The sequence below is a fragment of the Trachypithecus francoisi genome, unplaced genomic scaffold (genome assembly GCF_009764315.1).
Source record: "Trachypithecus francoisi isolate TF-2019V2 unplaced genomic scaffold, Tfra_2.0 Lachesis_group0, whole genome shotgun sequence".
NCBI classification, from domain to species: Eukaryota; Metazoa; Chordata; class Mammalia; order Primates; family Cercopithecidae; genus Trachypithecus; species Trachypithecus francoisi.
Genome location: NW_022681453.1, coordinates 144959775 through 145020722, shown reverse-complemented (window position 1 = coordinate 145020722; position 60948 = coordinate 144959775). Strand labels below are relative to the sequence as shown.

Genomic DNA, 60948 nt, shown 5'->3' with positions numbered 1-60948 from the left:
AGTTAGGGCAGTGCTTTAGGTCTTTAGTGTTTATTTCTTCACCGAGAGAAGTACATGACAAATGTAACAAAAATGTTATCACTGTAAAATCTAAACAGTGAACACTTCAATGTTTGCCATAGTACTTACAGCATTTTTAGTACATTTATATTTTATAATTTAAAAGTTTTTAATTTCACAACTTACATTCTAGCTTCAAAAATATATTTTACATTATTACAAACCACTCACCAAGATTTTATAGCCAGATACCCAAATTCATCTCAGTCTCCAAGTGCAAATTGTAAAACTGATTTCTTCTATCCAATTCAAGCAGAATGGTAGAGTAGTACTTTAGAACAGACAGAACTGGTAAACCCCAGCTCTGTGAACATACTTTCTCTGTTACCTTGACCAAGTTATTTGCTAAAGGCATTTGCTTCCCATCCTGTGTCTGTAAAATGGGTATTTCCTATTGCAAAAGGTAGATAAGTAGCATGGGCTTGGTGGGTTAGTGTTTTTCCCTCCCCAGCTGGAAAAAAAAAAAAAAAAAACCTAGTGTGGGCAAAGAAGGGGAACAGTTTGTGCAACAGAACCCTAAGAGGAAATCAGCTGCTCATCAAGATAAGGGCTGAGGCATAAAACTGCCAGAGGGTCTCAAGGCAGGCAAAGAAGAATCATGCGGCTCATCCTGCCCGTGGGTTTGATTGCTACCACTCTTGCAATTGCTCCTGTCCGCTTTGACAGGTAAATCTTACTTCCTGTATTCCAGTCTCTGTGTGGCAAGAGAATTAAAGGTTGTTTCCTTACAGTTCACTGTTTTGTTTTTTTTTTTTTTTTCATTTGCCTTTGTAAAGGGAGAAGTTGTTCCGCGTGAAGCCCCAGGATAAAAAACAAGCAGACATCATAAAGGACTTGGCCAAAACCAATGAGGTAAGCATTTAGAGGGATATTTTATCTTTTCTTACTGTTCTCTAAAATATGCTTCTTCTTATTTTACTGTTAATGCCCACGAGACTACAAAAGACTATTGAACATAAGGGGAAAGCAGGAGCTATCTGGATAATTCAGCCAATGGCCAATATTTCATCTGTTCTGGTTTTGGTCTTGGTTTCCATGACCACCACTTCTGTTTTTCCTCCAAAAAGCTTTGCAAACACCAGTTTTTTCAGGGTAAAACTGTGAAATCAGGAGCTGTTCTTGGCCTCCTTATCAGGGCATCTTTCTCTTGCCTACTGGTGCCATTCCCTCTCCATTCTCCCCACTCCCACCCTCATCTCCTCTGGTGCCATAATTTCTCTTTGAGTGCTAACTAAAAACGTTGAGGCATTGGCAAATATCAAGATGTGACCCTCTCCAAGAGTAGGTACATTTTCAAATAAGACTTTTAAAGTTAGACCAATCCTTTAAAATCCAACAGTCTAAAATAATTTTATCATGTATTCAGCTGCTCCTAAATACGTTGTGCAAGCCACCTTACATATGTCATTTCAAATTCTCCAACAGATTCTCAATGTCAGGGTTATAATGTAACTCATTTGAAACAGAAGAGCTAAAGTACAAAGACAAAAAATTAAATGACCAAGATTACACATCAGATTTAAACCCAGAACTAGATCTGGGATTTATTCCAGTAGAACACACTCTTATCTCTACATCAAATCAATCAAAGGCTCTGCCTATTCTAACTCCCAAATGTTTCTCAGATCCACACATTGCCCTCCATTCCACTGCCACTGCCACTGCCACCTTCATGTTCACTCTACCTCTTGCAAGGACAATTTCCATAGTCCCTTAGCTAGCAATCAGGGTTCTAGTCTTGCCACCCACAAAGCCAACTCTGCATTGCAACCTGATTGCTCACTCTAAAACTTGACAATTGCATTCCTCCATTTAAGGGTCATTGCTGAGAAGCAGCCTACTATGGAAGAAGCATTCTCTTCAAAGTCAAATGCTTACATTCAAATCCAAGCTCTACACTACCTCTGTAGCCTTAGACAAGTTACTCAACATCTCTGGGTCTCCATTTCTTCTTCTATAAAATGAGGATAATAATCATACCTACTTCCTAGGGTTGCTTCAAAGACTAAATAAGCTTTTGGCAGCACTCAGAAGCAGGCCTGCTATATTAAGCATCACAGAAGTGTTTTTTGTTTGTTTTTGTTTTTGTTTTGAGACAGAGTTCCACTCTGTCACCCAGGCTGGAGTGCAGTGGTGCAATCTCTGCAGCCTCCGACTCCCAGGTTCAAGTGATTCACCTGCCTCAGCTTCCCTATTAGCTGGGATTACAGGTGCCCACCACCATCCCCAGCTAATTTTTGTGTTTTTAGTGAAGATGGCGTTTTGCCACGTCGCCCAGCTGGTCTCAAACTCCTGACCTCAAGTGATCCACCCTCCTCAGCCTCCCAAAATGCTGGCATCACAGGCATGAGCCACCGTGCCCGGTCAGAAGCATTTTCTGTTGGTATTCATATAGCATTCAAAACCTTTTATGATCGGCCAAACTACCAACCTCTTCAATATCCTGCTCATCCACCTTCTTCCGCACCCTTCAAGCCCCATAAACACCAAAATCTCACCCACCGTGGCCCTGTACACCTTTTCTCATGAGGAATATGTTTCTCTCCATTTTGACCTGGGTAAGTCCTACTTATTTCTCAAGATCCGACTCAGGCAGTGTCTCCTGCAGGAAGTCTCTTCTGTTCATCAACTCTCATGACTCAGTTTTGGCTGCTCCTTGTGCTCCTAGAACACCAGATCCTTCCTCTGGCATTGGTTAACATGTGGGAAACATGAATGTCTGACTGTGTTCCACACCAAACCTTTCGCGTCTAAAAAGTCCCTTATTAGTCTCTACAACTGTGGCACCCAGCTCTGTGCCTTGTGCTTAATAAATGAAAGTTCACTAAGCTCTAAGCTCCTGCGGCACATTACCCTGCTAGAACAGAGAAATGTCTATTTTGATAAGTTGGCTCTGCCTAACTTGCCTTTGCATCACACTATATCTCTCATATGTCCAACTCATACTGTAACTTTTTGATCAAAATAAACAAACATTGGTTGGGTCATAGCAGCCTCATATTGTCACTTGATTGACCTAGAGGTAGAGGGGGTCTCAACTAAGAAACAGCCAGGCAGACCTGGATACATGCACAAGCAGGAGTGGAAATTGAGCTTTTCCTTCACATTTCCCAGGCTGGGGACTTGTACTTCATTTAGTTTCACAATTGAGTATGATTTTGAAGAACCACAAGAACTGGAATCTTTTCAATGTTTGTTTTTGTTTCTGTTTTTGCTTTTGTTTTGTTTTTTGGGCCTTTTTGAGATGGAGTTTTGCTCTTGTTGCCCAGGCTGGAGTGCAATGGCGAGACCTCAGCTCACTGCAACCTCTGCCTCCCAGGTTCAAGCAATTCTCCTGCGTCAGCCTTCCAAGTAGCTGGAATTACAGGCATGTGCCACCACGCCTGGTTAATTTTGTGTTTTTAGTAGAAACGGGGTTTCTCCATGTTGATCAGGCTGGTCTCGAACTCCTGACCTCAGATGATCCGCACCTCAGCCTCCCAAAGTGCTGGGTGGGATTACAGTGGTGAGCCACGACGCCCAGCCTCGAAGTTATTTTGATCTGAATGCTATACTTCTGAGGTCATATACCAAATTTTTGAGCTTATCAGCTAGAGGAAGAGAAAGGAAAAAAAACTTCTGCACCTGTTAAATGTCTTCATGCCCCAGACCTCAGACCTATTTCACAATCTTCACAACACTTCCCAGTGAACTCTCATTTGCCCCATTATTTTAGGAGAGAGGACTAAAATTTAAAGAATCCTAGTAACTTGCCCAAGGACATAGTGCTAGAAAAATGACATTCCTGGGGGACTATACCGACTGTCGGATACAAGACTTTCAGGATTTCCAGAGTTTATAGGGACACCAGGTTCTGAGGACTAACTAACCAGATATTTAATTTAAATTTCCAATTACAGCCAGATTCTGTGGCTAGATGAATTGTGATTCCATTCAACCCCAAAATTGTGGAAGAAAAAAATTAACCAAAAGAGCTGCCCATCCTTTTTAACTTGATAGACCTGAAGTCCTAAAAAAAAAAAAAAAAAAAAAAAAAAAAAAGTGATCAGGCACTAGGAAGGTTTCTTTCCTCCTCCCTAATATTCAACAGTTCTTAAGTATATTTGCAAAAATCCCATAAGCTTGTTAAAAGAAGGGTCTATATCTTCGCTATGCTGAGCCCCAAATTCCTTTCACAGAGTATGAGACATGATCATTTCCTAATCAATATGTGTTGGGTAAGCAAATAAACTCTGACTAACACTGAGCTTATCTCTACAGCTTGACTTCTGGTATCCAGGTGCCACCCACCACGTAGCTGCTAATATGACGGTGGATTTCCGAGTTAGTGAGAAGGAATCCCAAGCCATCCAGTCTGCCTTGGATCAAAATAAAATGCACTATGAGTAAGTCCTTGGCAAATATTGAAATGTGTTGGATATTCAAAGCTTTGGGAGCCTTGAAGTAGAAGAAAGTATTACAATGGAACTATGTTTAATTGGGCCCCCCAAAACAAAAGCTCTTTCTGTAAGATACAGATCACAGCTACTTCCAAACACATTAGTGAGGCCTGTTTACAGAGGTGATAGAATCAAATTTGGCAGTTCAACATCTACCTTACATTTGCTCTTAGCTATAATAATAACAATTACCTATATCTACCATCTCCAAAACCAGCCCCTCGTAGGCACGGAGCTCACATGAGCAGGCATTAATGGGTTAGCCACACGCCATCACTACCGACAGGTAATCGGCCCAGAGCTCATGAGCTACTGGTACTGGTCTCCTTTTATGTATTTGAATTTTCCTGATACATAAAAGGAGACCAAAAAAACAAAAACCATTGGTATGTCAGAAATACAGCAATAAATAATTCTTTACGAAAAAAATTCTTCCTCAGAGAAAGCACAAGCAGAGCAGTCGAATAAGGTTTAAATCAAAGAGAAAAGAATCTCAAATAGCCAAAGAGGCAGAAATGAGTCATTCTGGCCCCACGGAGAAATAAGAGAAAATTTGAATATATTAAGCAGCAATCATGGGCCATGCACAGTCTGGGCCCTGGGCAGTGAACGAGAAGGGAGCCCAGCAATGAATATCATAAATCAATGCATAATTTAGAAATTAAAATGTGTCAGCCAGGCATGCTGGCTCATGCCTGTAATCCCAGCACTTTGTGAGGCCAAGGCAGGCGAATCATGAGGTCAGGAGTTAGAGACCAGCCTGGCCAATATGGTGACACCCCATCTCTACTAAAAATACAAAAATTACCCGGGCATGGGGGCATGTGCCTGTAGTTCCAGCTACTTGGGAGGCTGAGGTAGAAGAATCGCTTGAACCCAGAAGGCAGAGGTTGCAGTGAGCCGAGATAGTGCCACTGCACTCCAGCCTGGGCGTCACAGCTAGACTCCATCTCAAAAAAAACAAAGAAAAGAAAGAAAGAAAATGTGTTTTTATACTTTCAAACATTTCATAGTTTCATGTACAGAGGGGTCCAATTTTAACTTCCCCAGGCCACGTCATGCCAGGATTCCCATTTATTGAGACCCTCGTTGTCAAAACACTGCTAAACACTAGTTCACTTTTTTTGTTTTTTTTTGGAACTTGCCATTTTATACCTCTGTTACCTGACTTGGTGCTTTAACTCAAAAGGTCTGCTTCTGGCTGAGATAAAGAAAGATCCTATTGATGTCAGTGATGTTATACTGCAGAGCAGGATTTACTGCTGCTTACCATAACTTGATTGTATTTATGATATTGCTACAATATCTCAAATAAATATAAACTCTATTGAAATTTAAAAATCACATACATAGGACAAGCAAGCAAAAAACATTCTTATTCATGGCTTTAAAGGTAACAGTCTACTATTTGTGATGGCTATTGATGACTGTTTTTCAGTTTTGTTACTGTTTCAAGAAGGTTGTGGTACAAATGTAAAAGTTAACAAATTGAAAATACGTAATTCAAAATTGATACCACTTTTTCACTCTTTTAAATTAATATACTGATATAGGTTTTTCTGTGTTTTTATAAATTGCATCATTAAACTTAGACACTTCGAAAATATAACTACAAGACTGCGGAAATTTGTATTACATTATCTGTTTACATTAAGGTTCAGATAATGCATTGACTTTTTCATTTAAAAGAAATCAACCCTCTATCTTAAATAACCCCGGGTTATTGTGTCTTTTTTGGTTTTTTTTTTTTTTTTTTGAGACGGAGTCTCACTCTGTCACCCAGACTGGAGTGCAGTGGCTCAATCTCGGTTCACTGCAAGCTCCGCCTCCCGGGTTCACACCATTCTGCTGCCTCAGCCTCCCGAGTAACTGGGACTACAGGCGCCTGCTACCATGCCAGGCTAATTTTTTGTATTTTTAGTAAAGATGGGGTTTTACCATGTTAGCCAGGATGGTCTCCATCTCCTGATCTTGTGATCCGCCCACCTCAGTCTCCCGAAGTGCTGGGATTACAGGCGTGAGCCACCACGCCCAGCCTACTGTGTCTCTTGATTCACTCACTTCATTGCCAACTTCCTAGTGTATGTGCCTAAATTATTACACTCTTCACTTTACTTCAGAAATATAGACCTGGTCTGGATTCCTATGATAAACTAATTCTTACAAAGCATTCAGCCCAAGCTAAAATAAAGTAGTAGTGTGGCCAAATTTTATATAATTTGGCTTGAACAGCAAGGTAAAGAATTAGGTATTATGTTTTCCTTAATAGCCCTATAATGCAGTTATAATGTAGAAAATGTATCTAGAAAAGCTAGTTGTTTGGCATGAGCATGGATAGTGGAGTAAATCACTGTACGACACCTAGGCAGGCAGCTAGCATCCTTCCGATTTATCAAATAGCTCACATCAACCTTTTTTCTCCTTTGGTCCTCTAGGCCTCTGCTAGCCTGAAATGATTCTCATTCAACTAGATGTCTAAATCCAGATCTTCAAATTAGTGTGTTTTTCACTTTATCTTATGACAAAGGAGTTTTTTGCTATCTACATCAAGAACCAAAGTGTTAAATTACCTACAAAAATTGGTTTTATCAAATTAAAACATGAATTCTAGAAAGTGGCCCAAATCAGTCACAGTTATGGGAGAGCCACATAATTAGTTACCTCCTTCAGAAATATAAATATATATACTGATTTGTGTAGGCAAGAACTATTTAAAATCTTGTCTCCAAGTACTAATTATATAGATAATTTTATTTGCATATTAATTATATGTATTGCTTGGTGTCAGTCAGTAGCAGAAGAGTTCTAAGAACAGAAAAGAGTTCTAAGAACAGAAACATCTGGTCGGACCCAAGCACCAGGCTGAATTAAACCAAGGCTGGTTTGACACAATGATTTACTTAGACACCCTTTATTAGATAGTATATATCAACCACTATTTAGTTTAAAGTATCTGTGTGATTTTTTTTTAATTTTTAGAAAATTAAGTTAGTAAGCCAGATTTTATTTTAAAGTAACATACTTGTTTCCTTTTTTATTTATAAAATCATAAAAGTCCAAGTTCAAAAAACAAACAACATGGATATACTAACAAACCCAAACAGACTGGAGAACAAATATCAAAGGGAAAGCATGTCCATTGGACTGAGTTTGGGGCAGACACTATACTTGGATTCAGCAGTTAAAAATCCTAGTGTTTTTAACATTGTTTACATTTTAGATAGTCAATTTTTAACATTGTCTTTTCTTTGATAAAAGGTTAAAATTAGAAAATAAAGAGTTGTTAATGAAAGGTAACTCAGAAAACAGCTATTAATATAATAAGAAAACTCAAATGGTACAATTAAGTAAAATCTTACTAGGATCCATATAAGATCATGTGAGAAATGCACAAAAGATCTATGCCAAACTGACACAGTGATAATCAACACCTCATATTAATGTCTATCTGCCTAATAATAATGTTCAGTCAGATACAAATTCATATTCCATGGATATACACAGCCCTATCAAATGTTTCAATCAAATCATTCTAATGTGTCATTCATTTTTTTCTTCTGCTTCACATTTTTACATATTACTTACCTAAGAGTATAACATGCATGTTATACTAAAACATGCTACATGATGCAAATGTTGAAGTTACAATTGGTCATGTGACAAACAGGAGTGTGGAAGGTAGGAAAGCAGGTTCTGAAGCAAGGCTATCTGGGTCCAGTCCCACTGAAGCCATGCATTAGGTATTTAACATTGGCAATTTATTTAACTTTGCTTTACCTCATACCTCATCTATAAAATGGGAATAATAATGGAACCTATTTCATAGGCATTTCATGAAGATTGACTGGGATCATAAAGTTTCTGTCTGCCTAGTCCTTTACTTCTATGAATACACACACATACACTGAAACAGGAAATAACTAGAGGCTATCACCAGATGCTCCATTTTCCTCCCAGTGAATAAATGAGTAGTATTCCTCAAACCTTGGGAAATCCATGTCAATAAGTGTAGAGTTTGATGTGTGGTAACCAAATTAGGGAGTTACCAGAAGGATATTGAATCTTATAGAAACCCGAAACCATGCTTTTTGAATAGCACCATATCCTGACATAATGTGGGCATCAGGAGAATCCAGTCCCATTTATAAGGCACCCTGACAGTGACTCTGCCTTCCTGAAACATCTTTCCCCAGTGTATACACATGCATGCGCGCGCGCGCACGCACACACACACACACACACACACACACACCAGAGCCTATGATGGTCACATACATTGGCCCACAGTTCTCCAGTCCTTCTTTGCTGCTTTCTAAAAGCAGCAAAGGATGGGAGCCTTGAAACTGTCAAAGTAAAATTTATCTCATCTCTTCTCTGAACCTCTTACTTGCTCCCTGATCTTGGGACACAGACTTCCATGAGTGTTGGTTGATTGGGCCAACCATGCACCAACCTCCGAAGACTAAGGAGAGTAGAGTCTGACAGCAATACCCAAGGATTTCACTCCAGTGATGAAGGCACTATTGCACAATGGCTCACAGCTAGGGTGCTGATGTGAGACCCTCCAGGTTCAAATTCCAACTTCTGTATTTCAACAGTTGTGTCCATTTTGGAAATTGACCAAACCTTCATAAAAACAAGGGCTGATAATGGTACCCAGTTAATCATGCTGAGTGATAAAATGCAAATACAGTGCTGAGAAAGTGCCTGGCGCATAAAGAAGGTTCAGTAAACATTAACCATTTGTATTATTCAATCCCCAGTGATAATTATTTATCCTTTCACCTATATTTAGGAATTTTGTTAAACAAATTAAGCAAATTTTGGAGCACAAAATAATATTTGAGAAAAAGTAATTTGTTTTCATTTGTTTATGCCTGGCTGCTGGTTAGTGAAAAGGCTCGTGAAAATAACATCTGGCTCCAATTCTTAATTTCCAGCCTTAATTTCTAGTCCCTATCAGCAACAACCTGGCACCTTTCTGATGTTCTCATGCAGCTGCATCATTTGTGGAAAGATTGAACTTCAACTCACACTGTTTTTTGTGTGTATATATGTGTGTGTGTGTGTTTTTGATGCTGTTGTTATCACGAAAGCTAAATTGATATGTGTAAGTCTAAAAATATTCTTAGACACAAGCTTCCTGTGACTAATTAATACTGTCTTATGTTACAAATCAACCTCTGTGACCATAAAATTTCTCTTCTGCCTGGTTCCTCCACTTCTATTAATGCAGGTGGAGCAAAAGCCATGTGCCCTCTTTAGAGCTTAAAGCAATTAATTATGTCTGTAATGATCACCCAAAATATAATTTCAAATCTTCCCAGCCTTTGTGTGAGTTTCAGTGCAACATGCTCCACCTGATTCCAAAATTGCTGCCACAAGTTTATTTTCTCAGAAATCCTAGATTCATCATAAGTCAAAAGCAAAGCATACAGTGAGTTAGATATAATATACATAATGTACATAATGATGTGCTTGTCAGTGCTGCTAATAGGAATCAATATTCATGAGCAGTACTTGGTCCCATGTGCTAAATAAACTCTAATTAGGGGAATACGGCATTTGCGTTCCACATCAGAACTCAGATCAGTCAGTCAATCAGCAAGGAGAAACCAACAAGTAGAGGGGAGCTCATCAGTGTCAGTGTCATAGCTCATTATTGTAAGAAATTGAAGAAATCAAAGAGTCAAACATCTACATACCATCAAAGCCTGCTTTAAAAACGTGTTACGACTATAAAATGGTGGTCGATTTTGTGACCCAACTTCACTATTATTCTGAAGTTCAATGGGAGCCTGAGGCCACCAAGCACTCCAGTTTTACTTCATTTCATTCTCACCACAAGCCTGGTCACCGCAATTGTAAAGGTTGGAAAGCTGAGGTTCACAGGGTAACTAAGCTGCCCAAGATCACATTTAGTATTATGTAGGCGAACTGGGGTTGGAACCCAAGAAGGTCTGAACACAGGTCACTCACTGCTTCCTTATTTGATAAGATTTATGGTGATGGAAAGAGTACATGATATTGTCTCAAAGACTAGAATGAATATTAAAAAATAGACATTTTCCTGCATCCAGGACTCACTGCTAACAGCAGAAAAAAAAAAAATACACGTGCATTTCATTACCAGAAGGTGAGTAATTCCTTTATTTATATAGTCAATGAGAAATGAGATAAGCCAAATAAGAAAATTGTTCAGGCAGGTACAACTTCAAGAAATCCTTTCTTTTTAACATTTTTATTGAAACATTCCCATTATAAACGATAATTTTCCGCCCTGCAAAATAGAGTATATTGAATATGGTTTACCTTTGGGTAAATAATTATCATTATCAATATGAATTTTCATACCGTGCTATGAGACCACTAATCCATGTTTTCTAAGTCCTTCTGTCTAGGGAGATTTTTCACTTTTCTGTTTTTGTTTTTGTTTTTTTTTCTTTTTGCTGTCAGCTATCACCTACTGATAACAGTGCACTCGCTGCTTGCTTTCAGCACGTCATTTTCCCTAGATCCAATGCATTCCTTCTAGGTTAAACAAGATTTTTAGAACACTATCTAAAATAAAACAAACAAGGCTTTTTGTGAGGGTATTTGTAAATCTCCTACAGCTGTTAAATAATATTTAACATATTAAGGAATCTAATAATAGATTTTAATGCAGTCATACATCAATGGACAATAATTTGATCACATAAATTGATACTGCCATATTAATCTCAAAGTGGCATTCAACATCTTTCTTAACAGTGAAAGATAAGTTTTCCTGTAAAAAAAAAAAAAAAAAAAAGAATGCCCTCTATGGCTACTATTATTTATCATAGCTCAGAGAGTTTTCCAATGCAAAACAGCAAGGAAAAAAAGAAAGTTATGAAGAAAATTAGAAAGTATAGATACTGGCAGAAGAAATAACACAGAAAATACCCTAAAGACATAACTAAAATTCTTAAAAGTAAAAAGATAATTTTTTAATCTAATAAAATAGCTAAGTATAATCAAAGTAAATGGTTTTTTAATATATGAATACTGTAATAACCAATTCAAAAATGTAGTGAGAAAAAAAGTCACTCGCAAAACTGGCAAAAAAAAATATATATATATATAGGCAATCAAAATACATAACATTTTACTGAAGAATCAAAAAGATACAACTATATTATGATCTGTTATTAATAATAAAATTCTTATATTTATAATTTAATGTCTATCAAAAATCCCATTTTTTCTTATGATTCTAATTCCTAAAATGATTCTGATAAGATTTTTTTTTTTTTTTTTGAGACAGAGTCTCCTCTGTCACCCAGGCTGGAGTGCAGTGGTGCAATCTCAGCTCACTGCAACCTCCACTTCCTGGGTTCAAGCAATGCTTATGCCTCAGCCACCCGAGTAGCTGAGACTACAGGTGCCCGCTACCACACTTGGCTAACTTTTGTATTTTTAGTAGAGACGGGGTTTCACCATGTTGCCCAGGCTAGTCTCAAACTTCTGGCCTCATGTGATCCAACTGCCTTGGCTTCCCAAAGTGCTGGGATTACAGGTGTGAACCATCATGCCCAGCCAAGACATTTATTTAAAATAGGTGAAATTAGTCAAAATTTTTGGAAAAAAAGAATAAGATACATGATCTGGTATTAAATTTTACTGTAATTAAATATGATTTGGTTTCTACTAAGGCATAAGAAAATAGATTAATGAAGCAAATAGAAAATCCCCAGACAAAATAAATAAAATACTTTCCTATATGATGAAGATGACATTTTTAAAAAATAAATCTTGAAATGAGGCAGTTTGTATTCAAATTCCCAACTCCACCTCATACAAACTGTGAATATTTAAAACCTTCTGAGCACTAACTTCCCCATCTGTAAAGTGATAATACTGACAAGGTTAATTAAATAATGTGTATAAAGCTGTACCTGGCCTGTATTACACATATGGATATCTGAATCCAAGTGAAAACGTCAGGTAGGCAGTTGGATGTGTAAGCCTAGAGTTCAGAGGTGAGTCTATACCTGGAGATTCAAGTATGAGTGACCATCAGGTGACCATTACAGCCATTAGACTCCATAAAATGATGACATGAGATGGCTCAGAAAGAGATGAAAATAGGAAGATGAGGCCGGACGCAGTGGCTCACGCCTGTAATCCCAGCACTTCAGGAGGCTGAGGCGGGCGGATCAGCTGAGGTCAGGAGTTCGAGACCAGCCTGACCAACATGGAGAAACCCCATCTCTAGTAAAAACACAAAATTAGCCGGTGTGGTGGTGCATGCCTGTAATCCCAGCTCCTCAGGAGGCTAGAGCAGGAGAATCGCTTGAACCCGGGAGGTGGAGATGGTGGTGAGCTGAGATCACACCATTGCACTCCAGCCTGGGCAACAAGAGTGAAACTCCATCTCAAAAATAAAAGAAAAAGAGAAAGAGAAAGAAAATAGGAAGATAAGGTGTAAGCCTCTTGACCCTCAACATTAGTCTTCCAGTGACTTTTCCCATCTCTTATGTTACCCCCTCCAAATCTTGTTAGCCATTTTCTGGATACATCTCTATAGGCACATTATTTCAACACTTTGTACCTCATTTTTCTCATCTGAAGATAAGCATAATAATCTCATATGAAGATTAAGTGAATTAATAATGTATATATGGAGGTCAAAGCAGTGCCTGGCACAAGGTAAGTGCTAAGTACTTGCTTACTATTATAATTATCATTATTATTCAAGTTTCTCCCAACTCTCAAGGTGTGAAATTATAAGGTATGGTCCGTAGATGTGTGCATGAAAGTGTCTCTTGTTGCCTGTGTTTATGTGGACGTAGATGTGTGTGTGTTTCGGAGAAGGATGGGGAGTACTATAGCAGTACAATACGAGCCACATGCATAATTTTAAAATTCTAGTAGACACATTAAAAAAGTAAAAAGCAACAGGTAAAATTAACTTTAGCAATACATTTTTTAGCCCAATATATCTGAAATAGAAATATTTATTCTATACAGTATAAAACTTATTAGTGAGATAATTTATATAATTTTTATACTATCTTCAAACTCTGGTATATATTTTACACATACAGCAATCTACTCTTGGACAAGCCCCACATCACATGTCCTGTAGGCACATGGGGCTAGAGACTATCGTACTGCTCAGCACAGCTCTAGATAAATGGGGAGATCAGAAGCCAGACACATGACATGTCTAAAGGAGATAGCTAGAGGAGAATAATGAAGAAACAGAGCAAACTTGATTAAAGATACAGGAGAAGGAAGAGAAATTTTCTGCACATGAAAGATAACTGTGTTTTCCTTTCTCATGATAAAACATGTATTTTATCGTTCCCCTGTCAAACAGAATCTTGATTCATGATCTACAACAAGAGATCGAGAAACAGTTTGATGTTAAAGAAGATATCCCAGGCAGGCACAGCTATGCAAAATACAACAACTGGGAAAAGGTACAGTATAAAATGCCTGTACTTTTTTTTAAATTACCCTTAATATTTATTGTCATTTTGTTTTCTTTTATTCTAATTTCTCAAAATTGATTTTGCTGTTAAGATTGTGGCTTGGGCTGAAAAGATGATGGATAAGCATCCTGAAATGGTCTCTCGTATTAAAATTGGATCTACTGTTGAAGATAATCCACTATATGTTCTGAAGGTAAAAATAATTCAAGAACCACTAATTCTTATTATTGTTCAAAAACACGAATTTAAAAGTTACTTTGTAACACTACTGAGCTATTTTTGAGACAATATGTATTATCTCTGAAAGAATATTTAAGCTCTAGACATTCATTAAAGAATAGAAATGACAGGTGGTTTTGGTGGAACCAAGAGAGTGTCTGGATAAACATTTGTCAGAGATTGCACAGTGGACAAACGTAAACAAATATTTCATCCCACAGCTTTATTACAAGAGTCTGTGATGTCTCTGGTATAAAAAACCCTCACCCCTTAAAATGCAGTGAAACTGATGAATGAATGTCATGAAAGGAATTTAAATATCATAGCCTCATAGGACTGTAGAACAGTATGTTAGGCATTTCAACCCTGTATTGCTGGAGGGTTCCCTATAATAGAGCCAACAATTTCCATTCTGTTGCTGCTGGATTTTTGCACATCCAAAGATACTGCTCCCTGAAGCAGCTACTTAACAAGTGAGAAGCCCATCCACATCCTGAATCCCCATTCATTCATTATCTCCAATCACCCAAAACAAATCTGCGCTCTCTTCAAAATGGCAGTCATTCAAGTAACCAGTACTATTTCCCTTCCCCCCTCCAACACAACACAAGATCTTCTCCACTCCAGGGTAAATACCCCCAGTTTACAAAACCAGAAAAACAAAAGGAAATGGCAGAAACAAAAGTGACTTTATAATCAATTTCTCAGAACACAGGATGTTAGTAATAAAATAAAAACAATGGACTACAAATTTTTTTCAAAATCCTACCAGCTGCCCTGACACTAGAAAAATTTTTTGAAAAATATACATTGTAATAGATGATGAATTATGGATAGACATTTAAGGATATATCCCGTGGTCCCTTCTGAGAACAATATGTGCATACATGGTTCTTATTCAACAATAGACAGGGGAAAGAATTGCTTTGAGAATATGAATGAGTTATTGGTCAAGAAGGGATCAATGTGTGAATTTGTTCAAAACAATATCTCAAGTTTATTTTTAAATAGATTGGAAAAAAGAAAGGAAGAAGAAAGGCTATTTTTATGGATTGTGGCATTCACGCACGAGAATGGGTCTCCCCAGCATTCTGCCAGTGGTTTGTCTATCAGGTAAGTGAATCAGAAGACTCTCCCAATTCTCCTTTGACTGCCAAGTCTCCAGCACCTCACTGAGTGGCGACATCCTTTCCAAACACGCAATTCCACGTAGCTAGAAGAGCCCACACTTGGTGCTGTCAGCGAAGAAATGCTCCGAATTTTACTCATCATTACAGTTTTTATGAAATTGACACCTTCCCTTCAAACAATTCTTAAATTCAAGCTAAGAGTTTATGAAAGTCAAACTTTTCTTGGGCTATCATATGAAAGTTTATCGTATAGTCAAGTATGGAAAATCTGAAACAACCTTCACATCACCTACAAATGTAAACTTTCTTCAGTGAGCTCAAAACATAGATATTTAATTTTAATTCCTGTTTAGATAACACATTGGTCACACATGTACTTGGAATTTTCATATGTAAGTTTCCTTTCTGAGTGTCAAATAACTCACCTTTTTTTTTTTTTTTTTTTGAGACAGAGTCTCATTCTGTTACCCAGGCTGGAATGCAGTGGTGCAATCTCGGCTCACTGCAACCTCCGATTTCTGGGTTCAAGTGATTCTACTGCCTCAGCCTCCCAGGTAGTTACAGGCATGAAACTACAGGCATGCACCACCATGCCCGGCTAATTTTTGTATTTTTAATAGAGACGGGGTTTTGCCATGTTGGCCAGGCTGTTCTCAACTCCTGATCTTAAGTAATCCGCCCCCCTCGGCCTCCCAAAGTGCTGGGATAACAGGCATGAGCCACCACACCAGGCCTATAATTCACTTTTTTAAAAGGTTCATCTAGTTTATATATTCAATTTCCTTTCACTCTATTGCCAATGTATTTTGACTCCTAATCATATTTTAATTTTCTCTTTCTGTCAGCTTTTGCATATTGCACTGGTGAAATATGTATAACAATGGTTTTCTGGGCATAGATACTTTTTCTAGAAAAGAATCCACCAGGAAGTAACCTGTAGTTATTTTTGCTCTCCCAAATGAGGGCCAAGAGCTCCCCCTACTCAACACATAAAGGAATGCACATCACAGGTCTACAAAAAATCTCTTGTCTTTAGTTCAGATACACCTGGAAGGGACTTCCCAAGAGTGATGAGAGAGATTTTAGGTAGCTACAGAAAGTGCATGTGGTTAGAGAAATTTCAGTGAGATATGGAAAAAAAAAAAAAAAAGTTGTTCAATCTCTGAATTCTTGGATATTTTATTAATGCAAATTTTTTTATTTAATCCTGCTTATAACTATCTCACAAATTCTCTCCAATCTTTTCATATTCCTGTGCTTACAGACTCAATCTATATTTACGTAAAGGATGTGAGAGAATCAATTAAAAATAAGTAGTACTACAAATTTTCCATTTGGCTTCCAATCTTTCTATGAAACATATCCCTCATGCTACATTTAGAACGCTACAGGTCTCGACAATTAAATGCTCCTTTAAAGACTGTTCATTTCCATTAACGTCATTAGTCTAAATAAGTTAGGTTTTTTTTCCCCTGTAATCTACATGGATTGTTTATTTTTGTTCATTTTAAGGATAATATGTTTGAAAGCATGTGATCTTGGAAAGTGATTCAAGTTATTACTATTATAACCACAACTTTCCACATAATAGCTAAACTTCATATGAATAGCTTAATTTTTTTCTCCTCCTACAGGCAACCAAAACCTATGGGAGAAACAAAATTATGACCAAACTCTTGGACCGAATGAATTTTTACATTCTTCCTGTGTTCAATGTTGATGGATATATTTGGTCATGGACAAAGGTACTGCTTGCTCTCTACTCTCTTGTTTGCATTTAGATATTATTTACTGGCTTTAATACACATTGTTATGCATTCAGCTTAGGGTTTAGGTAACTAGTTAATGCTAATTCAGAAAATTATATTTTTTAAAATCTCAGTTTCAAATTAAGTATGATTCCTTGGTTGCGTAGGTATCCTTGAAATAACACAAAATTTTTGCTGCTGAAGCTAGTTATGTGGAAAAATGAAATAAAGTAGTAATTACAGAGGAAATGTATGATTGCATTATATGATATGGCATATCTAGCTAAGAATAAAGTCAATTAATTGATTTTAAAACAAAAACCTTTGTATTTCATCAATTTTGAATAGAATTTGAGGTAGAATCATTGTATCAAAAAAGAAATAAAAGAGAGATACAGATACCCATTTGTCTTGTCACAGTACATTTTATTATCCTGCTTTTGCTAAATAAGAACTCTCAGACAGATACTGTCACATCAAGTTATTTTCTGCAAATAATGCTCCAACAGTAAAAATTTGACCTGCATTATATCTGAATCTATATATGGTGAAAAAGCTAATGAAGTTATAATTTAAATTATGGTTAATTTCAGAACACCATTAGTCATCTTCTAATACTGAGAACTAAACAACAGTGTTGAAAATTAACTGAATTATTTCATCAAAGCCCAAGGATATAATATTAAAAACCATGATTCTGAAAATATTACAAATTATAAGAAAACAATATTTTTTTCTTTTTATAATAAAGGGCCTCAAGTTAACTAGATAGATTTCAAATAAAGTTGCAGACACCTGCAGAGAGAATTTGAAATGAACAAATTGAAAAATGCAAACTGATCTTGTGTAAACACTTACATCATTCAATCTGGCAGAACCGCATGTGGAGAAAAAATCGTTCCAAGAACCGAAACTCCAAATGCATCGGCACTGACCTCAACAGGAATTTTAATGCTTCATGGGACTGTGAGTAGCAGACTTGCTATCAAGGAAAATTGCTATAAGGAATATTTAGGCCCCAAACTTAACTAAAACACCTACTTGTTCAGTAAAAATAGTTATGCTTCGAGTGAGTGTTAACTTTTGCATCTGTAACATGAAAGACAATCATTACTACCATTGAGGGATGTTTTGCTGTGTGGAAGGAAATGAGGAGGAACAGACTGTTTATCAAACCATCTCTTACTTACTATATCTAGTTTGCTAACAATTAAGCACAATCCAAATGTACACAAATTCAGATAATCTGAATAAAGACCTCAGATTCTTTTGTTTCCTGAGGTGAGAAATGTCAGTGGTTAAAAGCAACATAGAGATAGTTTTTCAGATATTTAGTGAAAAGAGTCATCTGGAGCAAAGAAAGTGAAAAAGTGTAATGGAAATACGATAAGTAGAGGCCTGCTACATCAGACGATGCTTTAGTTGCTATACAACTATGACTTTATCACTGCATAGTTTCAAGGAGAAATTACCATTGCCCCAATTTATATATTTCTTCTGTGCCTAATTTTGTTGAAAACATCACCTGAGCTTTTAACTGTATTCTGCCATAATGAACATGATAATAGCAGCAGCTATCCCTAATTGAGAGCTTTCTGCTGAAAAAGGCTGAAGAAAGTTCTGCCCAGAGAAGGTAATTCACACCAGCCCCCAGCACACTGGAGCTGGGGTTGAATTAGAACTGGAGTCTATCTGGCTCCAAGTCGTGGGCTGCTTCTGATTTATTATTCCTGTGGCCTTGGGAAAGGACAAGGAAATAAACAAGGCTCAGAATATTCCAGTGGGCTAAGTCTGTTACAATCTGGCATGTGTGTGAAATGTTAATCTGTAGTGACTATGACACAAGGGACATTGAAGCAGCCCTGTAAACATGAGAGGCAAAAACATTTAAACCATTCTGTGAATCTATAATACATTAGAAAAGGCAGGAGCTGTATGAATGGGGAGCAGACTATGGTCTCATCCACTTATGTCTTCTGCAGCCATTCCTAATACCAATGACCCATGTGCAGATAACTATCGGGGCTCTGCACCAGAGTCCGAGAAAGAGACGAAAGCTGTCACTGATTTCATTAGAAGCCACCTGAATGAAATCAAGGCTTACATCACCTTCCATTCCTACTCCCAGATGCTATTGTTTCCCTATGGATATACGTCAAAACTGCCACCTAACCACAAGGACTTGGTACGTAGACAAAAGTTTGTGCTTAATGCATCGACACCACCATTGACTTTCAGTCTATTCTTCATTAACTAGGGTATGTTGAAAGAATTTCACATTTTAATGTCAAAGAAAAGAACTAATGAAATTTGCCTTGAAGTTAAAATCATGATCTTTAATTTTTCATTGATAAAAGTATATAGATAATAAACTCTCTTAATGTGATTCTCAGGAGGAAAAACAAGTTGGGAAGAAATGTCTATGCAAGGCACAATAGAAGCCTATTACGACACAGTTCCCTGTGGGGTTTAAGAGTTACCATGGGTCGAACGGTAAAACCATGTGTGAAAAAAGCCTAATAGAACAGCAAAGACATTCACTAGTCCTGCCCCCCAGATATCAGATTTAAGAAGATACATTGTATTTTTATCCTCCTGATAAACTTGGAAATTATATTCTTTTACTATCCAAAGAAGACTATAAATGTTTGTGAAGCTTCCTCACTATGTTATCTTTCCAAAACTATGGTCCATTAAGCACCTTTTATTAATAAAAACTGATTTGATAATGTGAGCTTAAAAAAAAAAGTCTGCATATGGGTTCCAATAAATCACAGGAAGTAACAGAGTGAATGTGTGGAGAGAGGGATAAATATTTTGAATTGCTATAGAAGAAAATAAATAAAACAGAAAAAGTTTAGTGGCCCAGATCCCATGGTGATTGGCAAATATAGCACTTCTGGTAACAGCTGTGGTCCAAATACTGCCTCATAAAATATTTTAAAATTAAAAGGTTACAATGTTCATTTTGACCTCAGTTCATTGTGTTTAGCACAACAGCATTTAATGTAAATTGGAGCAGAGATCTGAATCAGTCATTAAAATCATCTCTATATACACAACAAAGAAAACATACCAGCAATATATGGCCCATAGTCATTTATTATCCAATCTATGTGATAATCTGAGTGCATGAGTTCAATTAATGCATGCAAATGTACAGCACTGTGATTTCAATCCACTGTTAGGAAAATGACATTATGGGTTAAAAAAATGCATATCCACAAAAAAAACCACTTTGAGTAAAATGAGAGTTCTTTGCATAGCAACTAAATTGATTAAGAAAAAGAAAAATTCTCGGTTATATACATTATACATGTCATCTTTTAAAAATATTTATTTGTAAGTGCTAATATGTTAGTAACTATATTCTATTAAAATTCATTCAATCACTCTCATAACACAAAACACTAACGTGTATTAAAAAGTCATGACAAAATGCCATTCTGAAAGAGATACCCTAATTAACAACTATTTTAAAGAACGGTCAACCGCCCTTCTTCCCTTGGTATGCTGAAGTCAGATGAGTAGAGAAGATCCTGTAGCAATATGAGCCTGTTAGGGACCAAGGAATGTAAAACATGGAAGAAACTGGGAAATCATCAGAAAAGACAATTATCTGAAGCCAAAAAATATTGACAGGAAAAATAATGTATATTTTATATTTTAAAAGAAAAGAATGAGGAGAGAGAGAGAGAAAGAAAAGGAAGGGTAGAAACACAAAATGAGATATGGCATTACTGTATATAATTGACAGCATATTTAAGTCTTCATTTTTTTATTTTAATTTTTTTAGACGGAGTCTTGCTCTGTCGCCAGGCTGGAGTGCAGTGGCACGATCTCGGCTCACTACAACCTCCGACTCCTTGGTTCAAGTGATTCTCCTGCCTCAGCCTCCCGAGTAGCTGGGACTATAGGCACATGGCACCATGCCCAGCAAATTTTTTGTATTTTTAGCAGAGACAGGGTTTCACCATGCTAACCAGGGTGGTCTCAATCTCCTGACCTCATGATCCACCCACCTCGGCCTCCCCAAGTGCTGGGATTACAGCATGAGCCACTGTGCCCGGCCAAGTCTTCATAATTACCACATATATTACTGAAAATAAGTTTCTCATTTAACCATTTATTTTCTTTTGATCTTCAAATGCCAAATAACTAGTAAATTTGACTTTTTTTCATCCCTAGTAATTTACATATTTACATATATATGTATATATGGGCTTTGGTTTTGTTAAAACCAGGAACTGAATTCCGGCTTCACCAGTTGCAAGAAACCAGGAAATAGTACTGTCCACCTCATAGGGTTGTTATGAGTCTTGAAACTCAAAATCAAGGGCTAAGCACAGTGACTAACCTGTAAGACTCCATTAAAAAATTGCATACATACATAATTACATATTATTTGGTATTTACACAGTATTCTATTATTTCACTCTAACTTTCCTTTCTCTCCAGGCCAAAGTTGCAAAGATTGGCACTGATGTTCTATCAACTCGATATGAAACCCGCTACATCTATGGTCCAATAGAATCAACAATTTGTAAGTCATTCCTCTTATTTACTGAGCCCTTTCCCTTAGTTATTTTTTATAAATATTAAAGAAAATTATAGAATTTGCAATTTAGGTTAGAGCATCTGGAATTGCTAATTTAAATTCTACTTTTCACAGGATATTCTTAATTATATGTGAATCTAGATGATAGATTCTGCCCTTTTCTTGGGATAAGATTTTTCTAGAAACAAATTATACTGAACTTTTACAGGGTTACAAGGTCAACAGAAGCTATTAAGTCAAGACAGATTTACAGTTTAATTCATCTACCTTCCTGTTTCCCACCTCTACCACCAACAAGGTTGCACCCTTCCAGGAACTAATGAGAATTCACTGGAGCGAGGACAAAGAAAAAAAAAAAATTAGCTAGGCATGGTGACCTATGCCTGTAGTCCCAGCTTCTCTGGAGGCTGGGTTGGGAAGATCATTTGGGCCTGGGAGGTTGAAACTGCAGTGAGCTGTGATTGCACCACTGCACTCCAGCCTGGGCAACAGAGCAAGACCTCATCTAAAACACACACACACACAAAAAAAAGTAGTTGGAGCAGAGTCTACTTTTTTTTTTAACCATTTAACTTTAGCTGGACTCTTTCTTACTTGCCTTGTCTACATGTAAGTATGGTCTATTCCCTAGCTCCTGATAGGAAAACAGATAGAAAATCAGTTTCAGTCCCTCTGGTCATATAAAACAAGTTATTTGTCCTTCTCACTTGCTCCTTCTCGCTATGTTCAACTGAAAGCTGTATGGTAAACTAGAAAGATCACAAGACTCTAGTTCTGTCACTTTTGTTTTATATTCTCAGCATCATTTCTTACTCTTCACTATTTTTAAATTTGTGTTGTCTGTGTATTTTTAAGTTATTGACTTGGATTTCTTAGCCTTGATTTTCTTGTCTCTTATTCTATATACAAGGAATCAGTAATTTTTTTTCTGTAAAGGGCCAGATAGTAAATAGCTTTGACTTTGTGGAGGTACAGTCTCTGTTGCAGTTACTCAACTAGAGCATCATAGCTCAAAAACGGCCATAGACAATAAGTCAGCAAATGGGCATGACTGTGTGCCAATAAAACCTCATTCACAGAAACCGGAGGCTGGCTAGGATTTGCCAGCTCCCATACTTTATACTAAATAATATCTGCAAATATTTATAGAGTCTTTACAAGTTAGGCACTGTGCTTACCCTTTTGATTTTCACAATCTCAAACCTCACAATAACCCTATGAAGTGGGGAGTACTATTTCCCAGTTATTAGTAACTGGCGAAGCTGGAACTCAATTTCAGATTTTAACAAACAAAAGCCCTGATCTTGCCCACTGCACATACTGTTTGCGTGTTTGGATTTTCTATTTTCAATGAACAGCCAAAAAATCCATTTCAGTATCACTGAAGACCATTAACTCAGATCCTGGGAAGTAAGACCACTTTCTACTCTTACAGCAACTCCCACTAATCTTAGTTTGGGAATTATTTAGTAAAAACTACCTTTTCTCCAAACCAAGTTCAAGCTTCAGTTCTCAGTCTCAAAATTTATACAAAATTCCTCATGAAACTTCTCAAAAGCAAGAATTATGTTTTGGATTTCCTCTTAGACCCTATAACTTATAGTACAGTGCAGGGCATGGAACAATAGCAGAATTAGTTCCCATAAACTTGCTCAATGATAATGGTGTCCTGGCTTATTCAAAAGAAGTAAATGTGGGTTGAAATCACAACAGGATTGGACTTGATTAAGCCTGCATCACTCTCTAGACCAAATATCCAACATTTTTTAGCATTAAGACTGCCTTTTAGCTTTTAAAAATTTCATGAACAACCCTTCCACCACCAAACATACACTCATATTTTTATTACACTTTTAGAATCTGTGCATTAAAAAATATATATGTGCATATGAATCCATGGATTCCTTGCAACAATTTTACCTGGTCACTGTTTTGAAGTCACTTCTGTAATCCAAGCTAAAAGTATAAACTTGGAACTGAAAGTCTACATCCTCAGGAATTGCTATGGAATTTGAGAATGCCGGAATCAACATACACAGTTTCTAGGACTTACTTATTAGAGGCTTCTTTGGCAGAACTGGAAAATAGCTAAAAAATGAAGAAGTCCCATTCCTCGAGCACATTCATTAACAATCACCTATCAACCAGTCACTGTTAAAGTGCTGAAGAGAAAGTGTAGTGATACAGATCATCCCCAGCATCCACACAGATCTTGCTACAGCCTAGCCATGCTGGGGACTCATTACACATACAGGTCAATAACAACAAGATTTCAAAATAGATGTTATATATCCAGCTATGTGAGTGGACAAAAAGTAAGCAAAATAAAAAACAAAAGGACAAACTAGAACATCAGTTCAAAATGGCAGCCCACTTAGTAGATACTAATAAATAGCGGGCCAGATAGGCCACCAGATACCATGTAAGAGCAATTCCTCTAAGCAAGAAAAATACATGGATAGTCTTAGAGGCAAAGAACAAAACTTTGCAAAAGGCAATTAAAGCATCAAATAATTATCCGTGTACGTGTGTATCTACAAAAGTATGAGAATACAGAGCTGTACATAGTATTGCATTAAGATCTCTTAATGAACAAAAAGGTATGGTGTACCTAGCTAGCAGGCTAGCATTTTGGAGCTTTCGGGGATAGATGAGAGGACTTAGGACACAATAAACTACTCTTAAGGAAGTCACATTCTAACTGGAAGGAGCCGATAGCCAAAACTACCATAGCTCCACGCCATCATGTGTCACTTTCAAAATGGAAAGATAGGGTCAAGAGGGATTACTATTCTGTTTAACTGTGCAGCATTATTTAAAATTTTTATTACATTATACTAAAACATTTAAAGCATTGAGATTTAGAAAGAATTGCCTTTGTCCTGCAGTGCTGTAGCAGTTTGATAAATGATCAAGATTTCTAGGACAGACTGCTTTAATAAAACATCTGATAGAATGTTAATCAAACATTCATGAGAAATAGAGGGTAGCAAAGTAGTTGACTTGGTAAGAATAAAAAATAAAAACATGATTAAAGTTTAGTCATTCCAATAACCTGATGTCACTTAACTTGTCCCCAGATTTAGGAGCAGCATCTAGCATTTGTCAGTGATTTCCTCTCTTTGACCTGATGAAGACAGAAAAAAAGGCACTGGGGAAGCATTTTTTAAACCCAACTTATGGAGGATCTCTGGACTTCAGAAAAAAAATATGTTTGCTATTTGAACATGAGAGGCAAACATATCAGATAAGTTAAAATCATAAATTTTGAAACCAGGGAGAAACACAGGCAATGATCTATTCCATGGTTCTCAAGCCTGACTTCCCATTAGAATCATCAGGAAGCTGGCCAGGCATGGTGGCTCATTTTCGTAATCCCGGCACTTTGGGAGGCTGAGGTGGGTGGATCACAAGGTCAGGAGTTTGAGACCAGTCTGGCCAACATGGTGAAACCCCGTCTCTACTAAAAGTACAAAAATTAGCTGGGCATGGTGGTGGGAACCTGTAATCCCAGGTACTCAGGAGGCTGAGGCAGGAGAATCACTTGAAACTGGAAAGCGGAGGTTGCAGTGAGCCAAGATGGCACCATTGCGCTCCAGCCCGGGTGAAAGAGCAAAACTCCATCTCAAAAAATAAATAAATAAATCATCAGGAAGCTTTTAAAATGCATGAATGATTATACCCCCACCCCCAGAGATTCTGATTTCATCAGTCTGAGGTGGAGCTCAGGCACTCAATTTTTTTTTAAAGTGCCTAAAGTGATTCTAAGATGAAACTAGGGTTGAGAATCACTGATCTAAACAAAACCTCTCATTTATAGACTGAAATTCAGATACAGAAAGGTTTCATCACTTTAGAGCAGAACAAAAACAAAAATCAGCATTCAAGACCAGAGTTAAAATGATATACCCTCCACTTTGCCCCAAAGCAGCAATATTAAGATGGCACAAAAATGTAAATAGTAATGTTTAATGTGAAATGATTATATTTGCATATAAACACCATATCCAATCCTTCATCATCTTAGAAATAACTAAACATAGTACCTCGTGAGCAAGAATAGTTATTTGAGTTGATAAGAACCAAGAAGATTGCATTAGTAATAAAATTCATCTGTGAGTCACGTCATGAATTAAAAAGTTAATTTCAAAGTACATTTCTTGTAGCTTCCTTCATGCACCAAAATTGCTAGATCTGCCACTGGTTCTCAACCCAGTGCTCTTTTTTCCTATTCTACATATTCTACTCCTTCAGAATTTACATTCTGAAAAAGACAAAGTTAAGATTTGTAGTTCATAACACCAGATCTCTACTTACTAAGAGACATTCAAACTGATATTACAGAGAAAATATTTCCTCTTATGCCCATGTATCTCTGGCTTCAGCTCTTGCTTCAAATATAATTTTCACTTAATATTAATATAATAGTACAGGTTATTATATTGAATACATTTAAATAATACTTTTTAAAATGATACAATTTTTTAGAAAACACTGTATCAAGTAAGCAATAAATGCAGCACACATTAAGTCACCAGTATCACTTTATATGGATCCCTTTGGGCTGAAATCAGATTTCTAGTTTGGCACAGTTTCATTTAGATTTGTTCTGATTGAATTTGTTGCAACTAATATTGTGCCTTGAAATAAGTAGGAAATATGTTCTTAATGTTGAACATACTCAGAATATGCTGTCAACAAAAATGAATGAAATTATTTTATAGAACTGAGTAAACACTTGTTATTGGCTAGAATATAGAGTGGCACATAGGTGGCACAGTACAATGATTAACAGCATGAACTCTGAAGACACAGCCTGGGCTTGAATCCTGATTCAACTGTCTACTAGCTATGTGTTTTTCAGCAAGTTCCTTACTCTGAGCCTGTTTCTTCTTCTGTAAAATGGTAATTGTTACTTACATTTGGGATAGGAATTAATTAAATGAGTTAACATGCATAAAGCACACAGAAGGGTACTCGGTATTTAGCAAGTGATTGTTATTATATTTTATAAATGCATACACATGTTTTAGTGGGTACACATGTTATTGATAAAGAAAAGGCTAAATATCAGGTTAAACCAATTAAGTTCTGGCCAGACACAGTGATACACACCTGTAGTCCCAGCTACTTAGGAGGCTGAGGTGGAAGGATCACTTGAGCCTGGGATGTCGAGGCTACGGTGAGCCATGATCATGCCACCACACTCCAGCCAAGGTAACAGAGCAAGACCCTGTCACATACACACACACACACACACACACACACACACACACACACACACAAATTCTCTATTTTTTTCTCAGAGTAAAAACTTGCAATGTTGTATTTATTTTATGCCTTAATATAGTTTTTGTTTGCAAATTTAAGATCTACAAAATACGAAATGTATTCTACTTCATAGTATCACATAATTATGAAAAATCAATTCCATATATTCTCAATGACCACTATTGATCTTAATGACAAACTTCACATAAAGTAATCTCTCAAAATAGAAGTCATGCCCTTTAACCCTTGGAAATCACAGAAGTTTACTTGGCTGCAAATAGAGAGCTACTTCAACTAGAAACCGATCAAGTTTATTAAAATTGTCTAGCATGTCCTAAATTACAAGACAAAATTCCTATTTACTTTACCTCCTTTGCTACCAAGCTTGCATCTTAGTATGATTTCTTTCTCATGAACTTAAATCCAACTAGCTAAAAGTGGCATATTTTTGATCACTGAAGCCAGTATCTGTATTTCAGCTCACATGCTCCATAAATTATATGCAATATTTGACCCTGTTAATAACTCTTCTTCTTGCCATTCCTTTAGCTTCCTTGACTTTGAACTCTACTAGTTCTCTTCTTCCTCCTCCTCCTTTTTTTTCTACTCTCTCGCTGACTGCCTCTACAACCAGATATTTTCCAAAAAATAGGGTACAATATATGGATACTTCCTCAGGTTCTCTCCTCAGGTCCCTCCTCTTACTTTTGATTCTCCTCATCAGGAAATGACCTCTATCCCCACAGGCTGGAATCCCTCATTTGTTACCGAGGGCTTCAGGCAATCACCTTTTAGCCACTAAGTGAACCAACCAGACCAAAATAGCAATGCAAAGCCTTTGAAAACTATATTGTCAGCTGAGCACGGTGGCTCATGACTGTAATCTCAGCACTTTGGGAGGCCAAGGAAGGAGGATCACCTGAGAACAGGAGTCTGAGACTAGCCTGGCCAACATGGTGAAACCCCATCTCTACTAAAAATACAAAACTTAGCTAGGTGTGGTGGTGCGCGTCTGTAGTCCCAGCTACTCAGGACGCTGAGGCAGGAGAATTGCTTGAACCTGGAAGGCAGAGGTTGCAGTGAGCTGAGATTGTACCACTCCACTTCAGCCTGGGCAACAAAGTGAGACTCCATCTCAAAAAAAAAAAAAAAAAGCAAAACTGTCCAGGTGTGGTGGCACATGCCTGCAAACCCAGTACTTTGGGAGGTCAAGGTGGGCAGATTGCCTGAGGTCAGGAGTTCAAGACCAGCCTGAGCAATATGGTGAAACCCTGTCTCTACTAAAAATACAAAAGTTAGCTGGGTGTGGTGGCAGGCGCCTGTAGTCCCGGCTACTTGGGAGGCTGAGACAAGAGAAGCACTTGGACCTGGGAGGCAGAGGTTGCAGTGAGTCAAGATTGTGCCTTTGCATTCCAGCCTGGGTGACAGAGCGAGACTCCATCTCCAAAGAAAAAAATATATATACTATATTGTCATCAGTATCACAAGACACAAAAGTAGGCCAAGGGCCTGTTTACTAAACCTAAACAGGGTGACTACCTGCTAAATTGAAGATTTAAGTTACAATTTATTATTTAATGTAATAGCTAAAATGTCCAGAATATAATCAAAAATCACTTATAATACTAAAAACAAGAAAAATTACAGCTTGAATACAAAAAGACAATCCATAGATGCCAACGCTGAGATGATTGGAATTTCAAACATTGGAAAAGAATTTCAAAGTTGCCATCATAAAAAAAAATGCCTCAACAAACAATTATAGATGGCCTTGAAACAAATGAAGAAATGGAAAATATCATCAAAGAAATATAAGATATAAAAAGGAACCAAATGGAAACCATAGAACTAGAAAATACAATAACCTGAACAATGAAAAAACTGGAAGGGCTCAATAGAACAAATATGACAGAGGGAAGAATCAGTGAACTTAAAGACAGAACAATAGAATTCACTCACTCTGAAGACAGAAAATAAACAAACAAAAAATAAACAAAGCCTCAGGAACAAATGGCATAATAAAATATCCAACATTCATGTCATCGGTCCAAGGAAAATATAGATAAAGGGAACAGGGGCTGGAAAAAAATGTTTGAAGAAATAAAAGCTGAAATATCCTACTTTTGACAAAGACATAAACTAACATAGTCAAGTAACTGAATGAAACCCAAGCAGGAATTACCCAGAGAAATTCACATCAAAGTACATCATAATTCAACTTCTGAATACTAGACAAAGAAAAAAATCGTAAAAGGAATCAGGCTGGGCGTGGTGGCTCATGCCTGTAATCCCAGCACTTTGGGAGGCTGAGGCAGGTGGATCACAACCTCAGGAGAGCAAGACCATCCTGGCTAACACGGTGAAACCCCGTCTCTACTAAAAATACAAAAAATTAGCCGGGCGTGGTGGTGGATGCCTGTAGTCCCAGCTACTCAGGAGGCTGAGGCAGGAGAATGGCATGAACCCGGGAGGCCAAGCTTTCAGTGAGCCATATCGCGCCACTGCACTGCAGCCTGGGCGATAGAGCGAGACTCCATTGCACAAAAAAAAAAAAAAAAAAAGAGGAATCAGAGGGAAATGATCTAGAGTTAAAAACAATTCCAGTGACGGCAGATTTTTTCATGTGAAACCATGAGAGTCAAAAGGAAGTGACATTTTATCAAGTGCTGAATGAAAAAATCTATCAACCCTAAATGCAATAAATTCAATATCCAGCAAAATATTCAGAAATAAAGGAGGGAATAAGGGAATAAAGACATTCTCATACAAAGGAAAATCAGGAGATGTGTCTCCCGCATACCTACTCTTAATGGCTAAAAGAACCCTCTGAACAAGAACGAAATAATCACAGTAAAAGGCTCGGAACTGCAGAGAGGAAGGAATAAAAATGGATTCAGTATAAATAAATTAAATAATAGACTATCTTTCTCCACATGATGATTGAATCAAAAATTGTAAGTTTATTTGATGTGATGTTCAATGTATGTAGAGAAGTACTCAAGACAATTGTACTTTAAAAGTGGGAAGGGAAAAAGGATCTAAAAGGAAGTAAAGTTTCTATACCTCGTTTGACATAGTAAAATGTCAATACCATTAGACTGTAATAAGTTATATATGTGTATTAATACCTGGAGCAACCACTAAGAAAACTAAGCAATTGACATACTTTAAGACATTATAAATCAATCAAATGGAATCCTAAAAATGTCATGTAACCAAGAGGAAGGTGGAAAGCAAGAAAAGAAGGATAAAGGGATAAAAACAGAAAAAACAAAAAAAGACATAAAATAATAGCATGTTTAAGTCATATCAAGAATTTACCTACATGCACTAATTAAAGACACATGGGCAGAATGAATTTTTTAAATTGTAATTCAACAATATGCTGTCTATAAGAAACTCATTTCCAGTATAACAACATAGAGAAGTTCAAATGAGAATGATAGAAAAGACATACTATGCCATTAGGAAGAATAGCTATATTAAGTATCAAATAAAGGGAATTTCAGAGCAAAGAAATTTGCTAGTGACAGAGACATTAACAATGATAAAAGGATCCATCCCACCAAGAAAATAATGATCCTAAATGTGTGCACACCAATTTCACCTATGATGTCTATGCCAATAATTTAAACATTCATTTTTCCAAGCTCTTTCTTGTATGTCTTTTTGATGTTAAATGTATCACTTTGTCTTCCCTTGCCTTTTCTTTTTCCCATCCCAGCGCTGAGTTCCCATTTCTTTTAACAGTATGTTTTTCCCAGCTACCCAGATTGAAACATCAATCATTTTTATCAAATCCCAATATTTCTTACATAGAATCCCTCAGTTCTATTTCCAATGTGGTGACTCTACCCTAGTTCAAGCTTTCATTTCACAATACCTCATAACTGGTTTCTATTCTTTTCAATCCAGATTAACAATCCTAAAGTACTAAAAGGCCTCCAAAAGAAAATCTAAACACCTAGTCCCGATTCACAAAGTTTTCCAAGTTTTACTCACAAACTCTCACTGCTACCGTTGCTCTGGTCCAGCTGGAGCTCATTAGTTTCTAACAATGCCTCCATGCTTTTCTATCCTTGTAGTTCACCAGCCAGAATTCCTTTCTTCCATCTCCAGCTGAAAACACACTAGCCTTTCTTCAAGGTTCTCCTCCAATACCACCTCCTCCATCGTGAAGGCAGTATTTGAGCTGGCACTGGGCATGAAAGGCCATACTCCTCATCAAGAATAATCTCTTTTTTCTTTTAAATATTGATAAAACATTGTACCTTTTCTTTGGTACTTAGCATATTCTGCTCTGCCTCTATTGACTTATACCTTGACTTCTGCCTCCTAAATTGTAAGTTATTGAAGACACCAGTGGCATCTTCTGCATTTTTGCACCCTGCAACAATTACTCTCCCCAGTGCCAAGAAGTGTGTCTTGTAAATATTAAAGGTTTAATAGATATTTGGTGACCAATTTAAGAGCCAACACTGTATCTTTTCATCAAAATACCCCTTCTCTCTTTCTTCATCATAGTTTTGAATTCTTTCAGATTTTTCAAACCTTTCAGACTGTTATTATTAAACTCATTACTTGTCCTAGAACATAAACACCTTCCCATACAAAAAAAACCTTTTATATCACATAAAGCAAAATATGAGCACATAAATGCAATTTTTATATGTATATGCACTTGTATATGTATACAGCCTCTAGATGTGTGTTATATGCATATAACCTTTAGAAGTGTGTTTATATTTCCAAACTTTTTATCAAAAAATAGAACCTTAAGTTAAATTTCATAAAAGTTTACATGGAAATTTTGAATTAGGAAATTAAATATGTCTTTAAAATAACTAAATTACATTTTCTTGGTCTTTTGACTATGAAATAGTTTACCCTAGCAACATGAAAAACAAGAGACCTAAGCTATTAGAAGAAATGCAATTCTACGTATCTTGTGTGTATAGTTTTTCCCTGGTGGTTTTCAATGACCAGTGACTCCTTAGCTGGTTTCTCAGCTGCTAGCACTTGCTCTGAACACGTCTGCAACAATGTGTGCCTAGGAAATAAACTCAAGTTAGCACTGACCCAACCAAAATGGAATTTTTTAAATGCAGCACACACTTGGTGGATTCCAAAGTCATGATTATGCTTTACTATGCACTCTGTACTATTCAGACCACTACTCTCATTCATTACTGCAATTAGCTGTATATATAATTATTTTTTATTGCTAATTATACACCACTGATTTCCACTATAAAAAAACATTAGCATTTGTCTCTAATTAAATATTTACTGCTTGTGTTTTACAGACCCGACATCAGGTTCTTCTTTAGACTGGGCTTATGACCTGGGCATCAAACACACATTTGCCTTTGAGCTCCGAGATAAAGGCAAATTTGGTTTTCTCCTTCCTGAATCCCGGATAAAGCCAACCTGCAGAGAGACCATGCTAGCTGTCAAATTTATTTCCAAGTATATCCTCAAGCATACTCCCTAAAGAATTGCCCTCCGTTTGGAATAAGCCAATTAATCCTTTTTTGTGCCTTTCATCAGAAAGTCAATCTTCAATTATCCCCAAATGCAGCTTCTATATCACCTGAATCCTTCTCTCGCTCATTTAAGTCCCACGTTATCGCTGTTTGGTTTTACTTACTTTCAGTAGCACTATAATGAAGCAGCTTTAAGTGAAACCTTTTCACTACCTTTCTTCACTCCAAGTGAAGTTTGGACCCAGCAGAAAGCGTTTGAGTATTTTGAAAGGTGATACACAGTGGGGCACAGAAAATAAATGAAAACCTTCAGTTTCTCACAGATTTTCACCACGTGGCTTCATCAATTTATGTGCTAATACAATAAAAAATAAAATGCATTTAAGGCTTTAAAACTCATCTTTTTATGATAAACTATATTCTCTGTATTTCTCTATAGCATTAATAATCAACATTAATGTCAATCATTCAGTCTGTTAATAAGAAATAATATCTTCAATTTTCAAAAACATAATTTGCCTATTTTTTTCTGATAGAAGTAGACATTGTTTATATAGCCTCAAAAAAGCAAAAGGATGTCCTAGCAGGAAATAAAATGGTTCATATAGAGATGAATCTCAGTCCTTTAAACAACTGATCCAGTTCTCATCAGCATAATGTACATTAAATTCAAAATAGTTTAATTTAACCTGCCATAATCAGAAGAAACCACCTGCTAAAACATCTCTTTGCCGGTACAGACACAGACAAGACAATCTGGTCAGCTGTGACCCCTGCCCTCCTAATGGATAGAAAGGAAACCTGGAAATGTACTATAAGTTGAGGAGAGAAAGTCATGTTGACCAAAGGCAATCAGAGTAACTTGCTGCATTTGTACCATTTATACTCCTATTATTTAAGGTGGTATTATTGGATAGCTTCTCCCCAACACCAATACCTCAATGTGTGATCAAGTGGCCACAGTGGTAGTGTTTACATTCCCAAAATCCAGACACAGATGCCCACCACTGGACTGACTATAATTGGAGGGACAAGTAGAGAGTTCCTTGACTTCCAGTAAACTTACTTCTCAGAACATCCTAGACAGTTTTCAATGATTGGGAAAGGTCCGGAGAAGTTAAGTCAATAAACAATCTGGGACATGCCTCATGAATCCTTTAGGGACCCATAAAAGAAAGGATCCATCAAAGCTACAAGATGATGGTGTGCTGTGATAATCATGAGGTAGATAAAAGTTTCCCATGCAAAATTGTCCAGGAAAAACAAATGTAAACTAACAAAATTGCTATACAAGGGGAGGAGGGGAAGGTGACAGAGTCAAGAAAGTAAAAGACAAAAATGTGGCTATGAGATTATATTGTCTCATTAAAAATATGGCATCTATATCTAAATATTTAGCATTCCAAACTGGCTTCAGAATGTGGGAATGTAAATTTGTTTCATTATACATGCCATATGGGAATTATATACTCATTCACACTTACTTACTCAAATGAGAAACGATTGAAGTATATTCTAACCCTAAAATTCACATAAATACCTCTAATTCCATTGAGCCTTTAGGTGGAGGGGATAAAAGAGATAATCCCAATTGCAGAATATTGTCCCATGTCCAACCATTATTCAGTTTATAAAGACACAAAAGTTGTACACACTATTTGAATTATCGTGCAGCTTAATATTTTTTTCTCAATTAGAAAAAAAAAGATTAGCCTGAGTGGCTAAAAATGAAAAATCCTAACAAGATCTCATCCTAACTAAATAGTTTTTGAATGGCATCTGAGGGCATTTACTTCTTTGACTGCATATGAATTGTGAAAATAAATATGTGAATACAAATATCTACATTAAAGTTAAAACACTAAATTTTTACCTTATTTATGAGAAAGTTTGAGTGGTAAGTGCTGTGATTCTTCCCTTTTAATTTTCAATCATCAGTAAAAGTACTTTGTACCCAAGTTACAAGTTGTGCTATCACATCACAATATTCTTGACAGAGGCCAGGCACAGTGGCTCATACCTGTAATCCCAATACATTGGGAAGCCAAGGTGGGAGGATCACTTAAGACCAGGAGTTCAAGATAAGTCAGGGTGATAATGTGAGACCCTATCTCTACAAAAATAAAAATAAAAATAAAAAATTAGCCAGCTGTGATGGCACATACCTGTGGTCTCAGCTACTTGGGAAGCTGAGGCGAAAGGATTGCTTGAGCCCAGGAGGTCAAGGCTGCAGTGAGCCAAAATCACGCCACTGCACTCCAACCTGGATGACAGAGCAAAACTCTGACTCAAATATACATATGCACAGATACACACACACATATATAGTGTGTATATACATATATACACAGAATATATACGAGTATATACATATATACAAAATATATATGTAAAAATATATATCATTCATTTTCCAATTTTCTTATTATAAAACTCACTCAAGAGGCATTGTTTCATATTTTGAAAATGTGTTCTTTTATAGCAATATCTAATTGTTGAGGTGCACATCTGAGATGTACATCTGTTATGAAAAAATGAAACATCTTATTTTTACTCACGCAAATAAATGTTTCTAGTAAGCCTTATGACTCCAAACTGATCTTTAAATGTCATATCAGAGGTCTCTTCCCCACATTTGACACATTGGATATGGTTTTGACCACAGAAGTGCTCACTGGCTAAGTGAACATTAGGCTTACTAACAAGAATATCTGTTTCTCATTTAACACAAACGTCTATGCCTGATTTTCTTTAGATGAAAAAATAAAGAAGTAACCCCCAAAGAAACTTAGAACATGTCATTGCAAAGACACAAATTTTCTCTGTTCTCATGTCCTCCCTAGACTCCTTATCTCAAAAAGAAAACAAAAAAAGGTTAAATTATTTTGACCTTTCCAAAGGGACGGATGTTGGGCTTTTCTGGACATGGGAAAAGGTCAAGGACACAGAACTCTTCTTGGTCCCACCATGTGGTTCCCAGTGCTGTAAACTAACCTTTTACCTTTAATATAGAAAATGGAAATGAGAGGTTTTCTAAAAGAGAATACGCATTGGTCCCCCAAATCTACAATGAAGTATTGCAGTATTCAGTCAATGTTAAATTTCCCAGGACATAAATCATACAAAGCAGCAGTAGCAAGAAATGTTACTTAAATACTCACTTATTTGAGCATCTAAAAGAAGCAATGGAGTCTAGAAACTGTTCCTGACCACTGACCCTCAGAGACTGCATATTGTTCTCTAAAATCTCTCCTCTTTTCCTTGCCCTCTTTCTTCACTCTATTCTCCCTTATAATAGGTCTCCCAGTTTTGAACCAGGCACAAGGCCATACATATAAAAGTTCTATTTCCAAACTCCTTGCAAATAGAATTGTAGGGCTACTCAAATTTTCTCATAAATAAAATAAAGTTTTAGTGTTTTAACTTTAATATAGATATTAGTCTTCACATGTTTATTTTCACAATTCATACCAAGTCAAAGAGGGAAAATACTCTGAGATGCCATTCACAAACTATTCAGTTAGAATGAGGAATGATCTTGTTAGGATTTTTTATTTTTAGTCACTCAGGTAATTTTTTTTCTGATTGTGAAAATAAATATTAGGCTGGGCATGGTGGCTCATGCCTGTAATCCCAGCACTTTGAGAGGCCGAGGCAGGTGGATCACGAGGTCAGGAGATCTAGATGATCCCGGCTAACACGGTGAAACCCCGTCTCTACTAAAAAATAAAAAAAAAATAACCAGGCGTGGTGGCGGGTGCCTGTAGTCCCACCTACTCGGTAAGCTGAGGCAGGAGAATAGTGTGAACCCAGGAAGTGGAGCTTGCAGTGAGCCGAGATTGCACCACTGCACTCCAGCCTGGGCGACAGAGCGAGACTCTGTCTCAAAAAAATAAAAATAAAAATAAAGAAAAAAACAGAAATATTAAAATGCATACTAACTCAAGTAAAATGGTATGTAAAGCTTTTGTACCTTTTATAAACTAAATAATGGATGCACACAGGACGATATCAAAAATTGGATTATTCTGGTCTACAAGTTGTAAGAAGAAGCATCATATGGCAAAGTCCAGAAAGCTCACTTCAAAGACCTCTGGAACACTGTGGCTCTTTTTTCTCTCTCTTCTTTTTGGCTGCAATGTAATTGTGATGGCTGACGCTGAGCAGTCATCTTGGACCACAGATGATCTTGAAAACTGAAGCAAAGAAAATGACAAAAGGAGCCTGAGCCTTTTAGGACTTCACCAAGCAGGGATGCTAATCAAGGCTTGGACCACCTACCTTAGGATTTAAATATGAAAAAGAAATGAAGGTCCTCTTTAGTGAAACCACTGTTAATTTGGATCATTATTCTTTACAATCAAGCCTAATCCTAACTGATGCAACAAGCCAGAAACAACTAGCATAACAGTTCCAGATGGGTCACAGATGGAAATCCTTGGAGGATATGTGGTGTTACGCAAAATCACAGAGCTAGAAATCAGGAGGTTTGGGCTTGAATCCTGACTCTACTACTGAATGATATCTAGTAAGACACTATCACCTTTTGCCTGCCCTGCTTATCTCGTAGCTTTTTGTTAAAATTTGAGATCACAGATGCTCACCAAGTTAACCCACTAATTTCCACTTTGTCTTTGGGACAAAGTAAACTTGTCTTAAAAGGAGTTGGCTCAGGTGGTTCCTACTTGAGGTAAGCGTTGGATGGCATCAAAATAACAGGTGCAATTGCTGCTCTCAAGTGTGGTTCTTCACCAAGTTCCACTACAATGGGGTATAAAGTAATGTGTGCATGTGCATGTGCACATTTTCCTGTGTGCAGAATTTTCATCAGATTCTTACAATATGGGAGTTACGGACCCTCAAAAGTTTAAGCACAATTGAATGTAAAACCAAACATAATTTGAAATCATGTTTTCACACATTAAAGTAAAAATTAATTTCGACTCTGCAGCTTTTGATAGTCATTTGCTCCCTTTTTATTGTTGTTTCTTACTATTGATTTCTTCTTTGTTTTATGATGATCTTTTGAAAAAAATATATAAAATTTCCCTTAGATGACTGGAAAATATAAAACAGTTTTACTGAAGAAAACCAGGAAAATTAAATATCTCAAAATTGTATGAAATAATTAAATTCTGCCAACTTATTTGTAATAATATTGCGGTCCTTACAAATGATGTAATATTTTTAACTGTGCTTGCTATGATATTTTGAGGGATCCTTACTTATTTCCCTCAAAAAAGTTAACCCACCGAAATGGGAAAAGCAGCAGCATTCTTTTATTAGGGAAGAACAAACTTATGGAGAATTATGTAAAGTTAAGATTACCTCTGGTTGCAGAAGATGCCTCCTTTTCATTCAGTTGGTGACATACAGAAAATTATGGGTGGAACTCAAATTAGGGGAAATAAATACATGGCCCCTTCCAAACTAGAAGATTTTACTGCATAAAACCACTTTGAAAGCTACATTTTCTAAATAGTTAGGCTAATAGGAATACATGGCAATATTTCAAAGATTATGGCTTTACACTTCTTTCTCCTCCTTTTTAACACAATTGTATTTCATGATTAAAATGCCAAGCCACTTTTCTATAATGAGTCATAATAGCATCTTGAAAATTTCTGCAGCATATATATAGGCTACTGTCAGAATTTTCTTAGGCAAAGCTTTTGGGAGACTCTCTTGCATTTCATTGTCACAAGATCCATTATGCCAGGACAGATCTCAACCTCCCTGAGTAATATCTATCTGAGGGTTATAATTTTGTCATAAAAATTTACTCTCACATGAACTTAGCATAAAAGGTCTCCGTCCAGAAAACAGGAATTGAAATGGATATATTATCACTTAAACTGCTTTTTCGCTCACTTATCCTTCAATTACAAGCCTCAAGTTCACTGGTGTCAAGAGAGGTTAAACCAGAAAAATGTAAAACAATTTTTGAAATATGTGAGGGAAATTTGACACTTAACATTCCAAATGCATTATTATTGCCATGGTATCACTGAAATGTGCTATTGCCTCATTTTACATGGTGGATTAAAAGCTTAAAAGACTACTCATGAAAAAAAAAGATCCATATGTACCATTTCATATATAAAACAATTTGCAAGAACTCTGATTTCTTTTCTTATTCAAAAAGCCTCCAATTTCTTTTTTTTTTTAATCGCTGCTTTGCAAAACTTAAATTTAAAGAGAGAATTAAATTTTCACAGGGCAAAGAGTGGGGAGGTGAGAAAGGCAAGTTTTGAGAACTGCAATCATATTGGCAGTAATGTGCTTATGAAAAGTAACATTTGCATAGTAGTGGTAATTTTTAAATTGCCTTCGCATGCACATCTACATTTGATCACAAGTCTATGAGACTAATTTGGGGAGAGGTTATTATTATCCCCTTTTATATATTAGAAACTTATGACTCAAAGTACTTCAGTGACTCACATATATAAAGTTGCAACTTGAAAAACAGATCTTCCCACTTTAAAATTTAAATTATTTCCATTACACTACACTGTCCAATGGTCATCACTTCTCTATAAGGCAGAGACAGCAAGATTGTCTAGTTTATGAGTCATCAATTTAAATTCTAATTGTCAAGCCATGCTAAAGGTACATTGTCATAATGACCCATCAGACACTCTTCTGAACCAGGGATTCTCACACTTGAGTATGCATTGGAATCACCTGGGAGGCTCACTAACAGACTGCTGAGTCCTACTCATGGAGTTTCATAAAACAACAGGTCCTGGATGGGGTACAAAAACCTGCATTTTTAAAGAGTTCCCAGGTAATGTTGATACTGCTAGTCCAAGAACCACACTTTCAGAACCACTGATGCAGAATAATTTTAAAATTTTCTATTTTTTCAATTATTATTTCTTCAATTTTGGTGATCTTTATTTATATATTGCAGTTTATTGGCAAAAAAATAATTTACTCATAGGTTTTATCTTTAATTAAAATTATAGACAGGCCGGGCGCGGTGGCTCAAGCCTGTAATCCCAGCACTTTGGGAGGCCGAGACGGGCGGATCACAAGGTCAGGAGATCGAGACCATCCTGCCTAACATGGTGAAACCCCGTCTCTACTAAAAAATACAAAAATCTAGCCGGGCGAGGTGGCAGGCGCCTGTAGTCCCAGCTACTCGGGAGGCTGAGGCAGGAGAATGGTGTAAACCCGGGAGGCGGAGCTTGCAGTGAGCTGAGATCCGGCCACTGCACTCCAGCCAGGGTGACAGAGCAAGACTCCGTCTCAAAAAAAAAAAAAAAAAAAATTATAGACAAATCAAATAAGAGAAGAAATTAGAATAACAGCTCCATTTCAATTCCTATCTTCTATTAAAATGTTTGCAAAAAACAAAACCAGGTGCGGGAACACAGGTTTACATATTTTAAACCCATTACACATTAAAATAGTTTAGAAATATACAGAAATAATTAAAAATAATAAATAGTCCTTGCTTTGAAATGTTGATTCCACAGATTTTAAGGTAACTGAATATAATTTTTATTATTCATATTCATATTTTATATTTTATGTATTAATCTATTGAATTTTAAAATGTTTTAAGTTTTATGTTAAATGTCACATCCAAATCCACTTTGGGAACATAAAAAAAATCTAACTTCTGCCCAGGGGTGGGTTCATTATGGCTACATCCAACTGAGAAAACTCTGGCTTGAAAATCATTATAAAAATTCCTTTGGTGGTGAGCAGTCACTTTCTTAATAGTAAAACTGGGAAAATTCTGTGAGAAATATTTGTAGAAGTATTTTTGGAGTTAACAGCGTTTGTTTCATGAAGAGTAAGGAAAGATTCCAACTGGTATGATTCTTTGGCTGTCATATAGACAGAGTAATGGGATAATCTGAGGACTTTCTTATGTGCAGGCATCCGCTGATATTGCCACTTGACAAAGCTCAATTGTGTCTGCTCCAATTAATCTTTTACAAAGACAGAGAAATGAAGAAAAGGTAAGAAACAAATCCAGGCTTTTTGGCAGAAGACTGGAAAGAGAAGAATCAGGAAGAAAAACTTAATACAGGGGCCAGGCGCAGTGGTTCAAGCCTGTAATCCCAGCACTTTGGGAGACTGAGGTGGGGTTGGGAGTAAGAGATCAGCCTGGCTAACATGGTGAAACCCCATCTCTACTAAACACACAAAATTAGCTGGGTATGGTGGTGCATGCCTGTAATCCCAGCTACTTGGGAGGCTGAGGCAGGAGAATCGCTTGAACCTGGAAGGCAAAGGTTGCAGTGAGCCAGGATTGCACCACTGCACTCCAGCCTGGGTGATGGAGTGAGACTCTGTCTCAAAAAAAAAAAAAGATTAACGTAATACAATCTTATTCTCCCTAGCCCCCTACCCAAACTTCCACTTTCTCCCAAAATTATCTAAATAGTCTGCTTCCCAGCCTCATTGCAACCCAACTGTTCATTGCATTTGGTCCATAGAGAGCACGTCTTTGAGATGAGTTGCCTTTCCTCAGGCCTTGAATTAGGGTAGCCTCATGATTTGGCATGTCCAGTGTATTTCCTATTTAAGGATTAATTTTTTAATAAAATAACTTCATAAGAGTTAAAGATCTTTTATTCCTTTATCTTATTCTAAACCAAATATGTTTCTGGTATACATTTTGGTTTTCGTTGTTGTTGTTGTTGCTGTTGTTGTTTTGAGATGGAGTTTCACTCTTGTTGCCCAGGCTGGAGTGCAATGGCGTGATCTCAGCTCATTGCAACCTCAGCCTCCCGGGTTCAAGCGGTTCTCCTGCCTCAGCCTCCCAAGTAGCTGGGATTACAGGCACCCACCACCACGCCCAGCTAATTTTATATTGTTTAGTAGAGACAGGGTTTCACCATGTTGGTCAGGCTGGTCACAAACTCCTGACCTCAAGTGATCCGCCCGCCTCAGCCTCCCAAAGTGCTGGGAGTATAAGAGTGAGTCAACACGCCCGGCCTCTGTTAAAAATTTTGAAAGACTAAATAAGAATACAGGAATGACCATTGAATGTACAACAGATGTTGCATACAAAGACTTTGTAGACACCCAAAGGCAGGTTTGAACACAGGCTTCACCACTTACTAACTATGGTCCATCAAACCATCTGTGAAATTCAGATAATGGAACCTATGTCTAGAGAATATTATGAATATTACAAAAGAAGTATATAAAACATATGGATAACCAATTGTCCCAGTTTGCTCAGAAATGAAGGATTTCCCAGGATGCAAGACTTTCAGTGCTAAACCAAAGCAGTTCCAGGCGAACTGGAATGGTTAGTCACCAAGTAGCAGTGAAATGTTTCTCAAGTAAAAATAAATAAATATTAGGACTCCTTTTTCTTCCCTTCTAATGTTCTAGAAGCTATTTTCATCAGAAAAAAAAATAAACTATATTGATTAGCAGCCATTGCTTTGCTATCATGTATTACATACTTTACACAAATTATATCAATTATTCTCTAAATAAGCCCTAGGAGCTAAATGCCATTTTAATCACTCTTATTGTGACAAATGCCAATATGGAGGCATAGCAGCTAAATGTCCTCCTCAAAGTCACATAGGTAATAAACAGTAAAACAGAAATTCAAGTCCAAGTAGTCAAGTTTAAAATTGTATGCACTACACTCTTTATTCAGACCAACAAACTTAGCATCACCTGGAGCCTGCTGGAAATGAAGGATCACATCACCACTCCCACCCAAGACTAACTGAAGCAGAATCCATGCTGAAATATAACGCTACATCACCTGGGACTTTTACAGTTGGAAATCATTTAGCATCTTGAGCTATAGAGAACATTAGCAAAGTCCCGTGTCATGCCCCTGATTTGAGGTCACAAATCTAATGCCCAGAACCTCTAAAAAACACGAAAAAATTAATGAAGGAAACTAAAGTTGAACTAAAGTAAAACTCACCTCTCTGAAAATCTAGCCAGAGCTTGGACCATGAAGTAGACTTAAACACACTAAGAAAACCTGGAACTGAAACAGACCCAAAGAGTGGAAAGCACAGAGTCAGAGTGGTGGCAGTTGTTTTCCTTCAAAATATACCTGCTTAACACATGACCAAAACGGTACTTTTGTCCTAAGCCAATGTATCAGGAAGCAGGGAGAGAAAGAGACTAAAACATTAAAGCATGTTGAAAACAAACTCTGAGATGATCCACTGTTTGTGCTGTTCAAGTTCACAGCTTTGACATAAAACTGAAAATATGAGGAAAATTCATAATTAGGAAACTTGCTTATGGTTAGCAAGAATTTAGAGTTTTAAATATAACTATAAATTAACAAGTATTTAATGTTCTTTTCAAAAGCAAGATCTTAGTAGCAATAATCTATCAAGCACTCTTACCAAAAGCTGAAAGCACAGCAATAAAATCTCATTCAGCACCGAAACCAGACACACAAAGTCAGAAGTGATGAAGTCATTATCGTTTGCTAGATTAAAAACACTCAGTCTCAATAATAACTCAGATCCAGTTCAGAGTAACAGCTTCAGTCTATGAGAGTAAATATTTTATGTGCCAAAATATGTTGGGTATACAGTCTGTGCTGTATACCCAAATTATGTGCTTAATTAGCTGCATTTCATCAGATGCCTTTGTACAGAGGCTACCTCTTTTTTTGACATATTTTTCTATACAAAGTGAATAAAACAGTCCCTGAAAACAACTGCATTTGGGAAATAAGACTATAATTCTATCTTCAAAATTCCTCAGCTAAATCCAAAAATTTTTTCTCATGATTTTTCTTTTTTAAATAGTGCATAAATATCTTATTTTTTCATTAAATGTAAATTGAATTTTTAAGGTTTTAGTATCAGGAATCACAACTGACATACTAAGCTATATTAGAAGCGAACTGATGTTTCTAAAGTTTCATGCCAGTGGCTTTACATCAGGATTTTATTTAATCTCCCAACAACACTATGAGACAGATATAATTAGCCACCATTGATAAAGAAAGAAACCAAGAGTCCATAAGAATGGAAGAGAAGCACTGGTGGTTTCACCTGGTGGCAACATTAGGATTTGAACCCAGGTCTGAGACCCAAGCACAATGCCTTCCAAAAGTGCCTATAAGTCATTCAAGGCCCCTGGGGTTGAAAATAGTAAACTGTTTTCCCTCTAACAAGTAGGAAAGTACAGAAAACATAGACTCATAAGGGATGAGTAAACAAAGAGAAGTTTTAATGCCCTCCCAAACACCCTTAGACCCTTAACTCCAGCCACCATAGCCCAAGGGGGGGAAAAGAAATGGTTACAGCTCCCAGTGATGAAGAAGAGGGTCATGGCTCTACCTAGTGCAGATCCACCCAAGAAAGCTGGTCAGCCTTATCCAACAGGGAAAGGACAGCAATTTCCTAAACAAACATGCGACACAATGGCTTGGACCAGAATGCACAGACCATAGTACATCCAGCTGCCCAAGGGAGTGAGCTACCAGGTTTTTTCCTTTATAGATTCCTCTGTATCTGGAGCCTTTATCTGAAGCATTCAGCCAAGCATTCAGAAATTGAGTTCCCCATGTCCAAACACCCACCAAGCCTGTCCAAGGACGTTGCTAAATGTCAGTCACCCTCTTACTAAGCAAATATAGCATTGGTACCTACAGGTTTCAACAAACTTACTAGACAGTTTGGCTATCACAAAGGAAAAAGATCATGTTTTAAAATGAGATTTTCTTGAAAGTCTCAGCCTCCAAAAAGTGTCTTAATACACGACTCGCTTAATTCAAATTATGTCCATTCTTCAGGGCATGCTCAGACCTGGCCTCCTTGTGGGACTTTTCCAAAAGGTTCTGATCCACCTACGCTCTCCTCTCTCTCAATTGCTCCCAGAGTTTGAGTTACTGTCTTTAGTAAACTGCCTCTTGTGCGGATTTATCCCCAAGCATGCTTCTAAACTCCTGGAAACTGGTCATAATCACACAGACCTTTTTTAATTCCCCATAGCACTTAACACATCTTGGACATAGTAAGAATAAGGCTGATTCTGGCAGACTGCTTCAGCAGGGCCTCCTGGGATGGCAACACCTAGGTGGAGTGACCACAGTCCAGAACTGGTGTGCAGAAATGTGATCTGGAATAACAGCCTCTCCCAAATAAATGCATGTTAACCAGACTCACTAGGGGCTGACTTCCACATGAGATTGCCAAATTATTAATAACTTACTATAGGCTGGCTGGGCACAGTGGCTCACGCCTGTAATCCCAGCACTTTGGGAGGCCGAGGAGGGCGGATCACTTGAGGTCAAGAGTTCGAGACCAGCCTGACCAATATGGTGAAACCCTGTCTCTACCAAAAATACAAAAAGTAGCCAAGCACACTGGTGCTGGCCTGTAATCCCAGCTACTCGGGAGTCTGAGGCAGGAGAAGCGCTGGAACCTGGAAGGCAGAGGTTACAGTGAGCCAAGATCATGCCCCCGCACTCCAGCCTGGGTGACAGAGCGAGACTCTGTGTCAAAAAAAATAAAAAAATAACTTACTATGGGCTGATGGGGATTTAGAGTGAATCAGAGAATGTAGAGTAGATACATTTAAGATAGACAGAAAGCATTCATCCCAAGCAGTTGTTAAAGAGGCAGGAATGCATATGGGATGGGAAAGCATACGCTGTAAAATCACGCTGTCTCAACTTTATACATTTTGATCTGGCAAGTAACATGGAAAAAGAACAATACCAGCATAGTGCTTTCCAGTGCTATCTTTTTATCTTCATCACTGTTCTTTGTATCCAAAAAATAAGGGCATCTTTGCTTTTCTACCTCAGAGAGCCTAGAAGTGGTGGGTGGGGGACAGTAAATGCCCCCAGGGATGAAGTTAATCCCCCTAGAGGGTCACTGCTTCCAGTGACCATGTCCTAAATACGTATTCACATCTTTGTCTCCACTATGCTTTCAGTTGAACTAAGGAGGGAAATGAAGGCAGGGAAAATTATCAAATTAACCAGAAGAGATGAAAAACAGGTTTGTGTGATTAATTCATGCCATCATCCAGGCCCTAAGTATCAGTTTGTGAGAAACTTTTTACTCACTATAAACAGAAGTAAGTTCATTTGCAGCAACATATGATTCAACTGAGAAAAATAATACAGCAGTTTGTTTGGTCAAATATAGGATGCTAAAGAAACTCCAGTGCTTACACTACCAATGCTGAAGAGATCAAGATCATGACATGGATTACAAAAAACTGCCTATACTGCCGGGCGCAGTGGCTCAATCCTGTAATCCCAGCACTTTGGGAGGCCAAGGTAGGCGGATCACGAGGTCAGGAGATGGAGATCATCCTGACTAACACGGTGGAACCCCGTCTCTACTAAAAATACAAAAAAATTAGCCACGCATGGTGGCAGGCACCTGTAGTCCCAGCTACTCTGGAGGCTGAGGCAGGAGAATGGCGTGAACCCGGGAGGCGGAGCTCACAGTGCGCTGAGATGGTGCCACTGCACTCCAGTCTGGGTGACAGAGCGAGAGTGAGACTCCGTCTCAAAAAAAAAAAAAAAAAAAGCCTATACATACAACGCTATGCATAATTGGCAATGACAGTGTTGTTATACTTAATTTTTTAATAGACTTTATCTTCTAGAGCAGTTTTAGGTTCACAGCAAAACTGAACAGAAAGCAGTGCTCCCTTCCCCCACAACACACAAACTTATCCATCAACAATATCCTGCACCAGTAACTTCGTTATGTCAATCAATAAACCAACATTGACACATCACTATCACCCACAATTTAGATTAGCTTCTTGGTGTTGTACATTCTATGCATTTTATATTTAATTTCAGGTATTTACAAAATGGTACCCAAAAATGATATATTTCCCCAAAGATATGCTCAAAACTAACAGATGGATTGCCACTGAGCTAACAGAAAATCTTCCAGAATAGATATCCAGGAGCCCTATACAACCACTAATTAGGTTTGTTCTTGGTGCTTTACAGGAACATGTATTAAGATGGGGAGAGAATAAGTTCATTGAGAAGTACAGAATCAATCCCATTGGTTTATCTAAACCATTGCAAATTCTCACATTTTGAATCAACAAACCATTTAAGAACTGTTCGAAGATGGATAAAATCAATATAACACCAGCAAAACTTTCAGAATAGTTGTTAGCAGCTTTGAAGAAAAGGCAAGAGATAATGGTGGAGCACTCTTTTAAGAAATAATCCTTCACCAATGCTCCTGACGCCTCCTGAAGAGTGGGAAAATATAGATACTGATGCCTCTAACTGGAAAAAAAAAAAAAAGATTCACAGGAGCAAAATTCTAAATTTGAAGGTACTTCGGAAACAACACATGTATTGTGCTCATATTCGCATTTATATGCATGTAAAATTGTGATATATACTTTTGAAAACTTGTCTAAGTAGGTCTAAAAGAGGCTTTTAAGTATAGAATTAAAATCTTAAAGATAAAAGTTTTCATCTTATTGGTAGCATTTTTTTCTTTCTTGACAGAATTGATGGCATCTTAAACTCAGTAAAATAATACAAATACTTACAAAATTATGGGAGGATCTGTGGGAGCAAAGGTCTACTTTCAGAGGTCAGAAGGCTGAAGGAATCACAGCAAACCTCCGCTGATGATGTCAGCTCCCTGCAGCACCAAAGCAAAGGATCACAAAGGAATGCTCAGGAGTCAAGGTAAACCTCATGACTACCATTTGCCACTTACCTGCCCACCTGCTGTCAGAGTAAAACCTTCTCCTAATTTTCCACTTTCCATATCCCAAGTAAGTGTTTCTCATTAACAGAATCTGAACCAGAATTCCATTGGCAAGAGATTCTGGGAAATGTTGTTCTAGACTTCTCTCCTAAAATGTAATACTGTCAGCCCCTTTTATATAAAATAGGGGATGGGGTTGATAGCGTGTTAACAGTAGACAATCTGCACCGTTGCTTTGAGGATTCTGATGTGTTGGATTATTGCTCTCAATTCTTCACTCACTGCTCAATAGTTGGACACTCACAATCTTTCCCATGTGATTTTGTAGTGCCTCCCAGTGTGAGTGGAGCATATATCCCAGCCCACTGCTGTTGGGCTTGGTCAGGTGACTTGCTTGGGCCAACAGAATGTTAGCAAATATGAGGCAAGCAGAGGTTTTACACGTGCCTGTGTGGTTTGGCTTCCCTGCTTGCACATCCGTAATCTTCTATTAGAAGAGCATGCCCCTAGCGGGGCGCGGTGGCTCAAGCCTGTAATCCCAGCACTTTGGGAGGTTGAGACAGGCGGATCACGAGGTCAGGAGATCAAGACCATCCTGGCTAACACTGTGAAACCCCATCTCTACTAAAAAATACAAAAAACTAGCCGGGGCGCCCAGCTACTCGGGAGACTGAGGCAGGAGAATGGCGTAAACCCGAGAGGCAGAGCTTGCAGTGAGCTGAGATCCGGCCACTGCACTCCAGCCTAGGCGACAGAGCGAGGCTCAGTCTCAAAAAAAAAAAAAAAAAAAAAAAGAGCACGCCCCCAGGTGGCTTATGGCACTGGTAAAGCAGATGAAAACCCAACCCACAGCCCAGAGCCAAGGCCAGCCCATCCTGACACCCAGCTGAGCCCTCAGACAACCACAGACCCAAAAAAAATTAATACAAGGATTAAATGTACAATATTTAAAGGAGTGCTTCACAAATATCAATCATAATTTTTTCAAGAATCTTATAAATTATATCATACTATAAAAATGTAACACATTCAGTCTTTGTTTAAAGACAATAGCAGATATGAAGTGCTGCATGACCCTTAATATGTTAAAAAGTTGCCTTTTTAAATTTTTCCGAATCAAATTAAATCTAGTTTGAGCGCCAAGCATTAGGGTTGCAAGAAGTCTAATAACTGTCCTTTTTTCATCCCTGTTGCTCTCTTGCATGATAGAAACCCAGGGACTTGAATGGCTCCAGACAGAGGTGAAGGACCAGACTTTCAGACAACTTATGGAAATAACACAAATTTCAAAAAAATATTTTGTACCTTTCTGGGACACCTAATATTTCAAAATATATGATTACTACATGTTCTCTATATTGTCAGAATCTGAAGGAGTAAATGTCATCCATTGTCTTAATTTATATTTATATTCCTAATTACTTAAATTAGAATTAGAATTAAGAAGATTTTACAGGGCAATTTGGAAGTAATAGTGCTTTTAAAAAAAGGAGATGGTCTATCACTATTTTAATTTAATGTATCCTTAAAAAATGTAATCAGAGTAGTGTAAAAAGACAGAAGAAGATTTGTCTTAAGTGATATACATGCATATGCAATTAAGTATACATCAGAATAAGTGTATAGGAAACCATTCAAAGAGTAACATCATTCTTCGAAGGGTAATTTGGCAATACTTATCAAGAGCCATAAAGTGTTTGCATCCATAGACCTTGAAATCTCATTCTTAGGAATAAATCTAAACCAATAAATCAAAAGAATATATGTATAAAGATGCTATACTCATCTCTAGCTATAAAAAGTAAAAACAATTTTTCTACAGTAAGAGAGTTTTGGTAGGTTTGGGTATATAAATTTTTTAGAATGTTAGGCATTCTAAAAAATATACATGTCTAAAAATATGTCTAAAAACACACACTGAGAAGTATAAAAAAGGACAAACCAAAAGAAGTACAGTCAAACTAATATAAAGTAAAAAAAAAAAGTAAAAAATATGATTGTAGTTTTTTACTGAAAACAGTAAAAAATGTGACTACATGTGATTAAAGACTGGAAATAGAACACAAAGAGCTTGGATGTAATATTTTACATTTACAAGTATATTTGTATTCTAAACATGTTTTGTAAAAATAAAGCCACACAAAACTATGTTACTTTGTATTGACAAAAATATATATTGACTCCTAAAAATAGTAGCAAATAGATCCATTTCTAGATCCTACTAGGAACGTCAACAGGCACTATTATTGGCACTCACTCCAAACATCAACCAAAGAGAGAATGAAAGGTCTGAGAAATCCCTGAGATAAAGGCAGAGGGGTTTTTTTGAACTGACGTGTGAGTGAAGGAATGGATTTGTCTAGCACAAGAGACAGACCAGTAGAATATAGAGAGGATAAAATAGAAAAGATGCTGTTGGGACAAACGGTACACACCCCACACCTGTAGCAACTCAGGTCTCTCATCCAAGTGATCTCAAAAATACAAGAAAATCACTGACAGAAGCCACTCTGTGAAAAAGGAAGTAATGACTTTGGGAAGTTGCTATGCTTAAGGAAGATCCCCACTTAAGTACTTTTTCCTAAGGAGTCAAAGATCAAAGTGCTTTCTTTAGTTGTTTTTTAGAGGAATAATTGACTCTGGTTCTTCACTGCCTGGGCCTCTCCACCTTAGGGCTCATGCCTGTACCCCACCTGCTTCCCCTGAGCTAATTGCGGTGACAGATGCAGATATCCAGCCTTTCTTTGTATCACTGCTTGACAGAGTTGAAAATATCCCCAGGAAAGACAAGCCCCCACAAACCCAAGGATAAGATAATTGAGGAGTGCAACTATCTGAATTTAAGATTGTATCCAAAGCAAATATATTTAAATCAATAATTTTAAATCACTTTAACAAAATTTTTAAAAGGAAAGAATGTATTAATATGACTTTTAAAGATGCACAAACAGAGAAAAGAAGGTATTTTAAAGAGAAGTTTATAATAGTTAAAATAAAGAACACAAAGATAAGATACATTAATAAAAGCATGCCATTGATGAAGGAAGAAGATTAAATGAAAAACATAAATAGGTATAAGAATAGGATCCCAAGTGTTATAATTCAAATAATAAAAACCACAAAAGAGAGGAAAATCTAAAAGAGTAAATATTTGGGCCGGGTGCAGTGGTTCCTGCCTGTAATCCCAGCACATTGGGAGGCCGAGGCAAACGGATCACTTGAGGTCAGAAATTCGAGACCAGCCTGAGAAACATGGCGAAACCTTGTCTCTACTAAATATACAAAACTTAGACAGATGTGGTGGCTGTCGCCTATAATCCCAGTTACTCGGGAGGCTGAGGCACAAGAATCACTTGAACCCAGGAGGGAGAAGTTTCAGTGAACCGAGATCTTACCATTGCACTCCAATCTGGGCAACAGAGCCAGACTCCATCTCAAAAAAAAAAAAAATTGAAGAAATAATGTAGATAGATGTCCCAGATTTTTAAAAAGATAACAGGCCCAAAACTGAAAGAGTCTATAGAGTGCCAAAGAAGAAAAAGAAAGAAAAATCCACATCACATTATACTAAATTTTAAACATAAATATTGTCTTAAGAGACAAAGATAAAAATGAAATTCTAAAAGCCAACAAAAAGAAAAGCATACTATATGAAATAATTTAATAATTTAATTCTTTTTCCTGTGGTATAAGAATTAAATTGTTTAATTTTTAATTAAATTTTACCATGGGAATAAGAATTAAATTATTTAAAAGCAAAACTGACTTCAAAAAGATTGTGGAAGCAGAATTTCCAAACTACTAGGAAAAAAAGAACTTAGAATTTAGAATTTTATATCCACCCCAAATATCAGTCAAGTCTAAGGGCTTGATGAAAATATTCTGAGGCATATAAGACCTCAGAATATTTGCTATGCAACGACCTATGTTGAAAACATTGTGGGGATAAAATTCTCAAATAGAGGAACAAACAAACACAAGAGAGGTGGCAAGTGATATATAAATAAAAGAGATCAAACACCTTTGTGTATTTGTTTGCTATCTTAGAAAGAGAAAGAAAGCTATTACAAAAGTAACAGAGGAATCATATTTATAATAACTCCTAATTAAGAGAGTCAAAGGACGAGGAAATAAATAAATAAAAATAAAAAATATATTTGTATTAAAAAAAAAGTTTAGGTAATGTTAGTATGTTGAAGGTTGAGTTCTCACAAAAGTGGTGTGAGAACATACTAATACAGTATTTCTCAGACTGTAGTCCACCAAGCTGGTCTGTGAAGTTTTCATCAGTTCTTGACAAGAGAAGGATCTTGCACCAGAATGCACATTAACTTGTTACTAAGCACACTGCTTAGCTCAGTTGACAGGATTTTCATGTAGAGACTTTCTCAATGAAGGGAGCAATGCTTTGATATACATTCGGGTATAAAGTGCTTATCTCATTGTGAATCAGTAACAGATAATTCCTGAATCAGCATTCTGGGCAGATACAATAGCAATTTTAAGTGGGAGGGAGGTGAAGTGGGTAAAAAGAAGTAGAAACAGAAGAGAAAAGGCCAGATGCAGTGACTCATGCCTGTAATCCCAGCACTTTGGGAGTCCAAGGCAGGAGGATCACGAGGTCGGAAGTCTGATACCAACCTGGCCAACATAGTGAAACCCCATCTCTACTAAAAAATACCAAAAAAAAGTTAGCCAGGTATGGTGGTACGCGCCTGCAGTCCCAGCTACTCAGGAGGCTGATGCAGGAGAATTGCTTGAACCCAGGAGGCGGAGGTTGCAGTGAGCCGAGACTGTGCCATTGCACTCCAGCCTGGGCAACAGAGCAAGTCTCCGTCTAAAAAAAAAAAAAAGAAGAAGAAGAGAAAAAGCAGAAGTAATAAGATATTTAAAACTGTTCCAAATATGGGAATTAGCATAAATGAATATAAACTAAAGATAAAATTCACATTTTGGGTTTTATAAAAATCTAAACTAAGCTGTTTATAAAAGACTTACCAAAAGCATACAAAAACACAAAGATTAAAAGTAAAAGGATAGAAAATGAAACATGAAACAAATACAAGCAAAAGAAAGTTGTTGGCCAGGCATGGTGGCTCATGCCTGTAGTCCCAATACTTTGGGAGGCCAATGCAGGTAGATTGCTTGAACTCAGGGTTTTCAGGCCAACCTTGGTGACATTGTGAAACCCCATCTCTACAAAAAATAGAAAAATTCTCCAGGCTGGGTGGCACACACTTGTAGTCTCAGCTACTTAGGAAGCTGAGGTGGGAGGATCCCTTTTGCCTGGAAGGTGGAGGTTGCAGTGAGCAACAAGGCAAGATCCTGTTTCAAAAAAAAAACAAAAAGCTGTTGCAGCTATACTAATAACATAAAATAAATGTTAAAGTAAAATATTATTAGAGGACAGATAATTCAATTTACTATCTAATTCAATTCTCCAAGAAGAAAAAAAGTAATTTTAAATCCGTAGTTACCTAATAAAATTGCCTTAAACTATATGAAGTAAATTTTATTGAAACTTCAGGAACACAGTAATAAATTCATCGTTGGAATGAGGGATTTCAGCACACCTCTCTCAACTATTGACAATTTAAATAGGAAAAAAGGCAAAGATATACAAGGTCTGAACAACACAATTTAAAAATTCATTTAAAAATTAACCTAATGAACATAAATTGAATTATATATCCAACAACTAAAATAATACATATTTTTCAAGTGTATATGAATATTTATAAAAATTTATTATGATTTAGGCCATAAAGAAATCCACAATAATTTTATAAAAAACAAGCATGCAATGAAGTTGGACAATTATACAAATATAATTTTTTTAATTCCTACTTATTTAAAAAATTTTTAAACATCTTGATAAATAACTAACAAGTTAAAAATGAAGTCATAATGGAAATGTTAAAACATCTAAAACTGGCTTAAAATGTTTTTAACTGCATATCAAAATTTATGTGATGAAGCAAAAGCAGTGACATAAGGAAAATTTATAGCTTTAAACATAAATATTAGGGGGGAAAAAAAACAAAGCCTCAAAATTAATGAATTGATTTTCCATCATTTGAGTTTAGAGGCCAGGCCTGGTGTCACACATCTGTAATTCCAGCACCTTGGGAGGCTGAAGCAGGAGGATCACTTGAGTCCAGGAATTTGAGACCAGCCTAAGAAACATGGTGAGACTCCCGTCTCTACAAACAGTTTAAAAATGAGCCAGGCATGGTGGTGTGTGCCTGTAGTTCCAGCTCCTCGGGGGGCTGAGGTAGGAGAATTGCTTGATCAAGGCTGCAGTGAGCAATGATCATATCACTGCACCTCAGCCTGGGCAACAGAACAAGATCCTGTCTCAAAAAAAAAAAAAAAAAAAAAAATTTAGAAAAAGAACGATAGGATAAAACTAAAGAAAATACAAGGAATGAGGTAAAATAAAACAATGATAAAATAGAGAAGACTAATAAAGCCAAAAAATCGCTATTTAAAAACGTAACAAAATGAACAAACTTTGACAAAATTATCACAATAAAAACAGAGAAGGCTCAAATGATTTCAGAAATTTTAAAAAACAGAAAAAAATTACTACAGAAAAGTTAGAAGTTACAAAATGAGTTCTGCTTTCAAACAGACTGAAGAATCAAGGCCCAGATTGACCCTCTTACCAGAAACAACCAAAAAAATTAAAAAGTCACAATATATGAAACAGTTCTCACATGTTGATCATCAGGCATAATTGACAGTGATTCCTCCTTAGAAAGGAGGAACAATTTTCATATAAGGAGTAAGGAAAGGATCCAGTTTCAGCTTTCTACTTATGGCTAGCCAATTTTCCCAGCACCATTTATTAAAAAGGGAATCCTTTCCCCATTTCTTGTTTCTCTCAGGTTTGGCAAAGATGAGATGGCTGTAGATGTGTGGTATTATTTCTGAGGACTCTTGTTCTGTTCCATTGGTCTATATCTCTGTTTTGGTACCAGTACCATGCTGTTTTGGTTACTGTAGCCTTGTAGTATAGTTTGAAGTCAGGTAGCATGATGCCTCCAGCTTTGTTCTTTTGACTTAGGATTGTCTTGGCAATGCGGGCTCTTTTTTGGTTCCATATGAACTTTAAAGCAGTTTTTTCCAATTCTGTGAAGAAAGTCATTGGTAGCTTGATGGGGATGGCATTGAATCTATCAATAACCTTGGGCAGTATGGCCATTTTCACGATATTGATTATTCCTATCCATGAGCATGGTATGTTCTTCCATTTGTTTGTGTCCTCTTTTATTTCACTGAGCAGTGGTTTGAGATGGATTAGAGACTTAAATATTAGACCTAATACCATAAAAACCCTAGAAGAAAACCTAGGTAGTACCATTCAGGACATAGGCATGGGCAAGGACTTCATGTCTAAAACACGAAAAGCAACGGCAACAAAAGCCAAAATTGACATTTGGGATCTAATTAAACTAAAGAGCTTCTGTACAGCAAAAGAAACTACCATCAGAGTGAACAGGCAACCTACAGAATGGGAGAAAAATTTTGCAATCTACTCATCTGACAAAGGGCTAATATCCAGAACCTACAAAGAACTCAAACAAATTTACAAGAAAAAAAACAAACAACCCCATCAAAAAGTGGGCAAAGGACATGAACAGACATTTCTCAAAAGAAGACATTCATACAGCCAACAGACACATGAAAAAATGCTCATCATCACTGGCCATCAGAGAAATGCAAATCAAAACCACAATGAGATACCATCTCACACCAGTTAGAATGGCAATCATTCAAAAGTCAGGAAACAACAGGTGCTGGAGAGGATGTGGAGAAATAGGAACAATTTTACACTGTTGGTGGGATTGTAAACTACTTCAACCACTATGGAAAACAGTATGGCAATTCCTCAAGGATCTAGAACTAGATGTACCATATGACCCTGCCATCCCACTACTGGGTATATACCCAAAGGATTATAAATCATGCTGCTATAAAGACACATGCACACGTATGTTTATTGCGGCACTATTCACAATAACAAAGACTTGGAATCAACCGAAATGTCCATCAGTGACAGACTGGATTAAGAAAATGTGGCACATATACACCACGGAATACTATGCAGCCATAAAAAAGGATGAGTTTGCGTCCTTTGTAGGGACATGGATGCAGCTGGAAACCATCATTCTTAGCAAACTATCACAAGAACAGAAAACCTAACACCGCATGTTCTCACTCATAGGTGGGAACTGAACAATGAGATCACTTGGACTCGGGAAGGGGAACATCACACATTGGGGCCTATCATGGGGAGGGGGGAGGGGGGAGGGATTGCTTTGGGAGTTATACCTGATATAAATGACGAATTGATGGGTGCTGACGAGTTGATGGGTGCAGCACACCAACATGGCACAAGTATACATATGTAACAAACCTGCACGTTATGCACATGTACCCTAGAACTTAAAGTATAATAAAAAATAAAATAAAATAAAATAAAAAAAGAAAGGAGGAACAAATGAAGGAAGTCTCACAGTTACCTCAGCCTACTGTCTGTAGAGAGTTTTCAGGCTGCAGCTTAGGCAGGATCTGTAGTATCTAGATGACATTACTAGTGGGAATGTAAATGAGTGCAACACTGGAAAATAATTTAGCATTATATTGTATAGTTGAAGACATATGTAGCTTGTAGTCTAGCAATTCCACTCTCAGGTATGTATCAAGAGAAACTCTTTAACATATACAACATGATACATGTACAAGATTGTTCACAATAGCAAAAACATGGAAACATCACAAATCTCCTCCCACAGAAGAGTAGATGAGTAAACCATGTTATATATCTACAGCAGTCAAAACTAATAAATTATACAGAGACATGCTGCCATATGGATGAATTCTGGCAATATGATACTAATGCAATAAAAGAAATTTCCCAAAGAATACTTTCAGCATGATACTATTTTTGTAATGATAAAAAATAAGTAAAATAAAAGTGATATAGGAACAAATAAAAATGTAATTAATCTATATAAAAAAGAAAGCAGTTTCCACTTCCAGGAAGATAAAGTATATGTACTTTTTTCCTCATCCCTCTCACTAAGCACAATTAAAAACCCTGGATATAACATACAAAACAAATATCAAAAGACTCTGAATGGGAGAGAAACTAAAGGAGACTTGCTTGGAATGTTGGGTTCAAGGAAAACAAGTAGTGGGTACCATGAATGTTTCTTCTACTAGACATAAAACTGAAGAAGCCAGCAACACAGAAACACCAATGGGAACGGGGCGGGGGGGAGGAGAAAGAAAAATAAAACACCCTAACAAAAGAATACCCTCCCTAGCCAACAACAAAAAACAGGAGACAGCCTAGCAAGACAGAAAACCTGTAGGCAATAATTGCTCTACTTTAGCAAAATACCACAAAAAAACTATGGCTTGCCCTATGCCAGTAAAGGCTGAGTGAAGAAGTCTAGATTTCCACCCCTAATAGGAATACTGTTACCAAACCAGAGAATACAAAATGAAACCGACTGACCAAAATCCCTCATGAATATAGATGTAAAAATCCTTAACAAAATATTAGCAAATAGAATTCAATAATATATAAAAAAAGAATGATATATCATGAACAAGTTGGACTTGAACAAACTAAGAAAGAAAACTTCCATTATTGTATCAATAGAGGCAGAAAAATCATTTGACAAAATTCAACACTCATTCGTGATAAAAACTCTTAGCAAAATAGTACTAGAGAGAAACCTTCAACTTGGTAAAGAGTATTTATCACCAAAAAATTCCTTACAGCTAACATTATACTTAATGGTGAAGGGCTGAATGTTTTTCCCTGAAGACTGGGAATAAGGCAAGGATATCTGCTCTCACCGCTCTTATTCTACATAGTGCTGGAAGGTCTAGCCATTGCAATAATGCAAGAAAAAGAAATAAAAGCATGCAAATCAGAAAAGAAGGTACAAAAATGTCCCTATTATGAATTTCAAAGAAAAAAAAATTACAAATAAAGAGTGAATTCAGTAAGGTTGCACAATATAAGAAAAATATACAAATATGAGTTGTATTTCTACATACTACCAATGAACACTTGTGGACACTGAAATTTAAAAGTATAATATTTACTATTACACAAAAAATTAAAATTCTTAGGTGCTAAATCTAACAAAACATGTACACTACTTGTATGCTGAAAACTACAAAATGCAATGAAGTAAATAAATAAATAAACCTAAATAATACTATGTTTATGGATTGAAAGAATCAACTTAGTAAAGCGATCAGTTATCCCCAAAATGACATACAAGTTTAATACAATTTCTATCAAAATCCAAGCAATAATTTTTATGGATGTAGGCAGGATTATTCTAAAGTTTGTAGGTAAGTGCTCGAGAACCAGAATAGCTAAAACATAACAATTTAGAGGTGATTGTCAGCAAGATGGCAGAATAGAAAGCACTGGATCCTCCTTTCCTCCATAACACACCAATTCAACAACAATTCATAGAACAATCCCTTTGTGAGATAAAGAAACTAGTTGAGAGACTCCTGCATCCTGGGCAAGCATGAAACCAGCCACACAGAAGCCAATAGGAATAGTCAAGATACTGTCTAGCCATAGCCCTACAGCTGGCATAGCACCATATGACTGGGAGAAAACCCTCAGCTCCTAACTTCTTCCTGGGGAAAGATAAATATTCTGATCCTTCTGGGAGCTACCCAAAGCACTACCTTCTATTTTACCTGTCTCAGAATACTGACAGGAACCACCATTCTCTAGTCACTGGAGGCCATTGGGAAAAAAAGACTGCAGCTTGAATTAGCAAGCTAGCACATGCTGCAGCCACACTCTCTAGCTCAGTGCAAAGCAAGCAGGTAAAAAAAACTCAGCTTCCAGCTTCTCCCTGGAGAGGGGAGGAAATAACTAACCATACATTCAATATTCTTTTTTTTCTGTAGGCTACCCAAGGCACTGTCTCAGGCTATTGAATGGATGCAGTAAACTCTAGATGCCTGGGGGCCACTGGGAGAAAAGATAATGATTTAAACTATTTAGAATGAAGTTTTGAGAGACCTGCAGTATTTCTCGCTGGGCTGATTGGTCAGGGTCTCCTGTATCAAACTAGTCCCTGAAGACTGATAAAGGCTATGTATGAAAAGCCTATAGCTAATATCATACTCGGCAGTGAAAAAGTGAAAACTTGTCCTCTAGGGTAAGGAGTAATTCAAGGATGCCCACTCTTACCACTTCCATTCAACATAGTACTGGAAGTCCTAGCCAGAGCAATTAGGCAAGAAAAAAAGAATAAAACTTATCCAGACCGGGCGCGGTGGCTCCAGCCTGTAATCCCAGCACTTTGGGAGGCCGAGACGGGCGAATCACGAGGTCAGGAGATCAAGACCATCCTGGCTAACATGGTGAAACCCCGTCTCTACTAAAAAATACAAAAAACTAGCCGGGCGAGGTGGCGGGTGCCTGTAACCCCAGCTACTCGGGAGGCTGAGGCAGGAGAATGGCGTAAACCCGGGAGGCGGAGCTTGCAGTGAGCTGAGATCCGGCCACTGCACTCCAGCCTGGGCGACAGAGTGAGACTCCATCTCAAAAAAAAAAAAAAAAACTCATCCAAATGGAAATGGAAGAAGTAAAATTATCTGTTTGCATGATCTTTTTTCTTTCTTTCTTTCTTTTTTTTGTCTTGAGACAGAGTCCTGTTCTGTCACCCAGGCCAGAGTGCAATGACACAATCCCCGCTCACTGCAACGTCCACTTCCCCAGTTCAAGTGATTCTCCTGCCTCAGCCTCCTGAGTAGCTGGGATTGCAGATGCCTGCCACCACACCCAGCTAATTTTTGCATTTTTAGTAGAGACAGGGTTTCACCATGTTGGCCAGGCTAGTCTCGAACTCCTGACCTCAGGTGATCTGCCTGCCTCAGTCTCCCAAAGTGCTGGGATTACAGACATGAGCCTCCACACCAGGCCTGTTTGCATGATGTTATATATAAACACCCTAAAGATTTCACACACAGAAAAAGCCTTAGAACTTACAAATAAATTTGGTAAAGTTGCAAAATACAAAATTAACATACAAAAATTAGTTGTGTTTCTATACACTAACAACAAACCATCTGGAAAGGTTATTGGCAAAGCAATCTTATTTACAATAGCACCAAAAAAGAAAATATTTAGGAATGGACTTAACTAATAAGGTGAATTACTTCTCCGTTGAAATCCATAAAATATTCATGAAAGAAATTTGAAAAGACACAAACAAATGGAGAGATATCCATGTTTGTGAATTAGAAGACTTAATAATGTAAAATATCTATGCTATCCAAAGAGATTTACAGATTCATTGCAATCTCTATCAAAATTCCAATGACAATTTTATAAAAATAGAAAAAAAATACTAAAATTCATATGAAACCACAAAAGACCCCAAATAGCCAAAATGATCTTGAGAAAGAAGAACAAAACTGGAGGCATAACATTTCCTGATTTCAAAGCATATTACAGAACTACAGTAATTAAAAGAGTTTGTTACTGTCATAAAGACAGACATATAAACCAAGGAACAGAATAAAGAGCCCAGAAATCAATCCACACATATATAAACAACTGATCTTAAAAATGGATGCCAATAATAAACAAGAAAGAAAGAATAGTCTCTTTAACAAATGGTGTCGGAAAAACAGGATAACAATATGTAAAAGAAATGAAATTGGACCATTATACCGTACACAAAAATCAACTCAAAATTGATTAAAGACTCAAACATAAAACCTGAAGCTATAACACTCCTAAGAATATATATAGAAGGAAAACTTCATAACACTGGTCTTAACAATGATTTCTTGGATACGACACCAAAAGCACAGTCAACAAAAACAAAAATAATCAAGTGGGATTATATCAAAGAGAAAAACTGTACAACAACAACAAAAAAAAAACAATTAACAGAGTCAAAGGCAACCTACAGAATGGGAGAAAATATTTGCAAACCACATATCTAATAAAGGGTTAATATCTAAAATATATAAGGAACTCCTTCAACACAACGGCAAAAAACAAAAAAACAAATAACCCAGTTTAAAAATGGACAAAGGACTTGGAAAGACATTTCCCCAAAGACATCCAAATGGCCAAGAGGTATAATATGGAAAGATGTTTAACATCACCAGTCATCAGGTGTAACCCTATGATATAATAAAAAATAGATTTTGGTCCTTATTCCTAGCCCCTGAACAGAACTTCTAAAACCATTGTAATTTCCTAAATGACAAGAACAAAAGTAGCATATATTGTCATAAATTTGATTTTTGTCCCCAGTTTTTAAAATAGCTCCGGAGTGGTAAAAGTGAAAGGAGCATCTTTTGTTGTTCATTACAAGCCCCTTTCAACCATATCTGAGTTTATATTAATGAGATGACTTTTGGAAAGTCCCTGAGAATGGGGGCTGATTGCCAGGGAAACCAACCATAGGATTAGAGAGTTGGGACTTTCAGCCCCACTTCCCCAACCTTTGGGGAGGGAAGAGAGACTGGAGATTGACCTAAACACCAGTGGTCAATGATTTAATCAATTATGCCTACAAAATGAAGCTTCCATAGAAAAAAAACAAAAACAAAAACAAAAGGATGGAGTTCAGAGAGCTTCTGGGTTGGTGAACACATGGTGATACTGGGAAATGGCATGACCAGAGAGGGCATGGAAGCTCTGTGCCTCTCCCCAATACCTTGCCCTGTGCAACTCTTCCATCTGGCTGTTCCTGAATTCTCTACTTTTATAGTAAGTCAGTTGACGCAGGGCAGGTGATCCCCAAAACTGGGGAAAGCCCAGGTGGGTATTTGGCTTAAACCAGGAAAGAATTCAAGGGCAAGCCAGTTGTGCTAGATAGCAA

The 60948-nt window shown here is 37.1% G+C and overlaps 1 protein-coding gene across 1 annotated transcript; it reads left to right on the top strand.

The window, feature by feature from the left end:
• The first annotated feature begins 565 nt into the window (after nucleotides 1–565).
• On the top strand, nucleotides 566–32767 carry CPA3 (carboxypeptidase A3). The gene is made up of 11 exons (XM_033212371.1): nucleotides 566–726; nucleotides 837–912; nucleotides 4321–4445; nucleotides 13846–13948; nucleotides 14052–14153; nucleotides 15191–15292; nucleotides 16944–17054; nucleotides 17933–18023; nucleotides 19040–19242; nucleotides 21516–21600; nucleotides 32193–32767. Exons 1-11 carry the CDS (start codon nucleotides 659–661, stop codon nucleotides 32378–32380), a joined length of 1254 nt encoding a protein of 417 aa, XP_033068262.1. The 5' UTR covers nucleotides 566–658; the 3' UTR covers nucleotides 32381–32767.
• Nucleotides 32768–60948: the final 28181 nt, after the last annotated feature.

Excerpts from the sequence above, each read along its gene's own strand:
- CPA3 (XM_033212371.1), top strand. The coding sequence starts at position 659 with ATGCGGCTCATCCTGCCCGTGGGTTTGATTGCTACCACTCTTGCAATT. Across the intron at positions 14,154-15,190 it reads ATCCACTATATGTTCTGAAG|ATTGGAAAAAAGAAAGGAAG; the intron begins GTAAAAATAATT and ends ATTTTTAAATAG. Across the intron at positions 19,243-21,515 it reads CACCTAACCACAAGGACTTG|GCCAAAGTTGCAAAGATTGG; the intron begins GTACGTAGACAA and ends CTTTCTCTCCAG.